General features: G+C 35.9%; 2 protein-coding genes across 2 annotated transcripts; one reads left to right on the forward strand and one right to left on the reverse strand.

Moving 5' to 3' along the window:
• Positions 1-4326: 4326 nt before the first annotated feature.
• LOC141647693 (uncharacterized) lies at positions 4327-5384 on the reverse strand. The gene is made up of 5 exons (XM_074455990.1): positions 5206-5384; positions 4897-5105; positions 4674-4800; positions 4492-4584; positions 4327-4347 (listed from the first exon to the last, which is right to left on the reverse strand). The coding sequence occupies exons 1-5, from the start codon at positions 5299-5301 to the stop codon at positions 4327-4329; spliced, it is 546 nt and encodes a 181-aa protein (XP_074312091.1). The 5' UTR covers positions 5302-5384.
• Positions 5385-20543: 15159 nt separating this feature from the next.
• Positions 20544-40645, forward strand: LOC141647701 (uncharacterized). Its single transcript, XM_074456001.1, has 15 exons — positions 20544-20605; positions 29991-30275; positions 30739-30811; positions 31489-31551; positions 33793-33877; positions 34323-34375; positions 34480-34562; positions 35520-35569; positions 35728-35831; positions 35945-36046; positions 36840-36971; positions 37179-37231; positions 37718-37856; positions 38105-38179; positions 40117-40645. Exons 1-5 carry the CDS (start codon positions 20544-20546, stop codon positions 33832-33834), a joined length of 525 nt encoding a protein of 174 aa, XP_074312102.1. The 3' UTR covers positions 33835-33877; positions 34323-34375; positions 34480-34562; positions 35520-35569; positions 35728-35831; positions 35945-36046; positions 36840-36971; positions 37179-37231; positions 37718-37856; positions 38105-38179; positions 40117-40645.
• Positions 40646-72089: the final 31444 nt, after the last annotated feature.

Genomic DNA, 72089 nt, shown 5'->3' on the forward strand with positions numbered 1-72089 from the left:
AGGTTTTACAGATGTGAGATCTAGGAATTTCAGAGAAAATGTTCCGAAACCCTAATATTTTTCGAGAATGAATGATTAGGTTTCAAAAGGAGAAGAAACTCTCCTTTTGTTCCTTCATTCGGCCGTGGGTTTCATGAGGGGGAGTGGGCTTATCCACTTCCTCCTTATTAAACTCGTGGTCCGATAAATTTCGCTAAAATGTATACGACGCGGTTTTTATAAATCGTCATCGGTTATCGGCTATTAAAACATCAACTAGTAATACAGGTTAGTTGAAGTATTAATACATGTCCGACAAAGACGATATTGTATAATTTATTCAATATACATTAATTAAATATAATCGTTTATATTTAATTTACGAATTAACTGTTTAATTCGCCTTAGCCCATTTTATTTAATCCGTATTAAATATAATATCTCAACATCACATTTTGACTAATTATTAGTCAAATAACTCGGACTAACTGGTTAGTCAAAATTGGCATCAACATGACTGTATTTTCATACTGTCACATCTCTCAAACGTATCCTATAGGTGTGACTTTTAGGGACCAGTTGATCACCGCCATCTGTATGACAATAACGTCAAACTTATCTAGCAAGCCAACCGTTATTGATAAACGTGGATCAACTGATAATAATACCAAAAGTATGCCCTTTGATCCTTTTAGAGATTTATAAGTCCTTGCACTAACTGTTAAGGACACCAGCCCCAACAAGCTCCCACTTGTCCGTACAAGTGTATGTGCAATGACGTTATCCGCACTAACTGGAGGACACAAGCTCCAACAAATGAATTCATGTTACTTTTAAGAAAGTAAAGAGCTTACAACTTACAAAGAAATTGTTTGATTCAAGTTACTTCTGGAAAGTAATTATGACTTATATGAGAGTGTTTAAGTCACAACTCAATACAAGGCTTAGAGCTATGAAAATCTGAAATAAATTCCAAGTGAATTGTTAGATTTCAAAGCTTGATTGGTGGCAAAGGGTTTTGCACTAGTTGAAATGCTTAAGTCTATTTGGATCTTCTTAGGAATTGTGTTTCATTATGAGATATATAGCGAGTGAATCTAATACCCACTTCTTCAATTAGAAGGAATGTATTCAATACATATCTTGAGTTTTGTAGATTCTTGCAATCCTAAGATAATGTGAAACTTAAGAGAGGGTCTTAAGTAGGACATCAATGAGTTGGAATCAATGTTTTGATCATATTATAAAACTTTTCTCGATAGGTCGAGAAGTTGTGTTTATACATGAAGTTTAGTGGGAGTTACGGAAATTTTAATTAGTCTTATATATAGATGACATATTGATCATTGGGAATGATTTAAGACTTGTGGAGTAATATAATACATCTTTAATATCCAGATTTATGGAGATAAATCCACATGATATTAGCGTCAAATAAGAAGTCTTATGTTGATAAGATTCATGATTAGTTCAATCAAGTTGAACATATTTGATTGATTCCATTTGCTTCATTTCTTGGATCATTAAATGAGTAATGATGTATAGCACTTCATATACTTTGAGTATGATGAATTGTTTCAAAATCGAATTTAAGTAATAGTTATCAAATAGCCATATAGATTATTCTTAAGTGCTTGACGAAGCATTAAGGGTGTAAAGCAAAGTGTTTTTGATGCAATTCACTAATTTGTGTAAGGGCGTTACACAAATGACAATTAACAATTGAGATTGCGCATGGTTTCCGACAAAACCACATTCAAAACACATAAAGATGGTTAAGAAACCATTATGGCTATGTTATTTAAGAAATAGATTTGCTAGAATCGTTCTAGGCAATAAAGAACAATGAGAGATATTTACAACGGAAATTGAGTACACTTGCAATCATGAGATGTGCAAGAAGGATGAGTCCCGCACACTGTGAAAACAGTGGGAGCTGTTCTAAGGCTAGAGGGCCTATGTCTATATTGGATCTAGACACGTACTCAGAAAGTTTTTTAATGCAAATGTATACATTACAAAGGAAAACGAGTATGTAGTAAGGTTGAGTAAGGTACAAGAAGTTGATAAAACCTACTAACCAAAGCCTTCTCATAGGCTTAACATGATGAGTCATATGTCATTTCAATTGGATTGAGATGAACAACTACGTACAAAAATCAAATTGGATTATAAGACTATGAAGTAGTAATCAGGTATTGACTATTCATATGTAATAATCACATTTGTCGTTCGAGTTTTTAAATCTAAAAACTCCTTTTATACTTTGTTACATCCAAACGGGTTGTAGAGACAATATTGAACCCTGTTAAAGTGAACCCGGATTAACATAGTATTTGCCCATAGTCACTTGTATGAGGTGACGTCTCGAAGTGACTAGAGTGTGATGCGATTGATGGCAAGTTCAAGTGCCATAGAGTCATATGAAATGACTAGTCGATCACATAGGCAGACTGTTGGGAACACTTTGTCGGGCCTAATGACCGCTTATAGAGTTCTGGCAAATTTATATAGCCTGGTCGTGGCGAGAGCTACTATAGTATTCTAATGAGTCGATTCTTTTGACTAAAGACTGTTCGTCTAAGGTGGCACAGTTTCAGATTAACTTTGATTTATGTTACTACGACCTTTGTAAATGGGGTCAAATGGGCATTTTTTGGGTTATGATGGCTGTGGCTAATCGAAGGGAATAGTGCGATAGGAATTGTCCACCCCTTGTCAGGGTTAAAACAATATCTCAGGGCCACTCGAGGAGCAATGAACTGGAAATGCGTGGCCACGCTCGGAAGGTATCCACTACAAAAAGAATTAAAACAGGCGACTGATTTTGGCGACTGAAATCAGTCGCCAAAATCAATTTGGCGACTGAAATCAGTCGCCAAAGGTCAGTCGCGGACCTTAGTCGCCTTTTCTAGCTTTGGCGACTAAAGTCGGTCGCCAAATTTGGCGACTGATTTTTCAGTCGCCAAATGATTGAAATGGCGACGGATGGGGTAGTCGCCAATTTGGCGACTGATTCAAGGTAGTCGCCAAATTGGCGACTGAATAGCAGTCGCCAAATGCCAAGGCAGTCGCCTTTTTTAGGTGACGTAGCTTGATTTAGGTTTGAGGCAAATTGGCGACTGATTTAGGATTTGGCGACTACAAATCAGTCGCCAAATTGGCGACTACCTTGTATCAGTCGCCAATTTGGCGACTGACTTGCAGTCGCCAAATTGCAAATCAGTCGCCAAAGCTACTGTAAGTTTTGGTGGTTTTTTTCGTTTTCATTGCTAGCCAAATATTTACAACCTGCATACAAACCGATGTTCCACAACACCATACATCCCAAATTTCAACACACACAACACCATACATTTCAACCCAACACCTCCCAATTTCTCAATCTTCATTTCATATATTGAAAATGAAAGTTTTACAAGCTAAGCGATTCTAATGTTCAAGTCTAAAGTTCAAGTTTTACAAGCTTACATGCTAAAATCATCCTACTTGGAAGCCAACACCGGCTCCACTCCCCCCATGTGGACCATGCGGATCATTTGGATCGTAGTTGGGTCGAGTTCCGGGGTTACAACCTTGCCACCAAGTCTCAAACATTGCCATTCTTTCCTTCATTTGGCGCAATTCTTCATCACGTTTGGCATCACGTTCATCACGCTCCTTTATTTGACCTTGAAGTTGACTAATAATTCCCGGTTGATACGTGTTCTTTGGGAATTGTTGAAGTCGATCTTCTACGCGTTTTCTCATAGAAAGCCGGTGTTGAACTTCCGGTACCATACACGTGCCCTTTCTTGAAGCCATCCACCAACTTAAACCATATGTCATTATCCGGAGTTTCTGGATTGGCGGCTTTTTCTTGTTCAAATGCTTCCTACAATATTAAACAAATGGTTGTAAGTTAATATGGTAACCACCTTATATACGACATTTTAAAAGAGAATAAATTAACAAAAATTAAGTGTTACGGAAACTTACATATAATTGCTTGTCTTTTGGCTTAGTCCAAGTTCTAACCCCTTTGTGGTCAACCCTGGAATGCGTGTCCGAAAACAGATTCCATACCGTCGCAATCGGCTGTGACTTCTTCTTTCCTCTCTGAATGAAAAAAAAAACATACATGTTAGAAAATCAACAAAAAATCTAACATAAAATAAACATGTTGCATTGAAAACAAAAAAAAAGTGTGAAATAATAGACAAACTTACCCCCAACATACGATTCCAGAACGATCGTGAACCCGCGTAATGAGTAGGCTTGTTCACGGCGTCTTCCTTTCCTCCTCTTTTGTTGAGGGATGCTTGCTTAGACTTCTTCCTGAAAAGCGGGAGTTTTGGTATCTTTGTATTAAGCCTTCATACTTGTCACCTGCAATTACACATATGAAATCATAACTAATAAGTTACTGATATTATTTATAATATAAGAGAGTATATACTAATTAATACAAATAACAAAACAAGTTAATTAAATACCTTTCATGTGCTCTGGTTCCTTTGGGCGCCTAACTACCTTCCAAATCACGTCCCGATATCGTCGAGTACCGACTTCCTCGTACACGATACGGACATTCCGTTCTTGAGACGGTGACCAAGCATATGCTTGCTACAAAAAAAAAGCGACAAAATTTCATATTAGTATTTATAAAAGTATAACCTTGGTTATTAAAACAAAGAAATACGGAAAATATATACCCGAAAGTTATTGAACCACGCATCTCTTTGTGCAGGAGAAGCTTGTGTCCACGACGTAGGAATTGGACCCACGAAATTAGTCTTCGTGCTTTTCGTGACACCTCGTACCACGCAATCGTCCATAAACCTGCATTTATTTTGAACATGTAAAATTACAAACAATTATTATTTAAAAAAAAAAAAAAAAAAAAAAAATAGTAGACTAATAAAGAATAAAACTTACCATAATCCCGCCGGCTCAAGGATCATCTTATGATCCGAAGTGTACCGTATCGGCACCCGTGGTGTCTCGTCGGTAGCGTCACTCTCCTCACCGTCACCGTCTGTCTGCATCGGATCCTCCTGCACAAACTCCTCCTCCTGCTCCGGACGCGTACTCTGTCCTCCTCCTGAGCCGCCTCCACGCTTCCTACCTCGACCTGCTCCAGCCATCTCGATAATACAAATAAAAATTAACACAAATAATGATAAATGAAAATTATACAGACTTCTAAATTTTAATAATTTACTCTTGAGGAATACAAAATTATACCAATTTAATCATCTTCATCTTCAAACCCCTCGTCCTCATCCTCATCCTCTTCCTCATCGTCATCATCGTCATCATCATCATCATAATCATCTTCATCTCCAAACCCCTCGTCCTTCCTCCTTTTCTCCTCCTCCCTTCTCCTCCTCACCTCATCTTCCCCCTCCTCTCCTCCTCTTCTTCCCTTCTCTCCTCCTCCTCCTCCTCCGCCTCATCCTCCCCGTGAGTCTCTCTTCCACATCATAAAATTCTTCCTCTTCCATGTCTTCACCATCTTTATTCTCATGTTCATAGTTGATTTCATCGGGTGGAGACAAAAGCGTTTCATTTGAAACGTTTTCTTCTTGGAAAAAAGTTGTATCAACTTGTGACCGTGCCTTTGTCTTAAAGATTGCACACCACGCATTTTGATTTCTATCATTTGTTGTGCTTGGATAAGTAGCAAAATACACTTGATGAGCCTGATGTGCAAGTATAAATGGATCATACTTAGAGTATGTTCTAGTACGATTCACTTCTACAAGCTTGTATTGTTCATGTACTCTCATTCCAGCCACAGAATTATCCTTCCCGTCAACCTTGAATAAGACAGTTTTATAAGCTCGGTCACGTCCACTATAACTAATTTCAAAGATATCTTCAACTATACCATAGTATTCGTTGTCATCAAGAGAAGAAATAGTAACCCCCAATTGCACCTAGCCTTACCTTTACCGTGGTTGAATGTTTGAAAATTAAACCCATTAACCGAGTATCGATTCCACGTTCTTACCATTTTTAAAGGACCAAAAGCCAAACTTCTTATCAAATCATCTTGAATATTCAACTCAATTACATGTTTCTGAAACCATGATGGAAATTGGTCCTCATGTTTGTCCCAAACATCATCCTTACTTATATTAGGATTCCTCTGAATGAAATCATTAACAAACCGTGTTTCGTATGGCTCCAAGAGGTCACAATTAGATAGCACGTAAAGGTGGGCACGATTATACTCTTTATCATCCAAATATCGTGTTTGCCCCTTTGATGAACACCCTTCATCATCTTGAGTTTGAAAAAATTCGGGTAAACTTCCGTCTACTTCATCCGGTTTCTCAACATTCAAGTTTTTTGCTTTGGTTTCTATATGTTTTTCAAAGTAAAGAGAACAAAAGTTTGCAATCTCTTCCGTTAAATAAGCATTGCATATAGAACCTTCCACCCTAGCTTTATTACCAATTTTTTCTTCAAATGATTAAGAAACCTATAAAAGTTAATGATGAGTTTTATTAATAATAAAGTTAACATATAATAAATAGATTAGTTATTATTATTAATTTTAATTTAAAAGTAGCTAGATTATCTTAATTACCTTTCAAATGGATACATCCACCTATATTTGACGGGTCCCCCAACTTTGGCTTCATATGGCAAATGAACCGGTAGATGCTCCATGGAGTTAAAAAATGCAGGAGGAAAGATCATTTCAAGCTTACACAATATCTGTGGTATTTGCTCTTCCATGACGAATCATGTCATCAACACATATTGAAGAGGCACATAAATCTCGGAAGAATTGACTAATCTCAACAACTGCATTCCAAACGTTTGTCGGCACGAGGTGTTTCAAAGCAACGGGTAATAATCGCTCCATGAATACATGACAATCATGACTTTTCAAGCCTTGCAACTTCAGCTTCTTAAGATCAACACATCGACTAAAATCTGATGCATACCCATCAGGAAACTTCAAATTTTGTAACCACTCACACAATACTTTTCTCTTAGCTTTGTCGAGAGTGAAAATGGATGTTGGCTTAGACCCGTCGCCGCGAATGTGTAATTTGGGACGATGACAAAATTTCTGCAAATCTTTTCTAGAAGCAATGCTATCACATTTTTCACCTTCTACATCCATGATCATGTCAATTAGTTGCTCAAAGAAATTCTTTTCTATGTGCATTACATCCAAATTATGTCTTATCAACATTGTCTTCCAATAAGGAAGGTCCCAAAGAATGCTTCTTTTAAACCAACCGTTTTTTCTGCTTTTTCAATTCTTTAAATTCTTCCTCGGTACCATCAATAGGGGATGGTAAATCACATACCGTCTTCCATATCTCATCCCCAGGCACTCGTTTCGGAGGGGCATCAAGCACCTCTTTACCTTTTGTGAAAGCTTTCTTGTTCTTCCTATGTGGATTTCCCTCTTGTAAGAAGCATCTATGACAATCAAACCAGCTTATTTTCTTGCTATTGGAAAGCCAAAATGCTTTACTTTCCTCCATGCAACAAGGACATGCTTTTTGTCCTTGTGTAGTCCACCCAGATAGCATACCATAGGCGGGAAAATCATTTATTGTCCACAAAAGGGAAGCTTTAAGTTGAAAATTTTGTTTTTAGACACATCATAAGTTTCCACCCCAACTTCCCACAAATATTTCAACTCCTCCACCAATGGTTGTAAATAAACATCCAAATTACGTTTCGGGCTTTTTGGTCCGGAACAATAAGTGACAAGAAGATAAATGGTCTTTTCATACATAACCAAGGTGGTAAGTTGTATGGTGTGACCATAACGGGCCAACAAGAATACTTCCTCCCAAAATTACCGAAAGGATCAAATCCATCCGTACACAAGCCAAGTCGTACATTGCGGGGTTCCTTGGCAAAATCAGGATACATCTGATCAAATCGTTTCCATTCTTCCCCATCACTAGGATGACTCATCTTCCCCAGAGCACGTGGGTTTTCTTTGTGCCATCTCATTTGTTCGGCAATGTTTTTGGTGGCATAGATTCTTTGAAGTCTTGGTGCGAGAGGAAAGTAAAACAATTGGTTACATGCTATTGGTTTCTTACTCTTTTTGGCCCTCTTACTACCGTTGCCTTTTTTCAACACCAAAACTGTATCTCCTTCACTTGTCTCATATCTATCCGCCCCACAATCTTTACATTTGTCAAGCAAAGCATCATCTTTCCAAAATAGCATACATCCTTCAGACATGCATCAATCTTTTCATGCGGTAATCAAGACCTTTAACTACTTTTTTGGTAGTATAGAAACTTCGGGTCATGATATTATCATCGGGGAAAGATTCCTCAAGGAACGAGGCAATGCCATCAACAGCAACAAATGGCATATTGAACTCACATTTCAAGGTAATTAGCCTAGAAGCGGCTTGTAACAATGTCATTCTGCTTCCTTCATACAAGGGTTTTTCCGAGGCTTTTAACATGTCAAGAAAGGCTTTTGCTTGTGGGTGTGGCGGTTGTTCTTGAAAATAGTTGTATGGTCATCACTATTAAAAATAGTGGAATCCATAGCATCAACAACCATCTCTCTATATGGGTTCTCATCATTTTGTATTTGTTGGGTGTGAGTTTGTTCATGAATTGGAGAATATGCTTCTCCATGTGAAATCCAATTGTAATAATTTGGCTTAAACCCGTTTATAATGAGATGTTCTTCTACTACAATGTCAAGCTGGTATTTCAGGTTTTTGCATTTGGCACAAGGGCACCTAAGTTTTTTGTCTACCAAGTCATATTCATCTTGTTGTTTAGCAAATTCAATAAACTCGCTAACACCCTTTATAAATCTAGCGGTAGGACGTCTTTTCTTATTGGAATGGTCTAATCTTCCTTCATACATCCATGAACGTTCCAATCTCTTCATTTTAATCTAAAGAAGACCCCAAAGAAATTTAAACATTTTTAAAAAATAACAATAATATTAAATACAAAATTTAAACATATGAAAACAATATATAAATATTGTCAATAAGTAATCCATCTTCGAATGGGGTCCTTATCACTCCAACCTAAACCCGTCAATGTACGTTTCAAGTCACTAGCAAACACACTTGTAATTTATTAATAAGGAAAAAATTAAGCAGCAATTCCCTTGATTCTCCAAATACACAGTACATATACATGTATTCGGAGAACATTAAAGGGATCGCCACCAAACTCATTCCTCATTAATAAATCACAAGTACGTGTTTACTACCTAAATGACTTGAAACGTACAAAGACAGTCCCAAAATGGGGACTATTCAAGAATTACTCCTAATGAGTAATTCTTGAACTGGTACTAAGTCAACATCAAATCAAACAACAACACAATCAAGTACTAAATTAATTAAGTCAATCAATAGCCCAATTCAACCACATAGTAAAGGCTTCTATCCTAAAGTCCGTAACATAATTTGAACTAAAATTAGTAAATTTAAAAAGTAACTGGTAAGAGGAGGTTACCTAATCAAGTAAAAGCAAAAATGAAAAGAAAACAAGAAGCAACAACTACTACGCGCGGTGGTGCCTAGCAAATGGACAACCCCGAAAAGAGAAAAGAAAAACAAAAATAACAAGGTTATTCTACCTCAATTCATCAATAACATGAATTATCAAACTAAATTTATCAAAATCAAGTCCTAAAGAAGGTTCTACTTAGCTAATAGATAATTTCTCTTAATCCAAAAGACGGTTCCACTTAGCTAATTCCATTAATGCAAAGGACGGTTTCACTTAGCTTAACATTAATAATAATAAGGCGGTTTAATTAGTAATAATAATAATAATAATAATAACAATAATAATAATAATACAAATACTAATAATAATACTAATACTAATACTAATAATAATAACAATAATTCCCTTCCCCCACCGCCACCACCCACGGCCACCCTTCCCCCACCGCCACCACCCACGGCCACCCTTCCCCCACCGCCACCACCCACGGCCGACCTCCACCCCCCACCACATAACCCTAAACCTAAACACAAACCCCTTAATCATTCCCTTTTAATTCAAACACAAATTAAACTAAATCTAACTACAAATTAATCTAACATACTAACTACAAATAAATCTAACAAACTAACCACAAATTAATCAAACTAACTACAAATTAATCTAACAAATTAAACAAATTAAACTGAAATTAAACAAAAAAAACTAACCTAATTAAAGAGAGTGATGGAGCCAATGAGAACGGTGGTCACGGTGGTGGAAGTGGTGGAAGTGGTGGTGTGGTTGTGTGGTTGTTGTCGTCGCTTTGTTTAAGCCATTGCTTTCCTCTCTTCTTTTTTTTTTTTTTTTTTGTTTCGAAAGAGTAAAGAAGGAGAGAGGTCTTCTGTTTTCTATAAAAAATTTGGCGATCGAAAAGCAACTTGGCGATCGCTTTCGATCGCCAAATTTGGCGACTACTCCTACATCAGTCGCCAAATTTCAAAACACGGTCGCCAAATAGATTCCTTTTTTAAAAAATGACAGCCTGGTTTCTACTAAGAAAATTGGCGACTGAAATTCATTTTGGCGACTGAATTTCAGTCGCCAATTTGGCGACTACACATAAATCAGTCGCCATATTTTAATTCTCGGTCGCCAAGTTTTATTCCCTTTTAAAAAAAGACAGTCGCCAAATTGGCGACTGATTTCAGTCGCCAATTTGAAAATCAGTCGCCAATTTGGCGACTAAATATATCAGTCGCCAAATTTCGGTCGCCTGTTTTAGTTTTTCTTGTAGTGTATCTATGGTAGATAATTTCGGTCAATCAGTTATTCTCCAGATCGAGGAAATCACTCTCGATATGATCACTTGCAAGTACGACCCGAAACACACCTTGCATTGAGTGGGAGATAGTAATAGGACAAGAGAATTGGTGACGCACACTTGTCGAGGACAAGTGGGAGATTGTTGGAATATGTGTCCTCCGACAATAATGCGATCACAACTGTCGATCATAATGATCACATGTTTAAATCTCATATTTAAGAATACATGTGGGAAGTAATTTTTTACAGTCAACTGGTTCACACATATCGGTAATGATTGGCTGACTAGAGTTTGACATTACTGTCGTGCGACGGTGGTGATCAGTTGATCTCCTTAGGTCATACCTATAGGAAAATACTCTTAATTGATTATTTAATTAATCGTATGCCGATACGAGTTAATTAAATTGCTTAAAATTGACGGATGATTTTGTGAGTAAAGTTAACGTGTCTCATTGTAATTCGATTAAATTAGATACGGTCTAAGTAATCGAATTATTTTATTACTTAGATTAATTTATTTTTTATGAAACAATTAAAAATAGAATGAATAATTTATTATAAATACAAGTTGTTGTAGTTTATAATTATATGAGCCATTTTTGTACAAGTAATTATGAATTACTAATTATTTTTGTATGTGACATATTTAATTATATAATGATTTTTAATATGTTAAAAATACATTATAATGTAACATGTCAAGTAACATGTCACATATGTCACAATTGACAAATGACAAAAATAAAATGGACCACCATGTTATATGGGTGACCGAAATTGGAGGGGTTTTAGGGTTGTTTTGTTTGAATTATTTTATTCTACAAACACAATCATAACCCTAGGGTGTAGGCATGCAAGGCTAAACATCTTGAGAAGAACAAACCTAAAACTAGGGTTACATGCTAGTCTCTTGTGAAGAGCAAAAATAAAAAGCATTGGGCATGCTACCCAAGGCTATTATTTTTCGGCCAACCATAAGAAATAGAAGGAGTTTTCTCTTCTATTATTATTCATTCATTTCCACAACTCAAGATGTGTGATATTTTTTTTTTGAGTGTGCAAAAATTACTCTACACTTTGTGAAAGAATAAGAGAGCAAAATCTCACAAAAATCCTCTTCTCTTGACCGAAATACAAGAGAACAAAAACACCATTTTTGTGTCCAAATTTTAAGTAAGATTAATATTATTACTAGCTCATAATAATATTAGTCATTAAGGGTGTTCCTTGGGTATAAGCTTTTGGAAGAGGTTCTAATTTGAACCTTTGTTCATCCATTGTTGGAAAGCTCAAGAACTAACAAGAAGGAGATCTTGTTGGTGCCCAAAATCCGAAACACAAATGTAAGAAGTGACGATTTCTTCTCTACTTTGTTTTATGTTTGCATGCATAAGCTCTTGTATTTATTTTATGACCGAATAAATTAATTCATATATGAATATGTATAGAAATGGAATTTATGAATCCTAACACAAGGAAATTGCAACAATGAGAGCTTGAAAAGCTCACCCATGACAAGTGAAGAAGAAGGCCTCATTGGCCAAGAAAAGAAAGAAGGAGAGTTGTCTTTATCAACTCAAGACATTTTTAGTGATCAAGTGGACGAAGTATGCGGTCTTTAGGATGATGAGTTTGAAGGGATATTCAATCCCTATATTGGTAATGCTATGGCCCAAGACCATCATGGAGAACAACAAACGCAAAGGTCTATTGAAGATCTTTATCATGAAAATGAACAAGCTTTTGATTACTTCTTCAAGGTGTTAAGTAACATCAACAACACCTTGAGCATGCCCCCTTGACATCTCATTATTGGATGAGAGTTTGGTGGAGTCCTCCCTAAACCACCACTTGTAAATATTCTAACTCCCTAACTTGCATTTTAATTATCGTATTGCATTTTTGTCATTTTTGGATTTACATTTCTATGCCTTGATCAAGATTTTCATCATTTTGAGAGAAGTGAGGGAGGAACTTACGAGTTTATTGATGTGTAGTGCTTTGCCTTAGTGTGGGGATAGCAATTGCCTAGGCTATTCATGCCTTTGTAGTACCCCCACAATGAAAAACACAAGAATTGAAGAATGAAATGATACGCGTTACGAAGCACCCACGGATGGACCTGAATCCGTGTAGAAACGGCAGAATCCGAGCGTCCCGAGAGGAATCCGCTCGTCTTAAAATGAACCCGAGCGTCCAGTGCATAATACGCTCGTCCTGTGAAGCTGCAGAATTAATTTTTGGGTCTGACTGAGAATCCGAGCGTCCCAGCAAGGAATCCGCTCGTCTCAGCCAGGACGGCTGTCCCAGAAGGAAGACACTCGTCTTTACACTGTCAATTTTTGGGATTTCTCCCTGGAAAGGTATCCGAGCGTCTCCAGCATAGGACGCTCATCCCAGCTCAAGAATCCGCTCGTCTTACCTTCGCGACGCTCGTCCCCAGGCACTTTTCCTGAACCCAGAAATTGGAGAATCCGAGCATCCCGACCCTGAAGCCGCTCGTCTCCCTCTGCTTTTCAAAAATTCAACGGGTCTTTTAAACCCACTTTCCCAACTCATTTTCATTATTTCAAACACAAACACTACCCAAAACCACAAAACCCTCATCCTTTCCATCAACAAAAATCAAATTTCTCAACCAAAACTAACCAAATCAAATCCAAACTTCCTCAAAATCAAAATTATATCACTCCTTTAGCAACAACAAGTGATTAAAACACCAAAATCTTCAAGTTTTGAGTCTATTTTTGGGATACAAGGCAACATTCATGTATCCTAAATCGATTTGGGCATTACTAGAAATTGAAGACTTCAAGCTTTCATTGGTGTTACTAAGCAAAGGAGTATGGCAAGAACAAAAGGTGGAAGCAAGGCACCCCAAAAGAAGAACCTTTCTAAGAGACAACAAGCTCTTCAGGACAAACAAGCATCAAAGGCATTGGTAGTTCATAATGCAAGGTTGGAGATTCAAGAACAAGGTCCTCCTATGGAAGCTACTACTTCTACTACTCCGGTCATTGAACAATTAGCCGTTTATCCGGAGGTAATTTTCACTTCCGACTCCCATAGGAAGAAATTTATTCTCTTTGCTAAGAAAACCATCATGCCCACCAAGTTCATTTGTCAAGATGCTTTGTCAAAATTGGGTGTTCTTGAGCAAACAAAGACCTTTTTCGAGTCTATGGGATTGAGTAAATTGTTTGAAATGCAAGAATTGACCTACTCCTCCCTCACCTTAGAGTTTTTGAGCTCTTTGAAAGTCATCAAGGTGGAGACCCTAACCAATATTGAGTTTCGTCTCGAGAATGTTGATAGAAAATTGTCTTATGACGAAATTGGTAAGATATTTGGCCTTAGTGATAGCCCGAAATACACAAAGAAGCCTACCAAGTATGACCCCGCTCCTCTATGGAAGACCATTTCCGGAAAAGAATTCACATCCTACCATGATTGTCGTGCTCTCTTAGTCCATCATCCGGGCATAAGAGTATGGCATAAGGTTGTTGGGAATACCTTGATAGCTAGGAAAGGCACAAATCATCTTACCGAACTTGATTTTGTTCTTCTTGAGTCGGCTTTGAACATTGGGAGAGAGTTCACAAAGCCATACAATGCTTTACGACTTTTAATTGATAGATGGCTTAATGTTGATTGTGGCAAAGAAGGCACGGCCTTTATTGTCAACGGAGGATTAGTGACTTATTTGGCTAAGCACTTTAACCGAGATTTCAACAAGAATGACACTTATACACCGGTAAAGGGAGGCCCTACCATTGATCTAGCCAACATGATTCTAAAGTTCAAATGGGTCAAGAATGATACTCTTGATAACAAATTTGGGTGGTTGACAAATGAAGCTAAATCCTTCACATTGCCTAGCAAGATTTGCCGCTTGAATGTTCATAGACCGAATTACCTTCTCCCACTCTCCGAAGAAGCCGAATACATCATTCAACACCAAGGGGAACAAGTTGCCGAGCCCTCCTCCTCCATTGTCACCCCACCTTATCCATTCGTCTACCACGAATTCAACCCCGAAAATGCCAAGGCGGGAAACGATTACTTGACTCTATTGATGAGGGAAATGCATAAACAAGCTTATAATGATAGAGTTGATGCTTACAAGGCACAATATCCGCCCCTCCTACATCTTGCTAGGCAAGGACTTCTCGATCCATCTTGTCCTTTGCCTAGTTGGGCGGATAAGGAGGTATTCGTTCCTAGCACTTCTAGAGGTGGTAGACCGGGTGAAGCGGAGATGGTTGTTGATGAGAGTGATGAGCAAGAAGGTGAAGATGAAGAAGTTCAAGAAGAAGAGGAAAGTGAGGATGAACAAGAAAGTGCAAGTGAGAGTGGAAATGATTCCTCATCCATGGAGGTTGATGATGCCTCAAGTGAGGAAGTTGATGATGATGATGATGATGACACGGTGGGTGAGGATTAGAAAACACTTGGAGGATCCTACATGCTTACACCTCCTTTATGGTTTGTCCACTTCTCTTGTTTTTATTTTATCTTGATCATTTTGTGGTGTCCTAGCAACATTAGAGGACTAACACCTTGGTTACATTAAGGTGTTCATTTTATTTTTCCCAACTTTCAAAATCTAAAATGACAAATTTAAAGTTTCATGCATTGAATTTTTTATGCATGAACTCCCCCAATTTTTGACATTAGAAATAGTGTCTATTTTGGTTTGGGGAAGTTTATGCATATGCATTGGGAGCTAATCTAAATTATGCTCTCCACCATAACCAAAACCATACATCATATAGCATAGCTTAGTTTGCATTCACTCTTGTTTATATATCATTTGCATTTAGTTTAGAAATCATGCATATTCATGTAAATTGCATAATTTCCTATCGTATTGGCCATTGAGGACAATGCCCATACTAGTGCGGGGATGGGAAATTCTAAATTAACCTTTTTAAAAAAATGATAAAAATCGAAAAATTTGAAAAATACAAAAATATGTCCTTTAATTTCATTAAAACAAAATACAAAAAAATTGAAAAATCCAAAAATATGTTCATTTCCTTCATAGTTTAGTCTTGTATATATTGTTTTGTATATATTGTGTTTGTTCATCCTTTTTCACATTGATCGACTATGCCACATCCGAGACATGAGGATATTGAAGACCGCATGGTATGATCTTTCCAATCTCCTTTTTCCTCTTTATGTTAATGACTATGTGGCTTTATTTTGATTGATGCGGTAAAACAATGTGAATTTAGGATTACATCTAGATTATTTGGCATACTAGTTGGTAGAATCATATGCATTAGAGATGTATTTATGTTAGTTGCATTATGGCATATAGTTGCATGTTAGGAAAAATTTTGTGAAACCGTCTATTTGGGAAGCTTGCCAAGTGTATATAAGGCCCTTGTAGATACTTTTCTTCTTAAGACTTTGCTTGTTAGAATGCTTGTAAAACACCCTAGGATGTGTCATGCTAGTATCCTTTGACCCATGGATTAAGGCCTAGTCAAGAGTACCTTGTGATGTGATAACTCTTTGGCTACCGTTTATTCCAAGGTGACCCTTGAAACCATGCAACCATCATCCATATTCTACCACATTTTGTCATCAAAGGGAACGGGCACAAAAATTGTTCAAATTTGAGTTCAAGAAATGAAATGAAAAGTGAAAAAAGTTTTCAAATTACATCAAAAGAAAAGAGGAGTAACAAAAATGAAAACTCCTATGCTTCAAATATAAGCACCCTCACTACAAATGGGGTAGCTTTGAAAATGTTCAAAAAAGAAAATGCAAAAAGTTGAAAGTTGAAAGTTGTCAAGTATTGAAATTGCCAAACATCAAAAGAAATGGCAAAAAGAAAGTGTTCTCAAATGTCAAATGCCACAAGAAATTGGGGGAAAAAAACAACAACAAAGCAAACTCCTAAATGAAACTCAAATACTATTGATCCCTTTTCCATCGTATCCACTTTTGTGCATGGTAGAGAGGGGACGACCCTTCTTCTTGTATAGGCAAGAAGGGGAATTCCGCGATCCTCCAGTGTTTCTAACACCATAGGGAGTCTACTCTTGACAAAAGCATTTAACGATTGAGGAAAAAGGTACCCTAGCTTGACACAACTTGGAGGTGATTTATTGGTATCCTTCTAGGCTTAGTAGTTTGAAGAAATCATATATATAATGGAATGTGTACCCTTAGATTTCTTCCCCTTTAGATAATTTCCGCCACTTAGATGAGGAAAGTGGCTATTATTTTGTAGATGCATCCATTACTTGATTTTGTGTGCTTTAATGCTTGGATGTATCGCCATTTTGGCAAGACCCACCTTGCCTTGCAAGAAGGCATCCTACCTCATGGTTGTCTTGTTGTGAGTTGAAGGGGTGGAGTGAGACCCGCTAATTGTCTCATATCGGTTATATTAGTAGGATAGTTTAAATAAGGGTCCTAGTTTTGTCACCTCTTTACTCGGGACGAGCAAAGGTTCGGTTTGGGGATATTTGATGTGACCAATATTTGAGCATATTTAGTCCCCAAATTAGCCTCGTTCCTATGCTTTCTAGTGCATAATTGGGTCATTTACTATCTTTAGTCTTTCGTTTTGCATATTCTTTGAGGTATTGTTTCCTTGGTAGGAGAGGAGTGCAAACCTTGCATTTTCATGGCAAAATGGAGCTAAATTGATCGAATCTAATGACCAAGCATCAAAGTGAAGACAATACTAGAAGGCCTATGTAAATAATGTCGTAGATGGGCAATAATGAGAAGATCCTTGCATCCCCAACAAAATCCTTGAGGATTGTTGGAAGAAGAAAAGAAGAAATGAAGAAGAAGCTTGCTGAGCCACAATCCGCTCGTCGCAGCCTCGGGACGCTCGTCCTAGCCCTCCAGAATCCGAGCGTCCCACCACCCAATCCGCTCGTCCTGGACCTCCACAATCCGCTCGTCCCGACCATCTGGCCGCTTGGATTCCTTCACAGTGCAAAACGTCCTCTCCCTCAGTCCACTCGGGATGCACATATTCCTTGAAGACTATCAAAGCGGAGATGAGCATCTCCTTCGAGAGGAGCACTTCCTCAACTTTTCTTAAGGGTCTTAATCGTCATTTAAGCCCTTAGTAACCCTAATTTATGTACCTAATCCTTAGTATAAATACCCCATTATACTAATTAGATTATCATGTTCTTCTTATGCAATCTTAATCTCATTTTAATCTTGTAATCAACTTTTAATTAAGCATTAATACAAATCTCATTTCCTTAATTTCTCCATTGTTCATCATTTATTTTGGGTAGTTGAAGATCATTTGGGTATTATTGGGAGATTGACAACCTTCCATCAATCATCAAGTACTTCTATTATTCTTTGCTTATTATTTTGGAATCATCATTAGGTATAATTCTCTTAACCCTTGTTTTAATTATTGTTAATCATTTCCATTCATTCATCATGTTTTGCTTTGTTAATATGATTGACAACCTTGTTAGCATGTTAAACTTGATAATGAGTGAGTAGTTTCCTTAGTTAGGGTTAATGGGGAATTAGGGGAAACCAACATGTGGGATGATTCGTGCATAATATAATATGTTCACATAATTTATTTGCTTGCTTGTTGTGATCTCAACTTATGCATATGTTATGTTTGATGAAATGCGAGCCTATGAATCCTTGCATTTTTTACCCATCACTTACCTTTTCAATGAGACTTGTAAGACATAAACCAACTCGAGTCTCATTAGACCATGTATATAGTTGAGTAGGGAGGATTAAGTCGACTTGTAGGTGTTGTACAATCTAATCGAATCGGCTCCGGCACCCAAACCTTCCTAGGATTGTAAGATATAAACAAACTCAATCCTATCACAACAATAATTGCTTGCTTATAATTTGAGAATATGTTTGTATGATCAATTCCCATGAATCCCCTATGAACCCATTATACCCTAGTGCTTTTAATCAATTGTTTACATCTCTTTTTAACCATCTTGCTTGTTTATTTACATTGTTATTTAGTTTAGTGATCTTCTTATCTCAACCCAAATTGTGACACCCTTAGACACCACTACTTGCAATCGAAACTCCTACATCAATACCCGTCCCTTGGGATCTGACCTTTACTTACCTCTTTACTAATAGTAGAGTAGTTTGTGAAGTTATAAATATTGTTTTGGTCTAGGTGCTCCTAACGACAAGTAACCGAAAACCATAGTCCGACCAAATATCCTTTGAAAACGTTCAACTTTGTTGTTTGACTTGAGACATCCAGGAGGATTGTCTTGACTGAGAGGTGCAATTATGATTTTGCCAGCCTCGATCATATCTTGAATGGCGTTTTTGAGTTTGAAATAGGTTTCGGTGTCATGGCCTTTGGCTTGATAGTATCGGCAATAGGCATTACCATCCCAGGATCGGGCTCGTTTGTGTCCGGGTTTGTCCGGAGTCGGACCAATGGGTTGCAGCATTCCTTCTGAAGCAAGTATCTCCAGAGCGGTGCCATATGGTATTCCCAGATCTGTGAATACACTTTGATGTTTTCCCATGGTTCCAACATTGGTATTTTTGGGGATGTTTTTGTGAGTTTTGTTTTTGGTAACCCTGGGCGGAAACAGGATTTGGTCATTGTCAATGGACAGTTTTGAGGAAATTGCTTGGTATTTTGAAGGAGAGTTTGGTGAGGCAATTTCATGTTCTTTGTTTGTGGGTTCATGGATGTTGGAACCATCGGATGACTCCTCATTTTCAACAGTTGTTGGTTGGTGAACGGAGGGTTGGTTTTCTTGATGGTCAGGTTCATTTTCGGTACTACCACGTCTCTTTTCCAAATTAGCTACCCGAGTGTTCAAATCATCGATAGCCACTTGCAGCTTTGAGAATATGTTGTTGATAGAGACGGAGAGCATCATTATAGCGCTCTGTATGCCATCCTCATCAATTGTATGAATTTTCTCATCGTCAGGAGAGATGAGGTGAGAGCAATCCAGGGAAGATTCCTCACTGTGTCCAATAGGGTTTTCTGGAGGGTTGTTTTTGTTGTTTGCTGAGGGAGGTAATGGTAACTCGCCCTTTTCAATCATATCAAGGATAACGCCTTTTAGAGGGAGACACATTTCAGTGGCATGTCCGCGACATTGGTGATATTGGCAAAGGAGGTTTCTATTCCATCTTCGACCTCGCTTGTTTGGTAGAGGGTCCGAAGTTGGACCAATCGGTTTGAGCTTTCCTTTAGAGATTAGCCTTTCCAAGGCTGTGGCATAAGGCATACCCAAATCAGGGAAGGACCTATGAGGTCGTCTGGTTTTTGTTGGTGACACCTAAGGAATTGGCTTCAGTGGTTTTGGTAGCCTTCCAATTAGGGTTGGTTTTGTCGTTGGCATGTAGTCGACTTTCAAAGAGCTTAACCCTTTGCTCAATATCAGAAGAGGGATTATTCCCGGTTATCATTTTGTCCTCAACTTGGGAGAGACGAGTGCTCAAGTTTTCCACGGTAACTAGGAGTCGAAGGACCATGTTGTTGATTTCGGCAGAAGTCATGGCGGACGAGGGTTGATCAACTTCTTGAGTTCCTGGTTGACGATTGATGGGACCCAAGGGATTCCTATTGACATAACGATGGGCGTCATAACATGTCTTGGCAAGGTATTGCATAAACAAAGGCAAGTGCGACACATATATACAAAAGGCAGTTTCGTCGTGAAGACGCGACGGTGTGACTAGGTTATGAGTTATTTAAAGATCGTGGATGACCGCTTGTGTTTGAACTCTTGGTGCACGACTTTGAACTTAGACTCGAGTGTCAACTTTGGCATAGTGATGCCTAGACAGACGACTTCTGAAGAGATTTGGAAGTTTATTGCTGGTGTAACGTCGTCAAGGCATGTACACAAACTTGACCTTTGACCCGTAATGTAAGGGAAATGCTGGTTTAAAACCCGACAGGTTTCGACTCTGCTAACGCCATTGGAGATGTCTCGACAATTAGGGGACACGACCTAGATCAGAAGATAGGTATTGACTTCAGCAGAAACTCGACGTTATCTAGACGACTTGACTTGAAATCGAGTGGACTCTAATTGACTCGAGGTTGAATCGGAAAGGTGGACTGAAATTTTCGAAAATAGAAATTTTCAAAAAGATTCAATTGTCGTTTTATGGACGGCTTCCGAAGAGTAAGGATCTTCAAAAGGTCGGCCAGTCGAAAGGGTTGTCTTAGGTTTGTTTTCAAAAGACGGTTTAAGTTAAGATTGCGGCGACTCTAAAAACAATGTGTTGTTTCCGAAGACGGTTTTTGAAATTCCGAATCACGGATTTGAAAATCGAGAATTGAAGGATTTGGAATCGTCATCACAATGGCCATGAAAATGGTTAAATTTGTTTTCAAAGGATTTGAAATTGAGTCAAAAATTTGAAAACGGTTAAATTTGTTTTCAAGGATTTGATTTTGAATTTGAAATTCGAAAACGGTTAAACTTGTTTTCAAATGATTTGAAATTGGATTTGAAATTTGAAAACGGTTAAAATTGTTTTCAAAGATTTGATTTTGAATTGAAATTTGAAAACGGTTAAATTTGTTTTCAAAGATTTGAAATTGGGTTTGAAATTTGAAAACGGTTAAATTTGTTTTCAAATGAATTGAAATTGGATTTGAAATTTGAAAACGGTTAAGTTTGTTTTCAAATGATTGATTTTGAATTTGAAATTTGAAAACGATTAAATTTGTTTTCAAATGATTTGAAATTGGATTTGAAATTTGAAAACGGTTAAAATTAATTTCAAAGATATGATTTTGAATTGAAATTTGAAAACGGTTAAATTTGTTTTCAAAGATTTGAAATTGGGTTTGAAATTTGAAAACGGTTAAATTTGTTTTCAAATGATTTGAAATTGGATTTAAAATTTGAAAACGGTTAAGTTTGTTTTCAAATGATTGATTTTGAATTTGAAAAGGATTAAATTTGTTTTCAAATGATTTGATTTTGAATTTGAAAATTGAAAACGATTAAATTTGTTTTCAAATGATTTGATTTGGAAATTGGGGGATTTGAAAATGGTTAAATTTGTTTTCAAATGATTTGAAATTGGAAATTGTGAGGATTGAATTCGTCATTACGACGGGTTAGAAAACCGTTTTAACCTTTGAAAGGCCGTATGCAAATCGAAAAGTGTGAGAATTGAAATCGTCATTACGACGGCTTAGAAAAGCTATATTTGATTTCGAAAACGAGATTTGAAATTTGGAAAGTTGTACGGGTTAAAATCATCATTACGACGATTTGGAAAACGTTTTTGTTTGAAACTTGATTTCGAATTTTGAAAATTCGAGGGTAGAATTTGTCATTGCGACGACGTAAAAAGGGCGCTTTGAGAATGTAACGGTCGGCGAGGGCCCGAGGTTTAAAACGACCATTATGACGACGTAAAAGGGTATTTTGAAATGGTCTGTGAAAACCAAGGTTTGAAATCGTCATTACGACGGCATGAAAAGGTGCATTTGAGATGGTTATAAAAACCGGGTTTAGAAATGGCCATTATAACGGCATGAAAAGGTGTATTTGAAATGGTTGTAAAAACTGGTTTCAAAATGGTCATTACGACAGCATAAAAAGGTGTGCAACGGTCAACGAAAGACCGAGGTTTGAAACGGTTGTGAAAAACCGGGTTTGAAAATCGTCATTATGACAGCCAAGGAAGGCGTGCTTTTTGAAATGGTTGTAGAAAACCGGGTTTGAAAATCGTCATTAAGACGGCCTAGGAAGGCGTGCTTTTTTGAAATTGTTGTAGAAAATCGGCCTTGAAAATCGTCATTTTGACGGCCTAGGAAGGCGTGCAATGGTCGGCGAAAGACCGAGGTTTGAAATGGCCATTATAACGGCATGAAAAATGTGTTTTGTTGAAACGGTTGTAAAAAACCGGGTTTGAAAATCGTCATTACGACGGCCTAAAAAGGCGTGCAACGGTCGGCGAAAGACCGAGGTTTGAAACGGCCATTATAACGGCGAAAAAATGTGTTTTTGAAAGTTTGAAATGACACGGAAGGACTTATGATCACAAAACACATAAGCACTCACAGTTCATTATATTATGCATAATGCTGACACGGGTTTTGGCTTAAAAGGGTGGGTTACACACCAAGCAATCAAACCCCGATTTTCGAGAGGGATACCAATACAAACAAAATGTGTAAGGAGGGTGCCCTAGCCTCGTGGTCGAAGGTGATGAAAGCTCTTTGACGAAACAGAAATGTGTAACGTCAACGGTATGCTTGACTCAATCGGGATTCGAAACGCGGGGATGAGAAAACTCACGCCGACGGGATGAGCCAATTGGTCGATAAAGGTTAGGTTATGGCCCGGACAAGGAACCCGACTTGTGACCGTAATATCAATTAATGCACTTTAACCACGACCTCGTTCGAGTTTCACCTTTAAGGATCACAAAGACACAAGTGTCCTAGTTTATCCCCAGCAGAGTCGACAATCTGTGGACATGGGCCACAGACCGATCTGCGGGCGCGATGCTGCCTACCGGTCCGTAGTCATGGGCCACCTGCACGCCAAGCCAAATTGTGGACATGCAGCGGTCTTTTGAAAGCCACGCTCGGCGGCGTAAAAATGCTTTCGACCGGATCGCTTTAGATCGGTCGGTTACGTCTCGGCAAAGGTCTCGAAACGATTAGAGATGTTCGGAGTCGCCACCAAGCATTTGTGGGATGCTTGGAACCCGTTCGAATCCACTTTATACCTAGGTCAATCAAGGCAAAAAGCGGTGCTTGACATAGGTACTAAAGATAAGGACTCGTCCCCCTTTTAGCATTCTATGCCTAAAATGACTCTCGTGCGCCCTGGATAAGGCCATCCACTATCCAAAGGTTCTGAGTAAGGGGTGAGGGTACGTATTGGGAAGCCCTTTAATCGGACACCCAATCCCGCCCGCGTTAGCGGCCTCTACTGATCGATCATGGTTGTTTAAGTGCAAAAGTTGATAAAACGGTTTAAATGCATGAATGCGCAATCAAAAGTCTTAACCTAACATGTGAATATTTCCTAAGTCGGTTGTTTATGCATGTACCAAGAAATTGGTGTCAAAGTTGGATTTAGATTGATTTGCATGTGAAAACGGAAATTAAACATCCATTTACCAAGTTTGGGTTATGATGCTTAACACGATCCATTTATTGAAAAAGGGTGTCAAATGACAAAGTATAAAATGCAAACTCGTCAATCTGATCCGTCACGTATTCGGATAAACCGTAATCAGGATCGTCCTAGACAAGTACCAAAATGAGACAGCATAGTGCCAGGCAGCCCCATTAAGGTGCGAGCCTATTGGCGAGGGAAGGGGCTCTGCCCAGGTTTTAAAATATGAAAACAGACGGCCTCTTGGGGCGCGAGTCAGACGACGACCCAAGGGGCGTCTCCTGGTTGTTAAAAAGGTTGTTTAAAACCGTTTTTTGTGATTAATGATTTGCAAGTATGATTTGCATTACTCGGAATAATTACTATTATGTTAGTAATATTCGTTGTCGGATTTGCAAGTTTGAAAAGCATAGTAAAATGTGTAAAAGGAAAAATGTTTGATTTGAACTAATTATGTTAAGTTCAATTATTTGTAATTAGTCAAGTTTGTCATCGTACTCGGATTAAACCGATATGGTATAAAGAACCAAGGATGATTATGACTTATGACTAATATGTTTGCAAATGTAAATAAATGAGAAAGATGTTAAGTAAAATAAAAGGGGGTTAAAATACCCTTTAATTTGTAATTAACCAATAATATCATCGGGTCACAGAATAAACCGTCTTGGTATAAATAACCAAGGGTGATTATAATTTATGGCTAAAAAGTTTGTCATAAAAATGATTTGAAACATTTGAAATGGTAAAAACCGATTGCAAATAAGAAATGAAATAAAGAGGAAAGACGAGAAGAAACACGTTTGAGCCTGACCTGAGAACCCACAAGAGGCGCAAGCCTCTTTGCATAGCAAAGGGCTTCTGTCTCGGGCCAAAACTCGGTTTTGGCTCGTCTAACCTATATTTGAATCGTGTTATGCATCATTCATGCTTATAAAGTTATGAAAACAGTAAAGACATGAAATAAATGAGTTGTTTACACCCTCAAACTTACGTGTATTGATGTTTGCGACGTAGACGACTTTAGAGACGGTTTTCTCGTTGTGACTAATCGCGATCAAAGAAGGTTAAAAAGCTGCCTTAAAAAAGGATTTAGTTTTGAAAATGAGTTGAAAATATGTTGTTGAAAAACATGTTGATTAATGAATTTAGTTGGTCAAATGGGTCGGTCGAATGCACGGCGACGGTACCAAACAAAATGTGTAAGGCTTGTGTTTACGATCGGTAGGTCGTAAACACGTGTCGATTTTGTGACTTAGGAAGTCGGGTCTAGAAGTTTAAGGGAGAAGGAGGGGGCGGACTCTCGCGTGAGAATTGTGGTGTGTGAAGGTTGATATTTATAGAGAAATGTGGGATGGTCGGTCGGTTGAGTTTGCTTGGAGTCTAAGCAGACACCTGCTTTAGGCGCGACTGCGCGAGCCACCTAGTGACTGAAAGGGGTGTATTGTCCCTTTCAGAAATTTGGATTTTGCATTTGTTCTAACCAATGTTTTGTTGGTTATGATTTGTGGTCTTTGATGGTTTCTTAGCCGTGTAAGCTTACTCTTTGGTGTTTTTTGGGGTAGGTATTTTGTGTCCTTGACTCGGGTTTGACCCGTGTGAATCGGGATTTGAATTTCGAATCGGTTTTTGCCCCGGTGTCGGTTTAGACTCTAATAAGGGTCATTTTAATGCAAATGGAAAAACCATTCATGGCATTATTTTCGACATTCGAGATTTGGTTTGACTCAGGTTGACTCGAGTTGCGGGTTTCTGAGTCGGTTTTGGGTCCGAAGACGGTTTTGACTCTAATTAGGGTCATTTTAATGGAAATGACATGATAAAGGCATTCATGGCATTATTTTTGACATTCAGGATTTGGGTTGACTTGGGTTTACTCAGGTTGACTCGAGTTGCGGGTTTCTGAGTCGGTTTTGGGTCTGAAGACGGTTTTAACTCTAAATAGTGTTATTTTAATGCAAATGAAGTTAGAAAACTTTTGAAATCATTTTTCATATCCGAGTAGTGCATTAAACCGTCTCATGTATAGCCAATCCACGCACGCATATCAAAAACACGTTATAGTCCGATCATCATCGAGTGGTTTTTGGAAGGTGTAGATACTGGGTATCTACAACACTCTTAATCCCTTTTTATTTACTTGTTAATCTCTTGTTTATTGTCTTGCTTAATCATCATGTTCACTTGTGTTGTGATGTTTGACACCATTGCTAGCATAATAATCATGATGAGTAGTAAGTAGTCTCTTAACTAGGATTAGTGGGGGATTAGGGGAGTTAATCATGGGATAGATTTAAGCTTAATGAGTTCATATGAATGCTTGCTTATTGTTCTTCAACTTATGCACATGTCATGTTTGATGAAATCCTAGACTATGAAACCTTGCATTTTTTACCCATCTCTTATCCTTTCAACAAGGCTTGTATGATATAAACCAACTCAAGCCTTGTTCGACCTTGCTTATAGTTGAAATAGGGAAAACCCAAGTCGACTTGTAGGTGTTGTAAAGTCTTAACCGACCCGGCTCCGAGACGTAAGTTTTCCTAGGAATTGGTTTATTATGCATGAAGTTTAATGGGAAGAACTAAGTCGATTGTATGTGTTGTAAAGTCGTGAATGACTCGGCTCCGGGACCCAAATCTTCTTATGAATTATATGACATGAACTAACTTAATTCCAACAATAATAAATTGCTTGCATCTATATAACTCATTTATGCTATCTTACCATGATTCCCTTATGATCCCATGACATCCTAGTATCTTTATTAATTGTTTACATCTCTTAATTTATTGCTTGTTTTACTTCCATTGCTTTTATTAGTTTAGAATCAATCAATTCCAATCAATTGTGACAACCCTAAGTGCAACCATAATTAGATTGAACAATTTGAGTACCCCCGTCCCGTGGATCGACCCCGACTTGCTTGCTATGCTAGTAGTTGGGTATAAATGTGTTTGAGGGCGTACAACGACACGCTCATCAATATACGTGTTACCGTTGTGTACATACATACTCGCCATCGTTATGCAGACACTCGCTGTCACTTTCTACATACATACTCGTTATCACTATGTACATATACTTACTCGCTAACGTTGTGTACATATATACTCGCTATCACTATGTGCATATATACTCGTTATCGCACTATATTTAAACTCTCTCAAAATATTATATGTATTTAATTACAGTTTGCTCATTCCCATATTATAAAAACTTATCACTATATAAGATATTGTCCACATCATAATCTCGCTCCTTTATTATATATGAGCTTCTAATTAGATTTACATACGACACCTAGTACTCTAGTATACCATACTTTTTTAAGCATATGTGCTTTAAAACATAATTTTATGAAATATTTTTCAAATAAAAATATAATTAATTTAATATAGTATCAAAAATTCAAAATCATTTACATGTACGTAGTCGAGAATAAACTAAACATAGTACTCCCTTTGTAGGTTTATAGTCAACCCATTTTGATAGTTTCAAAGTACCATTTCCTACTCTCCTACTCTCTGTGTCTAATCCAACTTATGCATATATGGATAACTAATGGGGTACTAATTCCTATCTTCTTACCAATCTCTACTCTTATATTAATTCAAACAACCCTAGGTTTAACCTTTCACCTCCTAGTCATCCTTATCGGTGTAATTTCTAGGTTGAGTATATCTTTCAAGTTTGGTGAACATTGAACAATACTTCACCTACAATATATCATAGATGTAAAATTGGAAATGTAACAAATAGGAAAATTACTTTTTGTTGCTCACATTGTTTTTTTTTTTTTTTTTCAGATTGTCTAATATAGTTCAGTAATCGTACTCTGTTGTGAGAAGTGAAAAAAACTCTATATTTATAGGGTGCATGGGCTGAGGAGAAGTATGTTGAACACTAATGTGTACGTAGCACAAAGATCAAGGGTATTTGAATACTCTGAATGTGTCGTGCAATTTTAGTTTATACTGAGTATATGCATGTATATTGGAATAATAAAAGGTTATATGTATGCAATGCATATTTACTTCATACATTGTACTATGATGCACCAGTACGGTATACTATGTATCCTCATTGGGCATGATGCATATTTAATATCGTCTTGGGAATTGTACATTCTTTGTTAAACTAAATGTTGTTCACTTTTTATTTAAATTAAATAACTTAAATGCTATATAAATCTACACTCACTCAGCTCAATTTTATATATAGACTAGGTAGTATCCCGCGCTTCGCGCGGACTGTTTGAAAATTTTATTACTATAATTGAAGAAAAATAATATAATTCATATATGACATTTAATATCTTTACTTATAAATAAAAATAAATTAAGTTTCTCAACTCTTATCATCTTAGATTTAACTTCAATGTTTAAAAATAAAATACATACAATTTTAATTATAACTAATAAGTGATAGACTGATAGTTAATTATTCATGATAAACGTTATTATATAAATAATTTTGTGATTTATTAAATATCATATTAATTAAAACAAATGTATTCGAATAATGTAACAATCAACATTAAGTTCTTAGGTAAGATCTTTTCACGATACGTTATGTTCCAAATTAATTAATATTTGTTCAAAACGATGTGAGTATAATTTGATGCAGTTTACAATTTTTAATATATAATGTGTGATGTTTATGTATCAAACATACAGGGTCAAAGCTGAACTTATTTGAATGTTTTGGTTGTGTATGCCTTGCATATGCTATATGTCAAACAACATATTTGTAAGAAAGTTGCACCTTTTGTTTTTTTTTTTGAAACAACTATTTATAAAATAAGGTTAATTGATAAATAATACAAATATAATGACCCATTTTTCATAATCAATATCAACATAATCAATAATTAGAAATCAGTACTAAAATATTAACTTTTTTCTACGATAGGTATCAAACCGCCTTAAAACCCCATCTTAACCTACTCGAAAAAAACAAAAAGCCATCATTCAAGTACAAATCTCCACTCGTTATCACATTATTTAAAACCTCTTAAATCTCTAATTTTTTCAAATATCTCACTCATTATCACATTATCACTTGTCTAATACTCCCTCATATTTCACATAAATGTCCCACTTTTCATAATCGTCTATTCGCAATAATGTCCCACTTTCCATTTTTAGTAAAGTTTTAGACTTATTTTAATCACATTACCCCACAACAATACTTATTTTTATCACCTCACCCCACAACAATACTTATTTTAATCACCCCACCCACAATAATACCCCACAATTCTTTCCATCTCTCAAATTACCTTACCTCACAACAATATTTTACCTTATTTAATTCCATTCCTTAATTCTTGTGTCAACTCAATAGTAACATTTATGTATAATAGGAGGGAGTATAATTTTTTCATTATCACATCATAAAAACTTATCTCTTAGTAGTTATCTTTATGTTTTGTTTTTAATAAATCTAATGACTCTTCTAAATATATTTTTCTTGATGGATTTAATGGTCTAAGTATTATAACTTTCTCAAAATGTCTTTCTTTAAGTAAATGTAACGCATTGTGAGACACTCACTTTAATCATCCATACATATCAAAATATTTCAATAAATATAATAAAAAGTATACTCAATTTAAAGCTTTTTTTTCTCAATAAAAGTAATGATTTACATTTTATTATTTTTATCAAAATAATTTTTTATATAAATTTTAAATAAATCACTGTAATTGTTATTTGTAATTTTATAATACATTTATTAAACTCTAATTAATACTTTGTTGAGATTTATGTAGCATTTATTATATTTATATTTAATGTCCAGCTGTAATTAATACCTGTATTTAATGCTGGGTTGACACCTGGCGCATCCGCAGCGCTTCAACCCAGTTTTATATATATACTAGATTTAATGACCGTGCGATGCACGGGCCAATTTGTAATATCCTATGAATAATTACTTTTGTCATATGATCTTTCAATTTTTCAATGCAAAATTACTGTTCTAACTTGATTCGAGCTGCCTTTTGATCGATTCCCATCGCTTTATTTCCAACAATTTCATTTATTAACATAAACTAACGTTGTATGAATTAACCTCCTTTTTCAACCTTAACTTTCCATACTCTTTTAAAAACCTAAAGTTGTGCTACTGTTCCTGTAACAGTAATTTTGGATGTTTTTCCCGATTTTATCCCTGGCTTTCCTTCTTATTACTTGCGTGCCATTTTTTTTATTCATCTTCTGCTAATTCCCCCTCTTTTTCTCTCCCAGACTCGTATCACCTATTCATCTGCACCTTATTATTGTTGTCGTTGCCCCCTTTCTGACTCTCTCAGATTAACCCTCCCTCTAATCCGTCACCAAGTTATCTCTTCTCAGCCATGCATCTCTCTATTACTCTTGCTGCGTCTTCATCCTCTTGTATGGTGAGTTACCTTCAACTTTTCCTTCATTTCTTTGCTTTTCGTGGATTAGTAGCCGATTGGCTGTTCCGTTGTTACTCGTCTTATTTTTTCATTTCATTTTTTATTTTTAAAATCGAAGTATTTGATTTAGGTTTGATCTTAATTGTTGTTTTAGTTAGGTACTTCGGTGTTCAATTGGTGTTTGATCGAAGTTCGGAGTATTTTGTTTCCTTGTTTTCATTGTTGAATTTTTGTTAAATTTCGAAAATATTTGGATAATTAATCCAAGCTTTGATAAAACAGAAATCAATTGAACATCGAATTACAAGCAAAAACGTACATAACAAATTATTGTTGAATTAATGTTGATTTTGATAAATACTCTGATAATTTCAGTATGTGATTTGCATGTCGTGATGCTATTATCATTATTTTAAATTTCTGGATTATGTACCCTGCTGAATTCTGAGTTTGCATGTTGTAGTTGCCTGGTTCTGACGCTGCTAAAGACGATGGGACGTGCGCAGCTTGTTATTTGGATTCATAGTATCACTTTGGTATTTATCTGTTTATCCTCGCTTTTAATTTTGCCTTTAATTTTGCCTTTAGATTGATTGCATGCAACTTATTACTTAGATTCATGGGCTCGCTTTGCTATGTATCTGTTCATAGGTGTATTTTTTAGGTGCTGTTATTGAGGTACCGTCCTTGCTTTGTCCGAGTATTGAGAGCGAAAAAGATAAATATGGAGACTTTCCACCTTATTGGTTTATTTGATGCTGGAAAATTGAACTTCAGCGCTAGAAAAGTTGTATGTGGTCATTAATGAAAGTATAAATACCCTTGAGAAGCATCACTTACCCATTGCTTGGATGGAGGAATTTGGAGGGAGATGGAGAAGGAAAGGAAGAGATCAATTCTCTTGATTGTTAGCAACTTGGGGTGGTGGAATTTGGAGATGGAGGAAATGGAGGAATGTTTTTTCCCTCCTACAACTCTACAAGTCAAAGTATAATTATTTCACAAAGGAATGATCCGGAAGAAAAATAGCATCCATCCATACTCCTTCCCCTTCCTTTCCCTCCTTAATGTGTAGTAAAAGCAAAGGGTTAGCGGTTTGGTTTCATCTGCATCATTTATGAGATTGCTTTCGTGTGTATAGTTCCTATCCATGTGCTAATGGTATTGGACATCGCTAATTTCTACTACTACTGCTTTTTTCCTTTCCCTGCAGATTAAGCGTGGGATCTCTACCATGAAATTTGTACGACATCCAAATATCATCTGTTTGTACGAGGTTAGGAGCAAAAATATTTTCCACTGACATTTTGATAGTCTACCGGTGGTCGTCCTGCCTATTTTGATGTAAAATTTGTTAATTAAATAGGTAGCCAGCTACTGCTTCTTTTTTGCTTACAGTATTTCATAATGTGTTCTTATATATTGATAAATACCTATTTTCTTCTTGTCTTTTTGTGATCAATTTATATTTTAGTGGTACTTGTAGGTGATGGCCAGCAAGACAAATTTACATTGTTTTGGAGTTTGTCACGGGTGGAGAACTTTTTGATAAAATTGTAAGCCAAAAACCCAAATTACAAGCATATTAGATATTTGGTATCCATCAAATTATTATGCAAGTTCATTCTCTCTGTCCACTTATATTTCTTTATGTTCATCATGAAAAACCGTTCCTCGGGCAAGCAAAAGACCGAAACTTGAAATAAAAAGAGACAACTACCACATAAATGTCTGTTCATTAAGACTCCGAGTGTCCGACACCGGTAGCGAGGTAATACTAAAGAGTCCGAGCAACATAGGGCTATACTGCTTTGACACTTGAATTTGTCGGAGTATCATCTGTGTCTTTATTTGGATGTTTAGATTAGGAGGGTAGAGGGGGGAAGGGCATGGAGAGTGGGAGATGGTGGGATTTAGGACAAATTAATTACTATCCTTCTTTCCCCTGGGTTATTAAAATTTCAGGAAGCTCCTTACTTGTTTGATTGCATTTGATAAAGATGCATTTTTATTCATTTTGTATAGTTTGTTTCATTTGAATAATGATTTTTTCCTTTCTGTCTTCTTTGAGTGAATTATGTTTTCGTTTTTACTACGTGACTACATTACAGCCCTCTCCCTCTCCTAAGTAGTGTGTGTTTGATATTGAAACTTTGATTAATGTCTTTAAAATTGTTTTGTCAGATGCTGTTTGATTATGTTCAGTCATTCAAACCCATTCGAGAGTGGGGGAGAGGGAGGGAAGTTAAGAGAGGCAGAGGGAGAGGGAGGGGGAGGGAGAGAGACAGGGAAGGGGGGAAGTGGGAGAGGGAGGAAGGAGGAAAGGAGTGTGGGAATGGGGTGGAAAAGAAAGCCTATGCTTGTTTTGGTTCAGATTATGACTGAGGAAGGGAAAGGAAGGGGGTTGGAGGAAGGGAGGATGTATGTCTTGGTTTTGTTGAGATTGCCTTCTCATTCTTAAGATATTGTAGCCATGCTCTCCACCAACTTAAATATACCTACTTAAAAGGCATTCTTATGATGTTGGGTTATTGGGTCGGTTAATGTGGATGTTAAAGCACATTCTTAAGTAGTATTCTTAAGATGTAGTCATTTTAGGGGTCTCTGTTTTTGCTATAGTAAGTTGCTTTATTTAGCTCCTTTAATATTTCTTGTTCGCAGGATATTGATGCTCTTACCTTGTTTTAATAGTTATTCTACTAAACTTGGAGCTTGTTCTTGCAACTGATGATGTTCTGACCTTGTCATTAGTCACCTTTTGTTTATAGTTTATCAGTGTGTAGCTCAATTTTTTAGAAGTTCTTATAATGAATAGGTTGGCCAAAATATTAGTCATTTCCCTTGCTCGGCGATACAAGAATTTGGAGAGCTTGGATTTCTCATGGTGTCAGTCTTATGGATGATTTACTGGGACTGATTTTAGACAACTGCGTCCCTAAGGTTGCTTAAAACCTTTGGTTGCACATAGGTATATTACTCCACCAGTTAGCTTTTCTCTGAAGGGAATTGGCTCAGTGGAATACAAATTGTTTTCCCCTTTTAGCTTGCTCTCTAACGTTTTTAGGCATTTGTACTGTCTAATGTGAGATGGGCATATCCAAGATATTTGATAAGCTACTAACATGCAAGCTCTTAGCGCTTGTTTAGACTGTAATATTATGGTTGTTGTTGGATTTTGTTGTTTAGAGAACTCATATGAGTTATGACAAACTATGGGAGTAAATTAAAGATCAAGGCGATAAAAGCCGGATTAAATCACTTTTGAAACATCTATGGTAGAAGCTTCATCCAAGAATCTCATCGAACATGTAAAAGATATGATACGTTGTTTTATTTTGTACTAATTCCGAGTAAGTTATGGTTTATTAGATAAGATTTGGCATATGGTAGAAAATTGAATAAATGAAGGTTGAAATTCTGGAAGTTGGTTAAGAATTGGGGATAAATAATGGGAGTTTATGATGTTTCACGGTTAGAAAGACATGGAGTGATGATCACAGCATTGTTCATGTTGCAGGGTAAGGATGAATGGGTGAATGTAGAGTTTCAGTCTCCTTAACTTGCTTCAGATGACTCGGTTGGATTTTTTTCGCCCTCAAAGAGTAAGTATTGTTTCTTGTTGCTCCTGTGCTTCTTCTATGTCGGTTTTCATTTTTTTTACTAGATTCCTATCATATCGGATACTTCCTCGATGTGTTAATTCTTTTGTGCGAGAATATAGGAGCACATTGGATGAAAATGGAAGTTGCACATTATTTCATTTTTTAATGTTCAAACAAGCTAGAGTTCTTTCTTTTAGTTTCAGTTAAAAAGAACTACACCTAAAGAGATTGAGAACAAAATCATATTATCGTATAAATAGCATCCTAAATAGGATAGATTCTGGTGGTAAATTTATTTATAGACATTCTTAAAGAAAACGTTATGTTTATTCCCCGACAGAGAAAGCATGATGTTTGTGTCTCTTAGAGTTAGGCAATTGTGTTACTTCATTATGATGTGGTTCAAGTTTAGTATCCTAACTGTATGCTTCATCTTATGTTAAAGCTCGTCAAGCAGTTATTCTGAAACGGATAGAAAGGAACAACCGCCATATTAAGGTACATGTATCATGAAACTTGATGATCCTTGTCTTATATTTTGGATTACTGGTTTTAGAAATATTAGTTCAATGTGTATTTCAACTTATTAATCAGCGTTGCAGATTTTTCGCGTGGATTTTTTTCCTAGAGGCTTGTCGAACGTCGGTGAATGGATGATTGAATCGGTATAAACGAGAGCGAAAGGGTATGTATGCAATAAACAAATGTATAATAGTTGTGACTTGCATTTGCATGATTAAATTTTAGTTGTGTCTGGTTTGGCGATCAGACTTACATATGATATTGCTAACATACGCTCACGCTGCCAAAGTGTGGACAAAACCCATGTAATTGAATTGTATGATTAAATTGTGGCAAACTGGCAACACTGTTGCTGCACATGGGAAAACTGATGTTGCAGATTTTTGGACCTTTTTAGCATGGACATTGCTTGGAAATGTGTGCAATCACTGAATTTAGAAACTTTTCTTATCCCTTGTTTTTTTCCTGGTGACACTTGCATATATCATGCTCACAATATGTAGAAGTACTCTATAGAATGAATTTTCTGAAAAGGTTAGAAGTACTTTGAATATAATAACACATTTCTTGTCCATATTATCTTCTACTTTATTTGTTGAGAATGTATATTACTCTATAGAATGAATTGGCCGGTAATTGTGAATGTTTCTATGCACCTAGAGCACAGTACATCAGTACATACGCCTTAATAAAATTAAGAGCATGGGTAAAGCTTGTCGTTGCTCACAAAATTAGAAGTACAAACTGATTAGTACCGATGAGTTTGGAAGCAAGTCCATGAAGGCAAAGTGAAATGTTATCTATTACCATTGCCATGTCGACCAATTAACCATGTGTATCATAAAGAACTCAAGAGCATGGCATGACTGGCGTGACACTATATAAAATTATACTCGGAAGTCCAACAGAATAATTATAAAACATGAAGTATAAGTAATTGATGCAGTCACTAGGATGCTCAGTAATAGTGAATGAGTATTCTATACGAGATTTCTTGATAATAGCCTTAATTTAATCTGGCATATAATAGGAAAAACATACCCATTTATTTTCCTGAGTTCCAATTTTTTAACCAGTTACTAAACAGGGTAAGTTATGTGTGTTGTTTTTGCTATTTCAGTAGAGCCGCTGAAAGAGGGCAAACCGTGGAAGTGAATAAAGAGGAAGAAGGTGAGTGAATGAATTAATCCTTAGATGTGCCCCTCTATTTCTAATTCCTCCAATTTAATTTGCTAACCAAACAAAAGATATTGTTCCCTTCCACATTCCTGCATCCAAATAAAGGGGTGTCATTTAAACTGGTGTATACGTGCGGTGCCCTTTCGTAGGTAATGACTGCTAAACAGCCAAACAATGGTCTTTCTTAGTGGCTTGAACAAGAGTTGTGTTCTCACTGTGAAGGAACTTGCTCCAAGATCATCTGAAACAAGGGGTAAATTTTATGCTAATATAAAGCACTTTCATATTAGTGACTTACAAAATCCCGGTCTGAGTTTTGTTCGTTGATTGCTGGAACTTACCTAATATTAGTGCCTAATAATGAAGCTTGGCAAGGCCTTCTATCGTCGGAGAATTGCAGAATAAGAGAAACTATACGGATGAAGCCATCTTAGTGAAAGTCTGATGTTCAAGCACATGAATGTCTCGGTAATTTGTTCTGTTTACAAATCGCAGCAGCTATATTGTTGTATTTATCTACTTCATCACCTTTGTTACCACGCGGAGTAGAGCGATCCATTAGTATGCAGAAATAGCTTCAAAGCTATATTGACCTAGAAAGCTTGTATTCCACTAAACCTCCCACTTTTGTGTCTTTTTTTTGTTAATAGAAAACTCAGTATATGTTTAATCCAGATCATATAAGAACAGTTGATAGTTCTTATCTACAATACTTGTTGATGAGAATTGGAAATAAGGTGTAGTTGGAGCTGTTGGACTTTCTAATTTTCTGTGCATCCCATACTTCGACTATTAAGTTTTTAGTTTTATGCTGTAGCAGCCAAGCTCCCTCTGAATCCAAGAACACAAAGTATTCCTGAATTGCCTACCCAAAACTCCTACTAACCTACAGAATTCTTAGCAACTTTTGGGAGAAGATGAGGAGAGGGAGGGGGAATAGGAGAGGAAGGGGAGGGAGGGCAGGGGAGGAGGAGGAGAGGTAGGGGTACGGGAGGCGTCATAGAAGGAGAAATGGGAGGAGGAGGGGAAGAGGAGTAAGAGGAGAAAAGGGAGGTGGAGGGGACTTACTTTTGAGGGTTTTTTAATGAGATTAAAGTTAAGGAAGATGAAAGTCGGTCAAAAATTCAGGCTATAGATCATAGCATCTCGGCTCTTCAGTTTCTGTTTCTATTTCTACTTCCGTTTCTCTCTTTCCCGCAAGAAATTATATAATCTGGAACGTATTTTGCTATCTATCTAAGATACTTGTTTTATTTCCCAGGTAGGAAAAAGGATAGAAAATGACGACGAGGGTACCAAGACAACACTCTGATGCCTTCCTCAGAGGTTATTTCGGCAAAACATGATATCACACCTTGAGGCAGCTACTGTTGACTATAAACCTGTGTTGAAGGTAAGTGATGTTGATTATAATCTGAAAAAAAATGTTGTTGATGTTGTTACTTTTGTTGAAGGGTAGTTAGTTTCCTGCATATTATATGTATTGTGCAAAAAGGGTGTCCAAATACCATCATTTGTACAGTTCAAAATAGACATGCATAAAATAATTCTACGGCCTTTTGTGATGGTATAATAATAAAACATTGTAACTTTCGAGCAGATCAAGCTTGATGCAGATGACTAAAAATTGGCTATTAAAGTTCATGGACCAAAGTAAGTAACTATTACAGAATGAGTATTAGTTACTAATACTATAGCTTGTTCTGCAAATTTTAGTTCAAAGGTTTTATAATTGAAGTTCATAGGACGCCTCTTCTTATTTAGTTACTTGGCAAAAATATGGGACAAATATAAATTTGTCGTACGACTATATACAATGATGTGGCCCGCATATATGAATCATTTTAGACCTGTTTTTGAGTTGACGTTGACAATATTTCTGTTGTTCGGCTGTACTGAGAAAATCAGGAAAAACCATGGAGGGAGTGGAGCAGAACGATGACCTCCCCCTCCAATTTTCCTGAACTTTTTAAATGGAACCAAACAACACAAAACAATTGGTTATGCACGTAGTTACTGTGCTGAAGCGAATGAGTATCACTTCCTTGCGGCTTCTATCTAATTGTGGTAATATGCGTTTGTAGCTCTGCATGATATATGTATTGTGCACTAATATTCTGCTTTTGTGCCTTCTTGTAGTGGTCAGGCTGCTGTAATTATACCAAGGCAAGTGGTCTTAAGGCTTGCTTCTCGCAGGGTGAAGCCAGTTGCTGATGCTAAACATCACACTGTTGTTACTACTGAAAGTGGGGAAGTATTCACTTGGGCTTCTGTCGAGGTACCACTTCTGTTTTAAAGTCGTATAAGTGTTTAATCTATATCTGTCTATAACCCTTTAAGAAGTTTAGAATGGCCTTACTGTTACCAGAGCAGTAACCCACTATTTTCCCGTACAATTTTAACAATTGTTCACTACTTTACTCCCTCACTCACCTGCTTGTTCTTTCCCTTGCCTTATTCTCTGCTCACTTGCCTTCCGAACTCTGACCAAGGTTTTTGTATGGCACTTTTTTTATGCGATTGCAGTTATTGAGGATAATGGAGATCAGGCAAACAAGTGCATCGACTTAGAATGTTACAAAAACCAGATCTCTTATCAGTGTATGTTGTCTCTTCCTTCTCTTAAATTTATTTTTGAGGAGTTAATGAAATTTGGGGTCTTATTGTTGCCTGTTTTTAGGGGTTTAGAGTTGGTTTTAACTTGTTGGTTCGTGTTTGACTTTAATTTGTGTTTGGATTGTTGACTTATGAGTAGCTATCCATCATTTTAACTTGGATTGGGGAAGAAGACATGAAGTTTTGAAGCTATGAAAACCGTTACTAAAAACCTTAAGCACCCGTAATTAAGAGTTGGTTTTAACTTGTTGGTTCATGTTTGATTTTAATTTGTGTTTGGATTGTTGACTTATGAGTAGCTATCCATCATTTTAACTTGGATTGGGGAAGAAGACATGAAGTTTTGAAGCTATGAAAACCGTTACTAAAAACCTTAAGCACCCGTAATTAATGGGTCATACAAACTCGAGATTGTGATAAAAATAAACCATCACCATTAATTTCATTTTTTTCCAGCTCCATCACTACCCACTTTCAACATTCAACCAAATATTACTATAGTAAATCCACCAAAAAGTACTATAGCTGATCCACAAGTCCCATAAATCTTAAATCTATTAGCTCCATAATCATGCACTTACCAGCTCCCACATGCTATTTTGTAGGGAAAAATTAAACGTTACGTAAATTGATGAAATTTGGCATACCTTGGCGACTTTGTGTAATTTGTAATTGGTCTCATCTTCTTTACTAATTGGTGACTTTCTGGTGAATCCAAGAGGCAACGAAAATTGGGTAGGGCTAAAATAGAATAAAGGAAATGATAGGAGCATTAGAGAGAATGGTAAGGGAAGTAGAAAAAAAATGGAAAAAAAGTTGGTACCTGTTTCATTTTGACTTGAATTAGAGAAGAAGACATGAAGTTTTTAAGTTAACATTAGTTCAAATGGAATAACTAAAACACGTACTTCCTCCATCCCATTTTTATTGTCCCCTTTTCTTTCAAATTTTATCCCAATATAATTGTCCCCATTCTAAATATAGTAAGGAAAATTTTTAATCATCCAATATTGCCCCTGGATAACTAACTACCACCTGTGTTACTCAGACACGCCGACACGTTAATATCTCAACTCTTCCTTCATTTAAGGGGTAAAGTTGGTAGTCCACCACTTTTTCTTAAATCCCTCTAAAATAGCAAGGGGGAGTATAAAAATGGTATGGATGGTGTATATGAGAAGCAATATTACGTAGTGTATCTGATTTCCGCTGCATTATGGGTTTTAGTTCCAGTTACGTTGGATTATGCTCTACTGAGAGCATTTAGCTTATTCATGCTGCGTGTTCATAAAGTTCAACTTGGTAACCCTGCCGTAAATAAATCCCACCATATAAAGGTTTAGTAGTATTCAATTTTTCTAACCTGAGGTGTAATTGCTATATCAGTAACAAAATGAATCTGAAAGACGTGCGCAGACTGTCTAATTCTTAATTTAAACCTATTAGACACTGAATGCGTTGATTTCGTAGGCGGTTCACGTAGGAGTTCATGGGATGATGAATAAGTTTAAAGAACGTGCTTAAGTATGTCATTCACTTCCAAGTTAAACGTCAAATTTCCTATTCGTTTTCTATGTTTACAACACAACCTCTGATTGCTTTTGGGGGAGGGTTAGTCAGTTTACGATGGGGGAAATGAAAAGGGAAAGTCGGGGTAGTGGGGTTTGAAGAGAGCAATATATGAGGGTCATGTGGAACACTATTTCGCTTACAGTAATCACGGATTTCGTTAAATGTTGTTCATTTCCGACGGTGCAAGAGTTTTTTTTCTTTAACATAGGGGTGACTCTTCACACATCTTACTTTTGCATCGTATACGGAAACCCTTAAGGCATAAGGGAAATGTTGTATTCAGATTTATGCTGGTAATTATACTATTCTATGCAAATATCTCTGTTCTAAGGATATCGTGTCCCTTGCAGGAAGTTATGGCCACGACCTGATCTTAATAATTCTAAGAGCATACGAGGGTACCGATTAACCTATTCTTAACCACAAACTTGACTTGGGAAGAGGTGGCTCAACTGCAGCAGAACACGGTGGTACATAAATTGATCCGTCTATTTGCTGAAATTTCTATGCAGTTTTAGAATGCCACTAAAATAATGTGAACGTTGCCAAGATTTTGGACTGTCCAACATTGCAGAATGAGAAAAAAGATGCAACAGTTGAAAGTTGTCGTCGGAGAGTGTTAAAAGGATGTGACATCGGGTTCTTTACTACATCAACTAAGATATGTCCCTAAAAGATTTGCACCTAAAAGATTTGCAAGTATGTCACTATTAGGGACAAAATAAAGCAACTCTTTGCTACTATTTGTATAACGCCGAAGTACATTTATATACTTCATAATCTTTCAATACTCTGCTATTTAACAATATTGGGGTCCCATGTATAGACAAAATGAGGAAGAAAGACAATTATATGGGGATTGTGATTTGTGTCGAGAAAGTAATTGTGCCTAATCAGCTTCGGAAATCTAACGATTGCTGTTCTCTATTAGACATTGTGTTTTCGAGCATTTTCCCCAGTTGTGTAATGATTACTATGCTCGGTCCACCATTTCTAAATATGTGGACTATGTCCAGTTGTTATACGTCCAACTTACTCCCGCTTAGCAATTCACCAAATTGGGGCACCGCGCCCGATAGGGCGCGGTGCAACAACTAGTAATAGTAAAGGTTAGATAAGTTTACATAAGTAAGTTGACTAAAAATTTGGAGTTTGGCTTTATAAATAGGATGATAAAAGTGTCAAAAATTGTAAAAGAGTGCATTGCTTCTATAACTAAGTTGACTAAACTAAATGTTGAACTAAATGATTAAACTAAGTATTATAGATTTCGTTCAATCATATATTATATTAAAGCAGAAACCATCTGCCACGTGTCATCAGCAGATGGCTTCTGCCATGTGTCATTTGCAAATTAAATATTCCATTTCCGTATAATCAGCATAATTTTCATATTTGAAAGATTTTTAACAAATTTTCCAAAACAAGATGAGTATCTTTTCAAAAATCTATCCTTTTAAACTCATTATCATATATTACCTATAAATAAAAAAGAATCTTTCCTAAAATCCCTAAAAATCATGTGCAAAGATGATCATATAACTTGGCCTAGTATTATAACTTTGATTATAACTATGTTTTTTGGTGGATTATTATTAAAATTTATTTACATTAAAAGAAATTGAAATACAGGTAATTTTGAAGATAGAGTATGTTTGATGAGTAGGATGAAGCATTAAGAGTTGATGATAATTATGAAAGACCGAGTCATCCGCTAATACTTAATAACGCCGCTTTCATCTTTTATTCTTTAGGATTTTTGGTAATTTAAATACTTTTCCTATTTTTAAAACTCTTCTTTTTTTTTTTACAAAAAATATTATTTCATCCGTTATAATTTGGAAAGATTTGAAGACGATTTTAATTGTTGAGAAAACAATTAAACGTTCTGTATTGATTATATCATTCTAAACTCACAGATTGTAGAATAAGACGGTTTCACATATAAGGCGTCTTTTTATCTAAGAAAACAATCATTTAATGCTATTAGTGAATAAATATGTGTTTTTTATATAATGACAATCACATACATTGTAAGACTGTTTTACATAGTAATTATGAAAAACCTTATATATATAATAACATCACTATTTGTGAGATGATTACTTTATGAGAGGTTATTTTCTATAAAGAATTTGTTACTATTAATAAATATATTATATAGATAATTAGACATTGAGAAATATTTTACGAAGATATGAAAGTATTGCTACTTGGTGGCACAAAAAAAGAATATATTTTTTTAAGTTCATATATTAATGTGTATCCTTAACGCACACGTTCAAAAAGCGTTTTTATTATTTATCGAAAACATATTTCAGTAAAATGATACTCTTTCATTCCACTTTTATTGTCTTATTTTCTATTTTGAAAAAAAGAAGAGGCTTGGGTAAAGTAACAGTTCTACCCTTTAATTAAAATAAACGGAGACACTGTCATTTTGACCAAGGGACTGGACGAGTGGTAGTTACAGTTTTATGAATAAGATTGGTTGTTAACCCATTTAACATACTAAATTTAACAATAAGACAATTAATTTGGATTAGGTTTTAGAGTATGAATAAGATTGGTTGTTAATCCATTTAACATACTAAATTTAAAAATGAGACAATTAATTTGGATTAAATTTTGGAAAAAGGAAGAAAATGAAATGGAAGAGTAATTACTCAAAAATATTACCAAGACAAACGTATAGCAAAAAAATGAGTCATTTTTGCAACTTAGGAAGCTTGAACCTTAAGAGAATATCATTCAGTCACTTACAAGTATGAGGTAATTAATGATGAGACTATTGCATCAAAGTATGGAAAATAGGTAATTAAAGTTGTGAAATAGCTAACCAACCGACCGGTAAGAAACTGATTAATTTTGTTACAAATACAAATTTGTTTGTTTGTGTCAAAATATAAACGACGAAAATAGAATTGAGGTAAATGGAAAAAAAATGGTTTAGACTGGTGAAGGAAATACTAAAACCTAAGAATAAATATTTTTAGCATATAAAGAGTTTTGGCCAATTAAATTTGAGTTTGGTCAATTTAAATGCTTAGTCTGTAAATTTAAGCATATCATTATTTCACACCTAATATAAGAACATTAACATTTTAATAACATTGTGTACCAAAAAAAAAATATTTTAATAACATTTCTCCAAATAAGTCCATAATATATATCAGGTCATCATGAGCAATAACATTATGATATTGTAAGGAAATGAGTAAATAAGTTGTTAGTAAAAAAATGCTTTATCCATTTTAATTTTATTATTCAAATCACTCATTTTAAATTATCTCAAATTAACAATGTTGAGAGACAAGTGTTAACAATTAACATGACTTAATAAACAAAAATAAAAAAATAAAAAAAAATATTATTTGGCGACTTGAAAGGCGAATGAATAATGAGCGGTGTTGATGGTGGGAGGTCGTGATAGGGGATGGGTCGCGATGAGTGGGTAATGATAGGGTGAGAAGTCGCATAAGGTTAGTCGAAGGGTTATGGATCACGCATGAGGGTAGAGCCGGAATGGTGGTTATGCTGGATGACGTACGAGACGTACGGGGATGGTGAAGGGCAAGATGGGGTAGTATATAGCTGGGGGACGTATGATACGCGAGGGGCTTGTTGAGATAGGGGTTGAGATAGACGTCGGGTCTGAGATGTTGGGTGCGGTCACCACTGCGGTGGAGGGTCTGTTGGTGAATCTTGAGGTAATCGGTTAGTGATAGCGAACGCTAACTGCTTTCACATGTTCAGGCGATTGTGGGTGAGAGAGAAAATGAGAGATAAAGTAGAAAATTGAGATTCACCAAATAATAGGGGTAATATGATATAAAAACGTACTACAATGAATAAAATTAAATGTATATTGCCTAAATTAATAGGTTATAAATATCCAATAACTTTATATCCGCTTTTCAGATTTCACCTCTCATATGTTAAAAACTCGAGAAAAAAAAAGCAGGGTACTTCGATTAAAATTAAGCAACATAAACTTAATAAAAGTATGTGGATTGTCAAAGCGAACTATTCTTAAAATTTATCTATTTACTAAATAAAAAAATACATAAGTTTTTACTTTTAATAATTATTTTTATTACTACCCGTGCAGTGCACGGGTTCAAAGACTAGTTTACATGTACTGCTTTGCCTTCTAATCATATTCTCAAACTTTACACCCCTTTAGTTTTTGTCTTTTAAAAATTTGAACCAAATTGTTAAATTATACTCCCTCCATCTAGTCATCTATTTACATATTTTATTTGTGATTCATTTGTTTAAATTTCTTTGTAAAAAATATTTTTAGAGTGTAATTTGATCATCCATATAACCTATTATCCATAACAACACTCAGAAATGATCAATTAATGATAAGGATACTATCTTGTGCATTGGTTGTATGTAATTTTTTCTCGTCTAAGAAATAGTAAAGGTTACCATCTTTGACGCTTTTACTAATACAATCAAAAAAAGACCTACATGGCTAGACGTAATACAATTCCTATATAGTGATATATAAGAATACACACAAATTAAAAGTTGTTATCTTGCATATAGGACCATGAGTTTGATTATAAATAACCAATAAACATAAGGGTTATTTGATGTGAATAATCTCAACTATGCCTACCCTGCCCAAAATAATCCCAACTTTACAATAACCCAGAATAATCCCAACTATGTTATCATTTAACTTTAATTGCTATCCTCCTCTAACTTACTTGTTGTCACCGGTAAGTCTATTTTTTTAGCAGGTTACCTTTCATTTGTTCTTATAATCATCTCTTTCCTTTGTCCTTATAATCTTCTTACTCCATTTCTATTCCTCCAAATTCTGACTACATTTCATTCCTCCAATTTTTTTATTTGTCTTCTCCATTTCTTTTCCACCAAATTTCTTTCTTTGTTTTACTGCTCTTTCTTTTCCACCAAATCCTCTTACTCCATTTCTATTCCTCCAAATTCTCTCTCTTTTTTTTTCTCTCCTGTAACTATGCTCACATATCATCAATTAAGGCAATATTCTATCCAACTAATCCATGTAAACTCAATCCACTTTTATGTGTGGCAGTAATAAAATACTTTCTCTGCAGTACAGTAAATAAAATTTGAGGCTTCAACTGATATAAACCGACTAATAAATTTCTAGAACTTCTACAAACAAGCCAATAATCTGATGAAAAGAGGTATTGCATCCAAACTTGGTCCCTAATAAACAACTTTATGAAACCAAGCACTGCCGTCCACGCTACAAATAGCAGCTCAACTACGGACAAAGGGGTATTTCAATGGTGTAAACAAATACTTCTATATGATGTAAAACTACGATTGAACATTCATAAATTCAACAACTATTATCCTTACTTTTTCAATTGGAGCAATCATTTTGCAACAACTTCCACAAACAACACCCAACTCCATAAAAGACACAAATTTTGCAATAATGACGACCAAACAAACTCATGATGAAGATGAGTTGAGCAATAATGGAGATGATGAAGATGGTTGATCAGAAATGATGGTAAATGGCGATGACAAAGATAAAACTTAGGATTTTACCTGATTTTTGATAAAGGGGAATAGGTAATCAGAAATTCTCAAAAATTTGGTAAAGTAAAGGATTTAATCTGATTAAGTTGAAGGATGACTTCTTGAATAGGTTTCCCTTCACTTAAGACAATTAAAGTTAAATGAGGGCATAGTCGGGATTATTCTGGGTTATTGTAAAGTTGAGATTATTTCGAGCAGGGCAGGCATAGTTGAGATTATTCTCATCAATTAACCCTAAACATAATACATTAAAACATTGGGAGTAACTTAACTTAATCTGCAACGCGAAACCAAACGTGTGTGATACACATACGAACAAAAAATTCCGTCTGATATTTACATAATTACCACCATAAAATTAGGATGGAGGGAGTATTACATCTTTATTCGCACTTGATGGTAAATAAACAATCTCTAAATAAACAATCACAAGCAAGCTTCACAAGAAATTTAAAGCAACGCCATCTTACCTGGGAATAAGGTTAAGAAGCCGGATTCTTTTGCCTTTTGCGTAGTAGATTCAAGCAATAATATACTACCAAGTACTATGTATATAGGTTTAGCTCCAAACTCCCCGAAGATTATATTTTAGTATCCTACAAATTACTTGCGTGTGTACTACTCCTTAGTCCTTATCATACATTAAGTAATTTTATTATTTTTTAATTTAAAAAATTATTTCGTATAGAAAGTAAGAAAACCACTACAAACATGCCAAAATATATACTCATTATATTAGTATTACAGAGTAATTACTCCCTCCGTCTCGATCAATTGTTGCCCTTTGATTTTGGCATAAAGACCAAGGAAAGAGGAGGGGATCAATAATTAAATGACATGTGGACCAAATTGAGTGTGAATGATCAAATTGTTCATCAAATACATTCCTAAAATAGAAAGGACTACAATTAACTGAGACACCGAAAAATGAAATAGGACAACAAATAACTGGGACAAAGGGAGTAATAACTAAGTCATTAACAATCTAAATAAAGCTTGCATCATATTGGAGACAACAGAAAGGGGGACAGCAAAGGCAATTTACATAGATACATTGCATATAGAGAAGGATTATGGAAATTAAAAACTCAATATGCCGTTGATATTTATAGAAAACTACCAATCCTTTCCTACAACAAACCTTGTACAATATCATTTCAATAGTATTTTCCGTTCTTCAATTTATGATCGACTAAAGCACTTCGGATAAACCATCGCGCTAGAATATATGGTTGCACAAACTAACATGGCGACATCGATAAGTCCATAAAATCATAAGAATATATGGCTACAGTAGACATTAAATTTCACATTAATCATCACAAAGATTAAGCCTCAAATTATAAGGAGTACATTCGTAACATTAAAAAGGAAGAAAAAAACAAATACTCATTCTTATAATAAAAATCTATAACGAATTTTAAAACAATAGTCTCTTATCTTACCCATTCATCTTAGTATGAAGTATTAGCAACTTTTTTAGCTGACCAAGACTCATCAACTCAAGTTCACCTGTTTGCTACTGTACTGTTTTTTGTGTGTTCAAATACAATTACGAACTCTTTGTTAGTTGTGCACCGTACTTACCAAATAAATCAATCTAGTGGTACATAATTAGAGAACGAAAAAAAAAAATAAGAATAAGAAGAAAAGAACAAAAAACATGCAAATTGCAGAGTAATCAATCAATATATTAAATCCAGAAACCAAGGGACTTAAATGTAATTAAAGATAGTTATACAAATTAATTATACTAGGTTTGGTGCCCGGCTACGCCCGGGCTACCTTTATTTAACATTTAAATTTTATTTTCTACGAAATATGATTTCTCTAAATTTGGTTAACACATACATTTACAATTTATATATTGAAATTATGATGATAGGTAAAATTAATCAACAAATTATGAGACACGTTCACCTCTCCCGTTGTTAATATTATTACTTTCACTACATCCCTTGTTAATACTATTACGTTCACTACTTATTCGGTTATTGTTGTTTAATTTATTATTCCTGCTATTTTTACAGTTAACCCGTTAGTATTGTCAAGCTCGTATATTTAAATAAATTAATATTTTCTTAAAATCGAATTGTTAGTTAAATTTTCATAATCTTTCCGTTGTTCTTACCGTTACTTTCATTACATGTGTTGTGACTACTATTACTTTCACTTTTCCGCCGTCATTATTTTTTCTTTCACTACTCCCGCATTTATTTCAATAAAATTGCATAGATTTTAAATTTAATATATAATTTTATGATGATAATAATTAATACCATAAGTGTGCATGTTTATACTAATTAATTATTTTATTTTAAGGAAATTGACCATCTTCTATAAATATTTAGGAAAATTACCAAACATCTTTTTTCTTTTAGTCTCCTTGAAATTGACCATCTTAATTAATTATTTTATTTCAAGGAAATTGACTATCTTAATTAACTATTTTATTTTAAGGAAATTGACCATATTTTAGTCTCTTACAAATGTTTAGGAAAATTACCAAGTTTCTATATAATTTAATTTTAACCCAAACTATATAATATTTGCATTGAGATCCCTTAATCGGGTCCATCACACAGTGCTAGTGATTTAAAACTATATAGTATAATTAATTTGTATAACTTTCTTTAATTACATTGAAGTCCCTTGGTTTCTGGATTTAATATATAGTATTGATTATATAGTTTTAAATCACTAGCATGGTGTGATGGACCAGATTAAGGGATTTCAATGCAAATATTATATAGTTTGGGTTAAAATTAAATTATATAGAAGCTTGATAATTTTCCTAAATATTTGTAAGAGACTAAAACATGGTTAATTTCCTTAAAATAAATTAATTAATTAAGATGATTAATTCCTTAAAATAAAATAATTAATTAAGATGGTCAATTTCAAGGAGACTATAAGAAAGAAGATGCTTGATAATTTTCCTAAATATTTATAGAAGACTAGAAGATGGTCAATTTCCTTCAAATAAAATAATTAATTAGTATAAACATGCACACTTATGGTATTAATTATTATCATCATAAAATTATATATTAAATTTAAAATCTATGCAATTTTATTAAACATTATAGTTTATTAGATGTATGGAGATGTTAATTATTTAACATACAAAAATATAATATAAGTAGCTTATAAATAATTCAAGTTAATTAGATTCCATAATATATAATATTTTATAATTCTTTCGATTTGATTTAATGTATATATGTGATATATTTATAGAAATATATAATCCTTTTAAAATTGCATGCCTAAGTAGTAAAAGTAATTTCGTCTGTAAAGAATAGAATTGTAGTAACATTGGATATAGTTATATGATAGTAATCACTCATTTGAATAGTAAAAGTAACAATATTATTAGGGAGATTAGTGAAAGTGGTAGAAACAACAACAAGAGTAGTGAAATAATCAATATTAATGCGGCAATAGTGGAAGTAACAATAATTACGGTGGGAGTAGTGAAATTATCAATATTAATGCGGCAATAGTGACAGTAACAATAATTATGGTGGGAGTAGTGAAAGTAACAATGATTACGGGCAAGTAGTGAAATGTTATTACCATTGTTTCATTAATAAGAGTAAAATATTAATAACTGGAGTATTGAATTTGTCTCAAAATTTATTTCATCATAATTTTAGGATATATCATAGAAAAATATATTAGTGATAAATTTATGAGTTATGCAACTTTAACTAATTTTATTTAATGGAAAAAAAAATGATAAGTAGAGGTAGCCCGGGCGAAACCGGGCACCAATACTAGTACTATATATTAATTCCAGAAACCAAGGGACTTCAATGTAATTAAAGAAATATATACAAATTAATTATACTATATAGTTTTAAATCGATAGCACCATGTGATGGACCTGATAAAGGGACCTCAATGTAAATATTATATAGTTTTGATTAAAAAAATAATATAAATATGCCTTGATGAAGAATATTTATGGAAATTACATTAAATTAAAGTAATTAAATTTAGAAAACACAAGAATATAGTGATTTTCCTTAAAATTAACATGGCTCACTTATGTAATTAATTAGTATCATCATAGAATTATGCATTAAATTAAATGTAGTAAAAGTAATAGCAGCAGCAACAAGATTAATAAAATTTTGAACTGTTGACATATCTCTACTTGTTCCTACTTGGAACGCCTTTCTTAACCAGTTTGCCATGAATTAAGTTTAAACCTACCAATGAATGCAGACGCTATGTAAATGGGAACAGTGGGACCACCCTACCGGGAACACCTAGACACGGCTTACCAACGGATTAACCAGGGCCGACCAAGCACCTTACCAACACTTAAACAGTGTATGCAGACACAGTATGAGTGAACCTTATTAATGGCTCTGATACCAGGAAAGAACCCAGGTATAAACAGAGTAATAGAAATTTAAAACAGTTGAAATAAATGAGAACAATGAAAGTAGTTGATTTAAAATAAACTTTGAAAATTACAGGATTGAAATATGAAAATAAAACTTACAATGAATATTGATACAGAGATCTTTTGATTACAACTTATTTTTAGATTTTGTTGCTAGTTTGCTTAAGGCAATACTGCACTCTAAAAACTCGATGATCTTCTTGAATACTGAGGGGTTCCTTTTATAGGGGTCTCCTTTTGTACTGTTGAAAACGCTCTTGAATTGTGTTGTTGAATTCTCATTTGCAGATGAATGATAACCGTTCTTTTTGCGTTAGTGGAGGGACCGCTTGTCTGAAGACTTTAGAAAAGAGAAGCCAGCTGTCCATCATTATTTGCATGCTTTTGTCTGGTATTGAAAGATTGTCGACATCCTTCATTCTTCTAGAAAGGTATGTTGACCCGTATATATGAATAGTAAAAGTCAATTTTGAATAGTACTATACGTATTTTTGTACATGCACTATTCAGACTCAAAATACAAAATTTGTACAATCATATTGAAAAATTATACAGACTCAAAGGAAAAGACATGACACGATAATTGACACAATTATTATTATTATTATTATTATTATAGTCTTTATTATTACAGTATCCATTCCGCCTTTTTTTTTTTTACTCATATTGATCTTGGGAAAAAGGTCCACCATGAATATCAGAGGTACTGGATCCGGAGGATTCAGTATTGTCTGAACTTTGAGATTTAATAGCGTCGATCACTTTGTTTGAATAGGCATGGGTCATTAAGCATTTCTTTGATGGTGTGATTGGTAAATTTTTGTTTTGAGTGGGGTTGTTTTTGAATTTTGGATTTTGATGAAGAAGTGCCCTGATTAAATGCATGGATACTCCATTCAACCTTTTTGCCAGTTTCAATAAATGTTTGAACATTTTCAGGAGAACATAGTTCTACCAGAAATTTGTTCCACCATTTAATTTTGAACTCTCTTACTAATGAAAAGGGATAAGGAGATGGAAGAATTTGTCGGAGTGTATAGCTCCAGCAAATAATCCACGGGATTTTGAATTCTGTATGAAATAAAAATGGTTTGATAAATAATTCACCCTTTGTATTTGTAACAAAGGTTTCAAATCCTTTATTACAAATTGGAGGGTAAATTTCTTGGTTTGGTCCAAAGTAGTACCACCAGTTGTAAAACCAAATAGGAAAATTCTTTGGACAGGTTTTGTTGAATGTGATGAACCAGGAATAGTCAAAGTCCTTGAAAAGGAGTGCTCTTGACCATGCTAATTTATAGTCGGTACGGTATATGAATATGTTGGAAGAATAAATCTTTTTGAAAACTCTTTTTCGGCATGAGGTTCAATCCAGTCATCAGAAGAAATGACTTTATTGATAACCAGTTTTGAATATAAAATGTTATTACTGGATTCTGACATCTCATTTTTGATATCTGCAGGGCCAGAATCTACTAGTATGAATTCGTAAAATCTTTGGGTTTTATTTGTATTATCGGTAAACCAATGAAAGTTTTGAGGAAAGGTTTTGTAGTTGTTTTTCCTGATTTCTGTAACAGATGGGGTATGTTTGAATTTGGTAAGGCAGATGGGTTCTACTTCTTGTTTAATGAAATATCCAGAAGTAGGAGGTTTTATTTTTTGCTTCTTCTTGTTGTTTTTGAGCTTTGGTTAATTTTGTTTGATTTTGGACTGCTTGAGAGTAGGGTAAAGCAGGAAAGTTTGATGTTAGTGGGATGAATTGGTTTGAAGTTTTAATTTGAGTGGTTTGAATATTTGAAGTAGATGGTTTGGATATCTGAATATCCATCTCATAATCATCTGAGGATTGATATCCTCCCTTTTGAATCTTTCCCTTGTTCTTGTTTGAGTTCGACATTTTTCCCCTGTAAAAATTCCCTAGTCAGAAAATATGGAAGAGAGTTTTGATCTCCCTTGATATATTCAATGTCAAAATTAAAAACTGACAGTATAGTCTGCCATCTTGCGAAAATTTGTTTTGAAACAATATTTTGAACATCCTTTTCTAAAACTTCTTTTGCAGATTTGCAATCAATTTTTAAAAGGAATTTTTTGTTGTAAAGATCATTTTGAAATTTTGAAATACATAAAACGATTGACAAAATTTCTTTTTTTTAATATATAGTTGAATAATTCTTTTGTGGTCCTGTCCAGACATCTGAATGAAATCTAACAAGACTTTCTTTGTTATGTAGGTTTTGTTTTAGAATGCCTCCAAAACCAATGTCAGAAGCATCGGTCTCGACTATCATGAATGCATCAGGGCGTGGTATGTCAAGACATGGTAAAGACTTAACTTTTTCTTTGAGATACTTAACTATACTCCTATGAGACTCAAACCATGCAGGAGGGTTCTTTTTTAGTCTTTAAAATAAGGGTATACAGGTTTGTCTTAAATTAGGAAAGAAATCTGACACATAATTAAGACATCCTAAAAATCTTTGAAGTTGGGTTTTTTCTTTGAGAATATCTGGAAATTTGTCAGCAAATTCTATAGCTCTTGCTATAGGTTTTACTGTGCCTTTATGAATGTCATGACCCAAAAATCGTTTTTGCTTTGGAAAAGTTTCATTTTTGGGGCAGAGACAACTAACCCATTTTTCTAAGTAATATAGAGAAATGTTTGAAGATGTTTGAAATGTTGTTCTATGTTTTGAGAAAAAATTAAAATGTCATCAATATAAACTATTGAAAATGTTGAATAAGGGTTCAGAATATCATTCATAATATGTTGAAATTCTGAAGGAGCATTTTTAAGTCTAAAGGGCATTACATTCCATTCGTAATGACCAAATGGTACAGCAAATGTTGTCTTATATCTGTCTTGTTCTGAAGGAGCATCTTTAAGATTCATAATTAATTTTCTTTTTTGATAAATAGAATCGATATTTTGATATATAGTGGATGATTGTAGAAGAGTTATGTCCTTCTGAGTTATAGGAGATAAAAATTTGAAAGGTAGGATTTTACCCATAATATTCGTATGAAGGCCCTTATCATCTACATGAAAAGGATAGATTTCAGTAAGAACGGAGTTCCTAAAATGATATCTTCTTGGATGTTTCTGACAACAGTAAAGGAGTTTTTAAAACAGTAATCTTCATTTAGGATTTTAGCTTTTGAAATTTTATGTTTGATATTTAATGGACTACCATTAGCTCCATAGAGCTTGGTGTTGGTTTTCCCATAGTATTTGGGTGGTATTATTCCATCCTTAACACAATTTTGATCAGCACCACTATCTATGAGTGCTATAAGATTTATTGTAAAATCTTTAACTTTGAAAGTGACAACAGAATACCATTTTTGAAAATTGATTCTATCTATAGCTTTGATAAAACCCTCATTAGGTTCTAATGATGTAATCTTAAAAGGACTTTCTTGAAGTGTTTCTGATAAAGATAACTCAAGAGAATTATCTGAAGATTTTCCCTTTGAAACATCTTTTAGTGCTTCTAGAGCAGTTAATCTTGCTTGGATATCCTGATCTCTGATTTCAAGATTTTCCAAATAATTTTTAATTTCATTAACTTGGACCTTTAAGGAATTAATTTCTTGCTGCATTATCTTAACAGGCGAAGCTGTTAAGTCTAATGAAGCTTTACTTCTGACCAAAGCTTCAGGATATTTGTTGAAAAGTTTGAAAATACTAAATGGGTCAGTAGTAGAAATAGAAGTGGACATATTTTTATCCTTGATGACAAAATATTTTAGACGAATTAATGCCTCTTTTTTCACTTCAGGATTATCAACTTTGTCAATGATATCAAAAAGAAACTCTTTATCTTCTGTGATGACATTAATGATTTGAATAGGTGAAGAAGATGCTGAATCATAAGACTCAGAATCAGAAGAATTTTGAATTTGAATTTCCATGACTCCTTTTCCCCCTCAGAAAAAGACGAGGAAGACCGAAGAAGAAGCTTTGATAGTTTTGAACAAAGCGCTGAATCATCATTAAATAATTCATTTATCTTCTTCTTAGTGAAACATCGATTTGCTTTATGACCTGGTTTACCACATTTGTAGCAGATAATTTTTGTAGGTTTTGAAGATGTAGAATCTTTTTGTTTTTTGTGCTTATTATGTTTCTTGTAATAAGGAGGTGGGTTTTGATAAGAAGTATGTTTAGTATTGGAATATTTATGGAATTTCTTAGCATATTTGCGTTGTTTTGAGGAAGGAGCTTTAATTTTTTCGAGGCCAAAGGCTTCACAAAAACACCCCAACTCTCTTCTGGATTGTTTCCTTTCAGAATTATATTGGGATTGAAGTTTGAGTTCTTCGCAGAGTGAAAGACCTTCATTTTTAACAAAGGCAAATAGTTGGCCATAGGTAATAGCCTTATAGGGGACTGCCTCAGTTCCAATCACTTCTTTAAGTTTTCTGAATATCCTTTGAGCAAAAAGATTCGGAAGGCTAGAAATGAATTTTTCTTTCCAGAATGCCTCATTGCAATCTGGTCGTCTTAACACATATGTTAAGAACATGTCTTTATACCAACATAATCATCACAAAGGTTGAATAAACAAGGACCATCTTCATGATCGGAGTTAAGATAACTCAGATCTGAAGAAAAATACAAAAAAATTCAAATTTATGGCGATTGAAGAACAAATCCATCGACATGATGAAAGATTTAGGGAAAAGAGAGAGGTAAATATGAGATCATTGATGAGGAGGTTGAATAGAAGTGAAGGAGACGGTTGATGGTGAGAGGAGATGAGAGGAATGAAGAGAGAGAGGGTGTGATAACAATGGCGGAAGAGAGAGGTTGAGAGTTAGGGTTTTCTGATTAGAAGACCTAAATATGGCGGGAGGGATTAGGGTTAGTGGGTAATTGGGCTGGGTTAGTTAGTTGATTAGGATTAGTGTTAATGGGTTGGGCTAATTGGGGTGGGTTAGTGTTTGGGTTAGTACAAATTTGGGTGGCATAAAATGTAAATACAAAAAAGAAACAAGGATAGAATGGTAAATGTAAAGGTAAAAAACTTACCAAAATAGGAAAGGGGAACAAAACCTGAATAATCCGTTTTAGGAATAGGGGAACAAAATGGAGAATAGGAGGGAGTATATAATGTATGGTAATGGGTGTGTTAGTTTATGCGTAATGGGCTAAGTGGCTAACCAAGTCCAAAGTTCTGATTTTCCAAAAAAATGCATTTTTGTAGTTTTTCGGATCGGATACGGATATCCGAAAATTCTTAAACTGCTATCCGATATCCGATCTGTATCCGAAAGTTTCGGATTGGATATCCGATCCGAATGTATTTTTCGGATCGGATATCCGCTTTTTCGGATCGGATACGGATCAGATATCGGATTGGTTCGGATAATCGGATTTTTTGCTCAGTCCTACATTAAGCTAGTTGCTTAAATTTGTTTAAATGGACCTACCACAAGGAAACAACCAATAAAAAGTTAGTATCTTAAAATGTGGGTCCAATCTGGCTAGTGAAAAATTAAGCTAAACTATTGAAATGCATTCTTAGCTCAAAAATTTTATAGCTTAAAATTTAATATGGCAAAGGTAAGCTAGTATTAGACTTGCTCTTAGTAACCAACTTAGTGTGGTATACGTAATTTATTAAAAGATGAGTTTTAAGGTAGTTTGTTTGATTCTAGCTAGAAGTTTGGTTGACTTCTTGTTATGACACGTAAACCTATCATGAGTAAGATTTTATCGCTTGAAAGTAGTTCGTGAAAGTTGGACTCTCTGTAATCGCTCGAAAAAAGTTCCTTTAATAATATAGATAGATATAAGATATAAGATATAATGGAAATTATACTCAATTGAAAGCATTTTTCGCAATAATTGAAATGATTTATATTTTTTATTTTTTTTATGAAAATAGTTTTTATATAAATTTAGAAACAAATAATCGTATTTATTTAATGTAAATTATTATATACTACTCTGATTTTTACTAAACTATAATTAATATTTTGCTGAGATTTATGTGTCATTTATTATGTTTATATTTAATGTTCAGTTGTAATTAATACTTGTATTTAATGCTGGGTTGACACGTGTCGCATCCACAACGCTTCAACCCGATTATATATATATATATATATATATATATATATATATATATATATATATATATATATATATATATATATATATATATATATATATATAGAGATTGAATCATGTGAGGCACCCTTCTTAGGGTGAGGCGGCTGGACTCATCTCATCTATTCAAATTATTAACATCCGATTAGATCAAACCACGTCATCTATTATTAATTCTACTCATCTCGTGTACCACCTCCCCCATTCTTTTATTCTAAATTTCCAGTGACACGTAAAAAGTATCATTTATCTCTCATCTCTCTTCCATCTCGTCGTCTTCGTCCAATTCAAGCTACAATTTCTTCGATTCTCTTGAAATTTATGCATTTCTGGATCTTATCTTTGTGTTCTTGTATCTCACTCAAGGTAATTAAGCGATCGTTTTTCCGAGTTAAGTTTTTATCATCATAATTGCATATTTGCAACTTGAAATATCGATTGTTTGTGGTTTCTACTCATAATTTTATGATGTACTTTTGTTATTGATACTAATTTCTGTATTCTAGGGTTTATTTATATAATTTGTGATTGTTGAATGAAGCGAAGAAAATTCCATGGAAGATCGATTATCTCTCTATCAATCGTCATTATAGCGCATTATTTTTCGATTTCTTGTTAATTTTCCGCTGTTTTCGCTCAGATTCGCAGGTGATTCTCTTCTTCCTTCGCTTTAATTTCGCAAATCTCGTCATTTTTACTGATTTTGATTTGATTTTCTGTGTCAATTTATTTTAACTTCGCATGCCTTTGTTGCTTTTTTACGGATCGAACATTGTTTAGATTTGTTGCGTTTAAGTTGTTGATTGTATTTTTATGATTTTATTTCTATTTTGCTCACTGATTTACTTGATTTTGTGTGTTTTCGATTCGAGCTTGTTTTTCTAGTTCCTCGTAATATATGGAGTATACTGTATATAAAGCAACTGTATACCGTCTTACAGGTTTTCATTCTATATACCCTCGTAATATATGGAGTATACTGTATATATGTCATTCTCATTAATGCAACAGTGCTTGATTTGGTTAACAGAAATTTATAGATATGATAGATTATGATGTGGTCATCGATGTTGACATGGACTTTTTTCCAATGTTTCCTACCTTTGTTGTCTTTTACTATGATGCTGCAAAATTTCGAGTTTTTGACCATCACAAAGTTAGAGAATGCTTCTTTAAGAGCTTCTATGTCAATTTGATACTTAAGGCCCATTGCGAGATTGATCACTTGCTCTGACTCGAAATGGACATTTTGATTGTCATCAATCTTGTCATCGTAATCAAACTGTTCCTTGATAGTACTATCCATACTTAATTTTCACTTATGGAGCAATAATTGATTACGAATAAAAAGATAGAAGAAGGTTCAATAACTTTGAGTAATATTATGGTTAAGAGCCAAGGAGCAGCATGCCAACATGAACATTATATGTTTAACAGGGAATGCAAGATCTCGGCTAAAAACCTGGAAAATGCATTATTGATGAGGGCTAAATTTCTCAACTAATCAAGTTCCTCATCAAGAAAATGTGGAGATAGTTCACCAGTAAATTGTGCTGATGAATAATGAGATGATGATACTTTTTTTTTATCCCGCGTTATTATAGCTTTTGCTTGGGGGTGCAATGACCCATGGACCCTATATAGGCTGATATGTGATATTTGGCTATTACGCAAATCCTAATAGATGCGGGAAGAAATATTATGTGTAGCAAATAAACATATTATAGCAGTGTAAATGGACATATTTCACTATCTTAGAATTGTTTGTTCCACTACAATGGCATCTAACAATTTTTATAACTGGTGGTGTTTCTGCAGACATGAAATATATGTGACACAATACAGGGCGATGTTTGTAGTGAACTGTGAAGTAAAGGAGAAAACAGTAGCTGCACAAGGCGGCCAGAAACGAAGAAAGAAGAGGAAAGGGAGAGAGAGAGTGTTGGAGCAATTGGTATATTCGGTAACAATTGGTTATTAGTGATGTTGTCTACCACACGATTGCATAAATTTGTACTTTGTGTATGTTGTGACGCCGACTTACATTGCAACATCGATTCACAGGTGATCATTAGACTTTGTCCTCTAAACAGACTACGAGATATCACTACAAGGCTATAGTAGATGTGTTGAGCAAGAAAGTTCCCAAACAATTACTTGGACCGGACACCCTGAATCACGCTTCACCTTCGATGTTGTTGCTGATGAAACAGTTTCACAGGTTTGTTAACTTCTTTTTCGTGCAATGTTAATATTGATTGTAGACTCTCGCTATTAATTGAAGAATTATTTTCCTAAAATAACACACCATGTTGGTACTTTTCGCAGGAAATGAAGATCAGTATTCTGCCGCTGTCACGTTCAATGTCACTGGAAATCTCAAGGTATACATTTACAGTTTATGGCTCTTGGAACTCTTGTTATCTTCCACTCGAATACACTTGCTTTTTTGGTAGAAATATTTGTTTTTTTTCTGTCCCGTAATTGGGACCCATAATTTCAAACCTTTACGCCTTCTTTTGCCTTATACTAGTAATGGTTCGTGTTTCTGTTATTTTGGCAAGGTGATTCATTTGTTACAGTTAGTTAAATACTCCATATCTAAAGGCTATTAGCTTAAGGTTCCCCTTATTTAATCTTTGTTATGTACTCGTATATCTTAAAGGCTATTAGCTCAAATGGGAGAGCAATGTGCAAATCTTGCACAAAGGTATGAGTTCGAATCTCATATAGCCTAGTTAATTTAAGAATCTAGTGTATTAAACTTAAATACATTAACATTGAGGATGAGTTAGCGAAATCCGTACTCGATGTGCAAAAAAAAACGTGATTTTAACCACTTATGATGACCAAGTTTCACAAAACAAGCTCTCCGATTCACTGAACAAGCTCTGAGATTCACAAAACAAAGTCTCAGATTCACCTAATAAAGAAAAGAGCAAAATAGATGATTTTAACCACTTATGATGATCAAGTTTCACAAAACAAGCCTTAAGATTCACTGAATAAGGTATGAGATTCACAAAATAAGGCTTGAGATTCACCAAATAAGGAAAAGAGCAAGAAACGTGATTTTAACCACTTATGATGACCAAGTTTCACAAAACAAGCTCTAAGATTCACTGAACAAGGTCTGAGATTCACAAAACAAAGTCTGAGATTCACCTAATAAAGAAAAGAGCAAAATATGATCAAGTTTCACAAAACAAACCTTAAGATTCACTGAATAAAGTATGAGATTCACAAAATAAGGTCTGAGATTCACCAAATAAGGAAAAGAGCAAAAAACGTGATTTTAACCACTTATGATGACCATGTTTCACAAAATAAGCTCTAAGATTCACCGAACAAGGTCTGAGATTCTCAAAACAAAATCTGAGATTCACCTAATAAAGAAAAAGGCAAAATAGGTGATTTCTAACCACTTATGATGATCAAGTTTCACAAAACAAGTCTTGAGATTCACTGACTAAGGTATGAGATTCACAAAATAAGAAAAAGAGGAAAAAACGTGATTTTAACCACTTATGATGACCAAGTTTCACAAAACAAGTTCTAAGATTCACTGAACAAAGTCTGAGATTCACAAAACAAAGTCTGAGATTCACCTAATAAAGAAAAGAGCGAAATAGGTGATTTTAACCAATTATGATGATCAAGTTTCACAAAACAAGCCTTAAAGATTCACTGAATAAGGTATGAGATTCACAAAATAGGTATGAGATTCAAAAAAAAAAAAAAAAAAAAAAAAAAAAAAAATAACTTTTTCGGAAAAAAAAATTTCGAAAAAAAAAATTTGAAAAAAAAAAATTCGAAAAAAAAAATTGAAAAAAAAAAATCGAAAAAAAAAATTTGAAAAAAAAAAATTTCGAAAAAAAAAATTCGTGATATTGTATTGTATAGTGCGTGATATTGTTTTATGGACTCATGGACTCAAATATATAGGTGGACTCACCGGATCTTGCCTCGCCATAATGAGGAATTTGGTGAGACCGGCCGCCTCGCCATAATGAGGTGCCTCACCGGATCCGGCCTCTATATATATATATATATATATATATATATAGAATCAGGATCCCGTACGAACCAAATTATGGTGTGAACCGTACGAACTCCTTCTCAACCTTTAGATCAAACAAATCAAAGGCTGCTATTAGATGACTTATTACTCCTGCGTTTCATCTTTCTCCAAACACATACACTAACCCCACAACTCCTTCATCCTTATTGATCAGACCACCACCACCATATCATCACCGGAGCTCCGACATCAACCTCGCCAGCACACCACCATTGCTCCTCCATCAGATCCCACTCATTGTCGACGCTTCTTTCCATCCCATTTTCGTCCCTCTTTCTTTCCCCGCAGATTTAATCACCATCGCTAGTTTTCGCTCGTCGCCGGCGATAATAACATCGACTAAGACCATTTTCCGGCTCCAAATTGTCGATTATGTTGCTGGAATAATTACTTTGTTTAAATATTGCTTTGTTTTTTGTAGATCTAACAATTAAATCGAGTTAAGAAAACTGAATGGCTAGTGTCGGTTTAATAACATCGACTAAGACATGTTTTCAGACAGAATCCAAAGCTTCTCGGGAGAGATTGCGCAGAGAGAAGATGAATGACAGGTATGTATCTTTTTTAACCTAGCAATGGTTTTTGGCTCATATAATCTGGTCGGTAATGACAGGGATGATATTGGTGCTGCAACTTTACCTTTCTTTTGAGCATTACACAAAGAACAGCTCAAAATTAACAAAGCGGCTGCTAACATAAAATTTTCGTTCTTCATGGTTTTTTTTTTCCGGAAAACAGATGCTTCTGAATAAGTTTTTTTTATAGATTTTACCAAAATGTTTCCGAATTCCTGCAATTTAACCAAAACCCATCAAAGATTAGCACTTTAGCAGTCGGGTTTGGCAACAAATATCACTGAGAAGTAATCCAGTCATGGCAGACGATGTTATTAAAGTGCCAAAAATGGTCGGAGCAGGTTCTGAGATTTCACATTTCAAATAATTGAGTAATTTTGGAAAGCTGACATCCTTTTTGGCCCAAAGTGAAATTTCTCCTGTTTCGGATAGTCACTGAATTTGTTTGGTTTCACTGTCATGATATTATGCTCTGGTTTGGTATAGGTTCTCAGAACTGAGAAAATTTCTGAATCCCGGAAGCCCTGCAAAAAGCGATAAATCTTCTATCCCTCATGATGCAATTTGTGCTGTATATAAGTTGGAGGCATCAAGAGCTGAAACAAAGGAAGAAAAAGCTTCACGATGATACTCTAAACCTGAAGGTGTATATCATCAAATTTAGTACATGGGTCAGAATTGCTGTAAACCCGAAGCTTCAACTGGACGTCAAATCTTATAGTGAGTGAGACCTTCTTAACATTAACGCAGGCCTTAGGATCATCGGGTACCTTCCTGTTGTTCGCAGGGTTCTCAGTCACTGGACTCATATTCATATACTTGGTGGTGCCTGAAACTAAAGAGCTTCTTATTGAAGAGGTGGAGCTTATGCTGGAGAAGGGTTTTAAGCCAAGCCTATTGGGTGGTCCAAATAGTAGTAACAAGGAGACTAAAGCTGCTGAAGCATGAGGTTTATGGTGATCATCTTGAAGAGTTCAACCTAGTTTTTGACGTTTGATTCCCTACTTTAAAAGCTTTACTTTGGGAATCACTCAAATGTCTTGAAATGGTATAGATTTCCGATTTTCAGGTCATTGTAGTTCACTGAAATAGTTTCATCTTCAACTTTCTGGTATCCATTACAGGTCACTGTTGATCAATCAAATGTCATATTGTCATGCATGTTCTGAAATTTATTTATGTAATTAAAATTCAATCAAATGTTAAAACTAAGCTGGGATTTTAAGTGATCATTCCGTGTAGCATAAGTTTTCAATTCAGTCAAACACCAAAATCAAATCGACTTGAACCCTCGGGACTTGATGATATAGTTCTGTTTGACAACAATTTAATCATATAAATTTAATCCTCTGATAAAGGATCAGCAATGCTTAGTTATCCATACTTATTAATCATGACTCAAAATGACTCATTCAACACACATGCTTTATAATAAGCGTACCCATTTCCGCTTTCAATTTTCTTTTTCAATATCAGAAATCCAAAATATAAATATAAATGAAATAAAAAGGAGGGAATAATGTAGGCAACATTAGACGTAACACTGAAGTGAAAAGAACGGTATTGCCCGGAAGATGCCTTTAAATATTAAATTAAGCCCCTCGTCATTTTCAATCGTGTGAACCGTACGAATTACCAAGATACCCTTAATACTACCCTCGGATACACATCGTATTAGTACCGGACACACATGGTATTACTACTAGATACACAAATTGATTTGTGTATCCAGTAGTAATACCATGTGTACCCGGGTTATATTTTGTGTATCCACGAGCTAAGGTTCAGAAACATATAAAACTACTCTGAAATTCTCTTGAAAGTTGAAAGTAGCCAATGTGATACGAAGTACATGATAGATCTGCACCACCCTAACCTCCCAAGATACGCTAGGAAAATGCGGAGAATAAATTAAGTATAGAAATGATAGTGTCTGCACCAAGATCTTCTGATCATACTTCCATATTACAAAACTCAGGCACCTTCTGTGCACTATTGAAAAATCAAAATCTTTCAGCCATCCGGGCACTATTTGCTCTAAGTGTGGAGTAAATTTTGCCAGCAGGCGATCCCGTTATAAGACTACAAAGCGAACTCCGTGCTACCTTGATACTTGTAACAGATCCCAAAATATGAATTTTTGAGTCGGCAATCACAATTGCACTTGTGCCTTCAACTTCAGCTCCTTCAACTTCCATATCGCTATTCCAACTTCAGCTCCTTCAACTGAAAACTGAAAATTTGTGCCTTCCATTTTGTTATCCAGCTGAGAACTGAAAATTACAGCAGATGAAGGTCGAGTGCAAGTATTAGAAATGCACAACATCACTCAAATTGAACCAGTGGAAAGAGAACTTGTTATTGCACAATCTGTGACCATGAAAATCTTTTTGTTCAAGGTTAGACTGATACATGTACTAGGCAGAATAATTGGCATCTACTTCTACTATACAACCCATCTCAATGATTGCTACGCCCGATATAAGTTTAGTTTGCAAGGATATTTCTAAGCTCTATAACTTTTACTAGTTGCAGACTTCCTAAAACATCTCTTCCAATACAAAAAGAAAAGGTCATTTGTAAACCACAAGTGTCATTTCAGTTTCACATGTAACGAATTGAGTCACCTGAAAAAAATACGATAACAAGTGGACACTCATTAGTTCAGAATTTGGGTTGGAGGAATAAACACCAGATAGGTCCATTCTAGTAAAAACAAAGTGCACAACGGTCAGTTCTAACTTTTACAGTCAGTTCAAGGTGGACAGTACAGTTGTTTTCCCCCCACTAAATGTTAAAAAAGTAGGGATCTTATCTTAGGCATGCCATATTTCGAAGGGTACATCACATAATCTCACAGGGGTGTTATTCAGGGAACATGAAGGCGGCTTTCTTTCTTGGAGATTGGAAGTAAATGTCGTTGATTAACTGTTAAGTTTGATGAACTCATTTTTGTGCTAAATGAACCAGTGTGTTTTCCCAAAAACTCTGCCATAACTAACATCCCCAATTTCTTTCCCAATGAATCCCACAACCAACAGCCCCACTGACCTCGATCAGCTGACCAATCACGCAGTCCACTAAACCCTCGCTATTGATCTCAAGGAAAACATCACCCTGATGCCCTCCATTCCCACATCACGGTCTAATAATAAAGAGGTAGGGACATGTGTAAACCCGATACATGAGGGGTAGCACCCGAAAATTGCACCACATCAAAGGTACCTTGGTTAATAATAGCTCTAACAAGAATGACTTCTTATTGCAAAATGTCAGTATTTTAAGGATTGATATAAAATAACGAAGAAGATCAAAAGCATGTGCAAGCAAAAGAATCACTATAACAAGGATGATAATTACTACTAGATACACAAATCGATACAATAGATACATATTGTAGATACCCGTATCCGTCGATATTGGAATTTATAGAGAACCCGACAAACACCCGATGATGATAGGACACATGTATTCTTTAGTTGTCATTGTCATTATTTGGAGCTCGTTTTACGAGGTAGAATGGGCGTCGTCGATGAAGTATTTTATTAATTTAAATGATATTTAAATTAACGTTTTTAGTGAATTCATTCTGTTAATTTAAATGATATTTGAATTAATGTTTTTAGTGGGTTCATTTTGTTATTTTAAATGATATTTAAAATTAATGTGTTTTTTGAGTGAATTCATTTTTATTTAGTTTAAATGATATTTAAATTAAAGCTTTATTTTGAATTTATTTTCTTAAGTTATTTTATTGAAAATAAAATAAATATTTGATTTGAAAAATCATTTTTTAAGTATATTTGATTTGAAAAGTCATTTATTTCAATTTGTTAATTGGTTTGAAAAATCAATTTTAAAAGCGAAAAACTCGTTTTGCATCGTGTGTTTTGAGCTCGATTTTAGCTCGGTTTTTAAGCCCGTTTCCTTTGCGAATTGGCACGAATCTCGAGTACACTAACCCACCTATACCAATACCCATCAACCCATGTTCGAACCCCCATACCATGGCCCAAATTCTCGTTCAAAACCAACCACAAGCAGCCCGCACCCAAACCGCAAACAGTCCCCTGTTTTGCGAGCCAATTCCCGAGCCCAAACCCGCTTCAAACACTACCAAGACCCGTACCCATTAACCCTAACCCATACCCTAGTATCCTACCCATATTATCCTAGCTTGATCACCAAGAAATCCCCCAAAACGAACCCTAGAAACCCCTCCCAAAACCGATGGACAGCAGCTATGTTCATTGAGCCCGATTTGCCTCTCCTCCCTTTTAACCTATTTTAAACCCTTATAAATACCACCCCTTCACCATACAATCACTCCGCTAAGTTCTCCATACATCCAACCATCACCCACAAGCTTTAAACCTCAGAAACAAACCCTAAACATCCTTCAAAAAACCCTAAACAAAACCGACACACAAACTGAAACTGTTTGTGTGTCCTCTTCGAAAACCCTTTCGTTCCTCCATCAAAACTCCATAAAAATTCGAGTTTCTTGTTCCTAATTAACCACATAACATCCATCTATACATTAGACAAAGAATTACGAGCCAAATTGCCCTTGAGAGTACACGAAATTCCTCGAAAAACAGAGTGAAATAACACTCTGTTTTCGCGGTTTCTTCTTGTCTGTCCAGTTCTGTTTGTGCTCGTTTTTCGTGCCCAATAACCCAAAACGAGCAGGGGTTGCTTTAAGATCCTTGTTCTCCTCTCTTTCTAGTTTCCAAAACATCTTTCGAATCGAATTTTCGTCGTGAAACGAGGGAGATATCACTGTTTTAAAATCGCTGTCCAGAAACTTTCCAAAACGCGCGTGTGCTTTGTTCTTCGTCGACGACGGCCTCTCGAGATAAAATCTACCTTCGATTACGACCCAAGACGGTGTCAACGATACATGTAGGTTGAGGGTGCATCAAATCCCCTTCTCTTTCCTTTTTTATTTCGTTTTTTTATGCTTTTTTTTTATAGTTTGTTTTTCGTTTGTTTTTTGTTTGTTTATCGATTGTTTTAAATTAACGATGAAACTAGTTAGTCCGAGTATGAGTTAAAGTACCACTATGAACACCCGCGTTGACTTGAGATGGGAAAAGAAACCGCTACATCTGTCGGTCGTACACCCCCGTCTCATTTACATATCCTCGTGTTCAAAGTAGGGCATAAATAAAACAATTATCTAACTTTGTTCTTCGTTTTCGACTCCCTTTTGTTTCGGCCAAATCGATGGACCCTAGGACCCGTTGCATGTTAGTTTAACCTCTGATTGTTAACCTACGACATATTTAGATAACATTAATTTAATTTAATAATCTAATTAGACACGATAGGTGGCTTCGGCGTAAGTTATAAAATCAACTAACAATTCTGTAAACAATTGAATGCATCTCTCTCTTTCACCTAATTTCTCGCTAGTATAAGAGTGCGTGATTAGCACCTTCTTATTGACACTCGATGAGTTAAATTAATTAGCGAATTTGATCTAATTAGACCCTTTGGGCCGTGTAGAATGCACCCTCATGCGACAATCAATCAACATCGTTTTTAACTCGTTTTCTAACTTGTTTCCTATCCCTTTTTGCAATCATTCGATCTAACCAATGAATCTAACTTAGGAACTAGGTTGGCTTTGTCTTAGCCGTTGGTTGGGCCGTGGTTGAGCCGTGGTTGGCCGTGTGTTTGGCCTTTCCTATTTCGTTTGTTTTCGCATCGTTCGTTCTTTATTTGTTTTGTCACTTGTAATTAATTTAGGTTTCTTAGAGTCACGTTTTGTAATTTGTTTGTAATTAGTTCTCCTTTTTGAGTCAAAACCTTTTAAAAAACCTTAGTTTTGTTTGGTTAGACGGTTGTTCCCAATGCTTGTAGGAGCGTAGTAAACCGCGTGTTGTCTAAAGCAACATGGCCCGGTTTATGCTAATGCATGCTTTGGTGCGTAGCCCTATGTCTAATTCGATGAGATTAAGTGAGAGCACGCAACACGAGGAGTGACCCAAGGACCGTGGGTCATGTGAGCCGTGGGCCACCCTCATGTGCACGGTTTTCAAGGCCCAATGGCCGTGTGTTTCGTGTCGTGTTTTGAGTCGTATGTAGCAATTGTAATTAGATCGAGTTGTATCTTTAATTTGTTGTTGTGTCGGCATGAAATGCCTGGTTTGTAATAGGTAGATCCCAACGGCTCCCCCATTCCCCCTTTAAGCCTTGTTTGCTTTGTATGTTGTTAGATTAATCAACCCACATGCTAAATTACAACTTTGACAAAGTTAGTTTAGTTGCATCTAAAACGACATAGAAATTGTTGTCACATGATAGGGTTAAAACAACGTTTGCATATCATACATCGTAGTAGCTATGACCTTGTTTGAAATCCGACACTTGACTTAGTAGAGGCCGTTATTGACGGGCGGGGTTGGGTGTCCTTATGGGCTTCCCAACACGTACCCTCACCCCTTACTCAAGATCTATGGTTTGTGGATCCGTCTAAATACCATTGGATTACGAGAGTCATTCAAATCGAGTGATATAGGGTACAAGTCTTTATCTTTAATCACTCGTAGTCGATTGGCTTTATGCTTTTCGATGAAAGGTGTAAAGTTGACTTGAACGGTTCCAAGTTCCCAAAAAACTTGGTGGCGACTCTAATTTGTCTTAATTCGATTCGAAAGAACCTCGAGTCGATTATGCGGGTGTGGATCCCTCGGACGCAGTTCCCGAGGGCCTTGTCCACGATTTGGCGACTCACTGGGGAAAAGAGGACTAGTTACATTGTGTTTCTAGGGTCTTTTCCTCCGAGGTGAAACTTGAAAAGAAAGTGTTGGAAAGTAAAACATTACTCATAGTGCTACGATTCATGCATAAACCCTTAAGGACTTGCCGGGCCGTCCCGGCGTTTCTTCGTGATGCGTGGGGGCGACGTCCCACTATGCCGGGGAAGCTGCACATTGCTTGCTTCCACTTCGCCTCGCGTGGTTCTTGGGAATGGGGACGATCTTCTAGGTACTTTACCTTAAGACACCTCGCTTTATAAGACGCAAAGGATGGAGGGCATAGACCTTCTTGTAGAAGACTTGCCGAGACTTAGAGATGTCTAAGAGCATACATCCTTATAGCATGAGAATGACAATGTGCAATATGTTTTCCCGAGTCCTTTTTTTCGAAAATTCCAAGTCCTTTTCAAAACCGAACTTTTGAACAACTTACTTTCAAACCTAGCATGATTTTCAAAACGCGGAATGCTGCCCAAATAGGACTAGAATTTCGGCCCAAAATGAGCTTTTATAGCCGGCATGCTGCCCATTTCAAATCTCATTTTCAAATCAATCCTTCATTTTTCAAAGTCAATCCAAAATGTTTCCCGAACCTCAACCAAGCATGAAATGCGTCGAGTCGTGTCCGAGTCATGGCCGTTTTAGGCCGGGTTTGTTTCAAGAGTCTAGAACACGACCTTGTTGGGTCACCCAAACTCACCTCTTGGGCTTTGAGTCATGTTGGTCGACCTTTTGGTCTAGAATAGTCCACAAAAAACGTCCAAGCTAGGCCCTTATGGACGTCTCACACGAACCCATGGGCTATGTTAGCCCAATCACGGGTTTAGTCACACCAAGTCCAGTTTAGAATCGAGTTATGACAGTTTGAGTCATGTCGTTTTGTCGAGTCTAAAATGAACCGATGTCTAAATCAAACCGTGAGTTAAACCTTTGGTTAGTCAATCTCAAGTCGAGTCTGTGTTTGAGTCAAGTTGGGGTCGTGTCCTTAAGTGTGCAGGGGCTCTTACTTTAAATATTGACTCAGTACGGGGTTTTCTTGTAGAAAGGCCGCCCAAAACCCGACGTCAAGCAATGGAAGATGCTATCAACAAGCTCACGGAGGCCGTGAACCTCATGATGACCCGAATGGATGCAATCGAATCTAAGCTGGGTGAATATTCCCCTCCACCTCTGACTGATCTGGAGAAACGGTTCAAGTTCATCGAAGACCGTTTGAAACTCTCCCAGGGGAAGAACATCCACTATGAGAATGCTAGGGCCTATGCCCCAGTTCAGGATAAGTTGCCCACGAACATGGTACTCACTGACATCCCAAAGTTCAAGGGCACCGAAGATCCATCCACCATGTTAAGGCCTATAAAGGGTACTTAGCACCAAGGGAGTACCTGCCGATATGCTCTCTGAAATTTTCGCCCAATCTCTGGGTGAACACCCAAAGGCGTGGTTCTATAATCTTGACCTCAAGAACTTCCCCACTTTCGAAGATATTACGGTGGAGTTCTGTAAGCACTATCTTTGATAATGTCGAGATTCAAACCAACATAAGAACATTGGAGGTGATGACACGAAAACAAAGAAGGCTTTACTTGAATTCCTTGCAAGATGGCGTCTTTGAAAGCGTGAAATTAGCCAGGAAGCCTGATGAAGTTGAAATGGTAGATAAGTTCGTAAAGAATCTACGACCTATTTACCGCAATGCTCTGAAATACCAGAATTTTGGCTCTTTCAAAGAATTGATAAGAATCGGGATAAAGGTAGAAGATGATGTCATAAGGGCAGAGGCTGAAAAGCCGAAAGGGTACCAAGGGGCCTCATCGTCTAAGGGCAAAACCCCAGCAACGACCCATATTGATGAAGCCATCAATCTCTTAGAAGGGCAATCGAAGAAGTCGCAGCGCCAAACACCTACGGCATTCACCGATATCGGATGCACTTATACATATGCTCTCCAAAGGCTCATAGCCCATGGAAAGCTGAAGCCTATTGGTCCAACTCCGGACCCTCCCGCTGATCAACAAGGTAAATGGTATAAACCAAATGCCTACTGTGCCTTTCATCAAGGGAAAGGCCATGATACTGAAAGGTGCTATCGACTGAAGCACGAAATACAAGACATGATCGAGAATGGAACACTCCCGATCCCAACTGTTAAACCCAATAACATCACTAATCCATTTGGCGATCACGCCAACCTTGTTTCTGTCGAAGACAGTGTCGATTATTCCCATCTTATCCGCCCATGTCACTGGAAAGGAGTGTTTATCGGCAAAATATTTGTGGATTGCTCTGAATTCTTACCAAACCCGAAGAATGAAATTCAAGTCGGGAGTCTTGCTCTAGAATGTACTCCTCTCATTAACGAAGTTAATAAAAGACAATTCGATTCACCAACCTTCATCACTGGCGTAGATCCTCAGAGGACTACCTCGGGATGGAGGCAGACCATCAAAGGGATCAAGGACCGAGCCGGGCATCTAAGGACAAATTTGAACAAGAGAAAGCTCAAGACCAGATTTGAAAATTATGAGTCGGGATCTGTTTTCTTATCTTAGTCGAGTCGAGTCTAGAACTTTCTTTTTTTTGAAGTCGAGTCGTTTTTCCCGCGATGACCTAGGGTGTGTCCTGGGAATCGTTTCTTCGAGTCTGTTAAGCATTTGCCTTTCCAATAAAAAAGTTCCAGTTTCGTTTCCAAATATGTCTTGTCTCTAATCCTCAATCATTCCGAAAGCATGATAAAACGCACAACACACTCAAAGGCATCCCTGGGGTGGAAATATGTCTCGTTTCATAATGTAAAGTACACTAGGATCCCGTGTTTGATTCCTTTACCTATTCAATGTCTGGTGGTAGAAAACCTCCATCTGAACCAATGTTTGTGACAAGCTTTTAGATGATTCTATGACAAACCCGGACTAGCTCCTTGTTTCCCCTATCGATGATGGAAGGCAAGCCTTTTCCCCAACAAAATCATCCCATCTCGAAGAGAGAAGATATCAACCCGTTCTAACACAGAATTGTTAGTTTCTACCCAAATTAGTTGGCGAAGCCCAGTTTTCAAGGTGTATCCATTTATGACTAAGAGAATGAATAGAAGATCATTTTCCAAGAAAAAAAAAGATGAAAAAGAATGAAAAAATGAGAAAAAGAGAAAAATTGGAAAAATGAAAAAAATGAAAAAATGAAAAAAGAAAAGTGATGAAAGAAAAAGGAAAAGAAAAAAAGATGTTGAAGTCTTTGCAGAACGCTTTTGGTTGAATGTCGAAGTTACGGAAGCCAGAAGTCAAGTCAAGTACCCATAGTTTAAGTTCATTGGGCGAAGCCCAAAAGCTTAAGTACTGACCTCTTTACCCTCTAAGTCCTTCCTGAGACGGTTACAAGGGGATAGTCAGGAATTTTGAGAATCATTCCGCTTGTGCTGTTACACCCAGCCTTTAGGGACCAGATATGGAGATTTGAACCCACATTGTTTTCCAACCCATTTGCACTCGGGTTTCATCAAACCCGAGACACCATTCCAACCACATCAGCAGCCATAGCCTTTGGCCTTAGCATCACAAAACAAACCTTCAGAATGATGGTTAACCATTCCAACTTGTTATTACCAAGCTCCACATCCCAAAAGATCCTAGCCTTTTACACCTAACCCCAAACACGGGATTTAACGGTACTTTACATGCTAGAATGGGATATGACATGATACCTTAGGTGAAACCTTCGAGTGTGTACACACAATCAAAATGTCAATTTAATGCACCTTGATCGAACTACGTCGGATTTGATTTCGCTCCACGCGAATACGTGGGCGATCCTTCGAATAAGGGATTCAATCCACTCATCAACCAAGTTGTCATCTTGTCGGTTTCTTACGGGTCTTAACCAAGTCCAAATGAAGCCACCTTTGTTTGAGTCGGTCTTAGCACTCGATGTAGGCTAGGATAAGGATATAGGTTTGGATGAATAGTATCAAGTCTCAGAATGAGCTTTATGGAACGGTCTAGGCAAAGATGCTGAGTCACATAGATGTGGGTTTGTGTTGGGAACAGAATATGAAAAGCCCGCTGAAAAGAATGAAGGCGTGGAAGAAAAATAGTAAAAGCCCGCTGAAAAGAAAGAAGGCGTGGAAGAAAAATAGTAAAAGCCCGCTGAAAAGAAAGAAGGCGGGGAAGAAAAATAGTAAAAGCCCGCTGAAAAGAAAGAAGGCGGTGGCAAGAAATGATGAATACTCCCTAAAAAGAAAGGAGGCGAGGAGAAGAGTGACAGAATGTTCCCAACAAGAGTGATGTGTGATGTCTAAGTGCTTTCATAAAATTAGTCTGTGTTTAGTGTCTAGGCGAAGCCAACGTTGTTGCTCTGTGAGTTTAATCCACCTTGTCAAGGCCAAGTGATCTTGATTCCCATGTGCCCTCGGGAGCACGCCCATGCCATACGATATCTCCGTCCCAAGTCCGATGACCTTGTGATTCCCATTTGCCATCTTTTGGTGCCGGAACGGCCAATTTACATTTCTACCCCCAATAAGTCAATATTTGAATTAAAGCTCGTGCACACTTACGGTTTTATTTTCCTTTTTTGTTTTACGGTAGCGGGCTACGCCCACGTGGTTTACGAATCATACAGAGTGTCTGAGTCGTATTTCATGCTCACCCGTCAAGGCTCGATTTCAAAAAATTTCAAAATTCCAAAAACTTTTTGCGAATTGTGGATGGATGATCCAAGTAGGTGAATCCTTGTGGGTCGATGATCCAATCCTTCGAAATTCAAAAATTCAAAATTCAATTTTCGGGTCGATGACCCAATCTTTAAACATTTTCA

Source organism: Silene latifolia, chromosome 1 (assembly GCF_048544455.1).
Source record: "Silene latifolia isolate original U9 population chromosome 1, ASM4854445v1, whole genome shotgun sequence".
NCBI classification, from domain to species: Eukaryota; Viridiplantae; Streptophyta; class Magnoliopsida; order Caryophyllales; family Caryophyllaceae; genus Silene; species Silene latifolia.

Excerpts from the sequence above, each read along its gene's own strand:
- LOC141647693 (XM_074455990.1), bottom strand. The coding sequence starts at position 5,301 with ATGAAGATGATTATGATGATGATGATGACGATGATGACGATGAGGAAG. Across the intron at positions 4,801-4,896 it reads CTTGAGCCGGCGGGATTATG|GTTTATGGACGATTGCGTGG; the intron begins GTAAGTTTTATT and ends AAATAAATGCAG. Across the intron at positions 4,348-4,491 it reads ATCGGGACGTGATTTGGAAG|GTGACAAGTATGAAGGCTTA; the intron begins GTAGTTAGGCGC and ends GTGTAATTGCAG.
- LOC141647701 (XM_074456001.1), top strand. The coding sequence starts at position 20,544 with ATGCCTAGACAGACGACTTCTGAAGAGATTTGGAAGTTTATTGCTGGT. Across the intron at positions 20,606-29,990 it reads GCTGGTGTAACGTCGTCAAG|TTGTGCTACTGTTCCTGTAA; the intron begins GCATGTACACAA and ends AAAAACCTAAAG. Across the intron at positions 30,812-31,488 it reads GGATTCATAGTATCACTTTG|ATTAAGCGTGGGATCTCTAC; the intron begins GTATTTATCTGT and ends CTTTCCCTGCAG.